The sequence below is a fragment of the Argiope bruennichi genome, chromosome 6 (assembly GCF_947563725.1).
Source record: "Argiope bruennichi chromosome 6, qqArgBrue1.1, whole genome shotgun sequence".
Classification (NCBI taxonomy): Eukaryota; Metazoa; Arthropoda; class Arachnida; order Araneae; family Araneidae; genus Argiope; species Argiope bruennichi.
In genome coordinates, this window is record NC_079156.1 from 121,909,576 (window position 1) to 121,981,664 (window position 72,089).

Sequence of the window (72,089 nt, forward strand, 5' to 3'; positions counted from 1 at the left end):
AACGCTCAGTAACTCTATTATCAGTAATCATATTATTAAAAAAATGCTTTGTTTCAGTAAAAAATATTGTTATATTAATTGCAGATTAATCCTTTACACTTTAATTTAAAGCATAAATTCTACGAGGGGTAACAGAAAATGAGAGAGATACATATCACGTTATGACTGAAGGCCTTTATAATATTATGAGTGAATTATATGACTATCAAAATTTGAAGTTTTAAAATATTTTGCTGAAGAATAAAATATTTTGCTGAAGAATAAAATATTTTGCTGAAGAAGTTGGAATTGCATAAAATATTTAATTATTAAAATTTAACGAACACTAAGATTGGCGAACCGGCTGGTCGCCAAAGGCGGCTAGTGATTATATATAATCCAAGTTTTTAGTTATGTTCATTTTAGAAAATTTAATTTGGCAACAATATTGTCGAATTGCTACATATATCACTACAGAAATAAGAAATGAAAAGTTATAGTCTGTTAAAGCAAGAACAAAAAGGATTTTTGGAAAATGTAGTAACCAATCTTTATTATCATCTGAGAACATGATGTTGTTTTGATCTGGGGCTCTTTTAGCCTCAAAAGGCACGAGCAGAAAATTGGTGATTTACAGCTTTTAAGGGATCCATTTTTAATTTTTAGGGATATTAGAAAATGATAAAGAAGACTGTCACATTTGGCGATTTATCGTCTACAAAAAGTTACAACTTGGGGCAATTGTTCGCCATGTACTCGATTCTCCGCTCTTGCCAATATATGTATATATATATATATATATATATATATATATATATATATATATATATATATATATATATATATATATATATATATATATATATATATATATATATATATATATATATATATATATATATATATATATATATATATATATATATATATATATATATATTACATGGAAATGTCTTCTCTTACTTCCGTTTCTTAAATAATAAAAGACAATTGAAAAAAGAATACCAAGTTCTTTTTTAAATATTGATGCATGCGTATTATAATAGTCACGTGATTTTTTCAAACCGGTTTAAACTGGTTTTTCACGAAAAAAATTTTGGCCTCCAGAAAATTTTTTAAAAAACTAGATTGATTTTTAGACAGACAAAGGAATCGCTTTTCTAAATGTTGGTGATTGTGAAATATGAGTCATGTGGGAGTATGATGTTTTTTTGTTGGATTGATACCACGTGTCTTAAAAAAATAATGTTCTCACATGATAATTTAAAATAGCAGATTTCAATTTTTCGATTTTATTTATTTGTTTATTTGCAACTTCCTTAAATTTTTACTCAGTGTACAGTACACTTAATGGAGTAGTAGAGTTCACAGAATATATAATATGTAAAAACGCAGTTGATGTTTTGTGGGACTGGATTACTAAATTCAATGCGTAGTGGATGCTTTGTGGGACTTTATTATCAAGTTCAGTACACAATGGATGTTTTATGGGACTAGATTACGAAGTTAAATACAAGGCGAAGGTTTTGTGGGACTGGATTACCAAATTCAATACGCACTGAATGTTTTATGGGACTAGATTACGAAGTTAAATATACGGTGGATGTTTTGTGGGACTGGATTACCAAATTCAATACGCAGTGAATGATTTGTGGGAAGGGATTACCAAGTTCAATACACAAAGAATTTTTTATGTTATTGAATTACCAAATTCAATACGCAGTGGATGTTTTGTGGGACTGGACTTTGAAATTGAAATAATCGAGCACCAAACTTGACCGAGATCAACATTGTTTTTGTTCCATCCCTAAAATAAAGATAAAAGAATTTGAAAGAAAATGGCGTTGCTACCCTTCCCATTCGAATTTTACGTTACTCGGTTTAAGAATAGACTTATACTTTAAGAAGACCTGATGAAACGGTATTAAAGATTCATTTCATTAATATTCATTAATATTTCAATGGCTGGAACATCAAATGGTCGATTCGTTCAAAACCCACTCGTGATTAGAACATGATGTTCCTTGAATGAAATTACATGGAAATGTCTTTTCTTACTTCCGCTTCTTAAATAATAAAAGACAATTGAAAATAGAGAATATTTTTTTGCAAGATAAGGACGACATTTTCTTTTCTTTTTGTTTTACGTACTACCAAACCCCGTAAATTTCGTAGTAGCCAAGCAGATTATTAATATGCTTTTCATTCAGAAAAGGTTCAGTCTTCAAGAGTTCTTTTTCTCAGTACTTTAGAAAGCTGCATTGGTTATAAGCAACTGGCTGAGCTGGCGTCCTGGCATAGGGGTAACGCGTTTTCCCCGTGATCTGGACCTCCCGGTTCGGGCGTGGTTGTTCTTCTGTGTTCTATCTGTGAGGTGTGTGAAGGCGCTCTCCTGTAAAAAGGGGTTGTGCAAGCGAATGTAACGCATGAAGTAGCTAAGTCGTACTCTTGGTCCTAGTTGGCGCTACTGAAAAAAAAACAAAAGACGCTCACTCGGCTTAAATAGCAGTCAGATAACTGTCAGCGGGCTTGTAAAGTGTAAACACAATGCACATAATTGGTTGAAAAGAAAGCCTTTCCAATTCTAAAGAAATAAGAAAAAAATTTATAGTCCATATGGAAGAAAAAGGACATAGCGCAATCATGATCGAACATTTTATTTTATTTTCATTAGCTATATATTTAAAATGGAGACTTTTATTTATAAGGGATTTTAATAAAATATACTATTTATTAAATTCTTCAGTAAATAATATGCCCCTTTCTTTCTTTTTTGTCAATATTTCCCGTAAAAATGAATGAACCAATGTTTTAAGTGAATAGATAACACAGCGTTGCATTGTAAAAATTGGATTAAAACAATTAGTATATATGACATACGATATTATCATTTAATATCTATAGGACTGTTTAAAAATTAAATAAATTCTTTAAGTGTAAAAATTAAAAAAGAAGTAGCGTAAAATATTTTACCTTTCTTAAATACTCTATACGTGAAATAAATAAAATAATCGTTGAAGATTTTAAAATTTAACGTTAAAATAATTGAAAGTTGTGGAATTTTCAATTCATCTCAGCTCCATATTTTACAATATATCCATATCTTTCACAGATCACATCTTTTGGAAAGATCTATATGGTTGATTGTTTTCAACACCTGTCGTCATGGAATAGTTATAACTTTATTCTATAAATACTGCTAAAACACTTTTATTATGATCGACATGAAAAAATAAAGAATTATAAATTTTGAAACCCTTTATGTCTGAAATAAATGATGCAGAAATGATGTTGAAATACATAAAATTTCAACCTTTCAAACTCTTTAGATTTAAAATAAATAATGCAATTTATTTAGATACTTAAAATTTTGACATATAAAAGGCGGTAGAAGTGATAAAAACCTTCATGCAATATCATGTTTTAAAAAACATTTTACCTCTCACAGTTCCTCACTTTGTTGGGAAGATTTATGAATTTGATTAAAATTTTTTCAAGAACTGTCATCATGTAATATTTACCAGCTCATTCAAAAAAAAAAAAAAAAAAAAAAAAAAAAAAAAAAAATCTAGAAATCCTTTTAAAAATATCCTGCAAGCGAGGTATTTTAAAATAAATTTTCAGCTTTTAATATAAAACTTGGAAAAAAAAAAGAATTTTTTTTTGTTCCGCTGTGGGACAAAACCATCTAAAAGTGCACAAGATAGCGGGGAATATATAAAAGCCAAAACCATAATTAGAACGTTTCTTAGCGCAAAGACAATCAGAAAGCACGGTTGGCCCTTAGGGACTCAAAATGCATTTTTTTTCTCTTTCCCGCTCTTTCCTCAACGTTCTAATACAAAAAGAGAAAAATATTCTTTTTTTTCCCTCTCGCTCTTTTTTTAGCCTTCTTTTTCTTTTTCTGAGTCCTCTGCCTGGAAACAAGAAAAAGACTGAGTCAAAAAGATAGAGAGAAAGAAAAAGGTATTTGCGTAAGAGTCTTAAAGAAAAGAAAGAGAAGAAATATCTAGGGTATAGAAAGAATTAGATTCGCTGCGGTTTTTTGAATATTCCTTTCTGTCCGAACGACGTTCAGAGACATGTTCTATCAAAGATAGAGAATAGATAAAAAGTGAGGGTATTGTTTAGAGAAGCGTTTCTTCCTGTTGAAGAGTTTTATTTGTTGTTGTGATCGATATATTTATTTATAATTTAATATTGAGTTTTTATGGATTAAAAATATAATAATACACTGACAAATTAAAATCTTTTAAGCAAGCTTCTTAAAAAACTTTTTATAAAAAAAATTTCTTTAAATATTAGGTCGAGGAAAAAGAAATCCGACATTTTTTAAATAGATAACTGAAGTGATGGATATCTTGCAAAGTATTGATCAAAAAATTTCAGATTTATGCTCGTTGGAAAGGTGACATTTCACACTAAAAAATTTATTTTGCTGACTTTTGATTGGTCCATTCATTTGTGAGTTACAGGGTGTTAAAAATCGAAGTCAACAAAGAGGAAATTTGGTATATTTTACAGTTTTTCTGTAATAAAGGGGAAAATGTAAGCCAGAGGGCTGAAGTTGTGAATGGTGTTTATGGTCCCGATACTATAACTGTCAATTACGTGCTATTTTGGTTTCGTTTATTCCTTTCAGATATTATGTTAAAAATGATGAACATAATGGATCGAATTTCTGTCTGAGAAGACCTTGGCCAAACGGTATGAAAACGACCCATTTCTTAAATGGATGGTGACTGGGAATGAGAAACAGGTCATGTACGACAGCACTGCAAAAACGATCGTGGTCAAACGGTGACCAAATCGGTGACCTGACCTAATTCTGCTTACATTCGGTGGCACTGGAAAGGAATAATCTATTATGAGTTGCTATTATTATGAGCTATTATGAGTATTATGAAATACACAAAAATTCTGATTTCTACTCGCAACAGCAGGACCGTTTGAAGCTGGTGATTGATCAGGAACAGCTAGAACTGGCCAACAAGAGAGGTGATGTGTTCAATCAGTACAACGCCATCAGGATGTACACTTGTATAGTGACTCGCCAGAAACTCCGGGAGCTAGGTTGGAAAGTTTTGATGCAAACACCATATAGTCCAGACCTAGCACCAGGCTATTACCATGTTAAAATTCACATAAAAATGATGGATTTCTTTTCCTCCAATCTAATATATAATAAAATTATCTCTGAAATAATGGATTCTCAAGGTCCTTAATTTTATGCCTGGGGTGGGGAGGGAGATAAGACCTTAATAGGAGAGTATACGAGAAAGTAGTGTCCTCTTTACTTTGTCACTAATCCTATTATCCCTGAATGATGAGGGCGTGCCAGATCCTATTATGATCACCAGTATTTCCTGGTCAGTGGTCATCGTTGGAATGATTTGTTCACGTGGTACCGTTATTTTGTCCCTGTGGTCGTGTGGAGTTTTGCTGTTCGTTTAAGATCAGGAATTATCATGTTTTAAACAAAATTTTACGATTAGTAATTGTGACATTTTCTGCCATTTTTTTCAAAAAAAAAAAAAATCAGACGTTTCTTATTTATATTTCATAAATTTTAAACTATTTGTTGGTGACAGATAGTTGATGATGTCATGAAAAGATTTATGATCCCGCATTAAGGTTGTCTTCGTATTTGTACCAAAACATGACTTCTTAACTTAGATGATTACTCGTAATACCCTATAGTCGAAAACTGTTTGAACAAATCTTGTACAAGAAAACTATGCCAGTAAAAGGAAGTATTTGCTCTTTATAAAATAATTGTTCGGAGATTAACAAATAAGTAAAAATATGAGAAATAACTTAAATGAAATAGAATGAGCTATTAAGTTAATGCTAAGCTGCTAAATAAATGAAATTGACTGTTGTGTTAATGATATACAGCTATACAAACAAAATTAGTTATCAAATTATTTATTAACGTGGTAAATAAACAGAGGTGAGTATCAAACTGATGCTAAAAGGCAAAATGAACAAAAGTTGTTGCTAAATAATGATAAACTGGTAATAAACGAAAGTAATTAATGAATTGATAGAATAACTGGTAAATAAAGAAATTTGTTACTAAGTTAAACTGCTAATGGCTGTTAGATTAATGGTAAACTATTAAATCCCTGGTAACTTAATGGTAAACTGCTAACCAAATAGAACTGAATACTCAATTATTGGTAAATTGCTAAATAAATGGGACTGATTATAATATTAATGGTCAATTGCTGAATAATTGAAATTTGTTTCTAAGTTAATGCAAAACTACTAAATAAATTGAATTGGTCATTAAACTGACGGTAAATTGCTAAATAAATAGAGTTGATTACTAAATTAAAGGCCAGAGTTGAGTTAAATCAAGCTGGCTACTAAAATTACAGTAAATTGCTAAATAAATAAAAGTTGCAACTAAATTATTGGTTAGTTTTGTTAATTAAATAAATAAAATTGGATACTCGATTAATAGTAAACTACTAAATAAAGCAACGCAGTCACTAAATTATTGATTAATTACTAAAAAAAATTGGCTATTAAATTGATAGTAAATTGCTAAGTAAACAAAAGTTGCTTCAAAATTAACGATAAATTTCTAATAAGTAGAATTAGTATTAAATTTATTAAATTGATGGTAAAACGATAAATAAATAAAAGTTGCTACTAAATAAATGGCAAAGTGCTAATAAATAGAGGACTATTAGATTAATGGTAAATTACTAATTAAATAGAATTCATCACTAAATTAATGGCAAAGGGCAAAAGTAGATGAAATTAACAATTAAATTAATCTTAGATTTCTTTAAAAAGGGAACTGAGTGTTAAATTAATTCTCAAATGTTAAATAATTGGAATTTGCTTCTAAATTAATGCTAAATCACTAATATTGGATTAATTTAGTGGTCACTATAATTACTAAATCACTAACATTCGATTAATTTAGTGGTCACTATAATTACTAAATCACTAACATTCGATTAATTTAGTGGTGACTATAATTTCAAAATCACTAATTTCGATTAATTTAGTGCTCACTATAATTATTCAATTACTAATATTCGATTAATTTAGTTGTCACTAGAATTGCTAAATCCCTAATATTCGATTAATTTAATGGTCATTATAATTATTAAATCACTAATATTCGATTAATTTAGTGTTCACTAGAATTACTATATCATATTCGATTAATTTAGTTATCACTATAATTACAAAATCACTAATATTCGATTAATACGATTAATGGACTACTAAATGATAATTGAGTAGTCTACTAGTCAATTTACAATTTACTACTAATTGATAATTGACTACTAAATTAATCATAAACTTCTGAATAATCAAAGTGAGATACTAAATTATTGGTTAACGTCTAGATAAATAGTGTCCGCTTCTAAATTAATGGTAAACTGAACTAAATTAATGATAAAGTATTTGTAGTGGTAACATTATAAGCCAGATAACAACTTCCGAAGAAGAGAGTATCCTTTTGTCTAGTGGTTATGTTACTCGGCTATGAACCCTAACGTTGTGAGTTCGAACCCCAACCTGCACATTGGTGACCCGGACGTGATCTGAACACGCAACCTTCATTCAGCTGTCGTGGCTAAATCTACCGGCAGCAACTACTCACACACGCTCGCCGTCACCCGCCATAACACTTGGCGCGATAACAACGTTCGTCGCTCGCCATAACGCTTGGCGCGATAATCACGTTCGTCGCTCGCAATAACTGGCGTGATAAACTCTACCGACTCACTGGTGGGGGACTATTGTTGTGGTAACATTATAAACCAGATAACAACTTCCGGAGAAGAGAGTACTCTTTTGTCTAGTGGTTATGTTACTCGGCTATGAACCCTAACGTTGCGAGTTCGAACCCCAACCTGCACATATTCAATAAGCGGAATTCGCTATAAAATTAGAAATAAGCTGCTATATAAAGAAGTGGCAACTAAATTAATGGTAAACTGAAAAGTAATTGGAATTGGTATTAATTTAATGTTAAATTACTAAATAAATAGAATCGATTGGAGAATTAATTCTTAATTGCCTTATAGATAGAAATAGCAACTAAATGAATGGTAAATGACTAAATAAATAGGAATTCAATTGGTATCGTTAAAAATGATGGGTATACATTGAGAAGACAAAAACTATCAAAAATGCAGAATAATTATGCATAAAATTGAAACTGTTTATTTTTAATTTTGGAGTCCAAAATTAATTATTTTATGCCGGCACGTTGAGAAGTTGTAATTCTAATCGGATGCATGCTCAATTTTCTTGTATAAATACCTCTTTGTAGACTTTTCTGGAAAAAATTATGTACTAAACTCATAGAAAATACTCTACCGAAAAAACGTCACCAAATATACCTGAGAAAAAAGATATTACCATTTCTCCTGTCTCAAAATAAAAACATTCTGAAAGAAAGAAAAAACTCCTTAAAAAAAATGGGGGAGTCATATCACATGAGAAGAGAATCTTCCTACCCTTTTTCATACTCGTCTTCGGAGATTCTTTTACACACAGAATAATACCTCCCGTGACATATTATATTCAAAGTATTCTCTCCCGTATAGACACGACTTCTTCTGAAATACCTCCTGCACGGGAGGAAAGGAGGAGTTTCTAAATTCATATTCGAGACAGTTTTCATTTTACTTCGAAATATGGATAACTAAAAGCTAGGTCCGGGGCCTTTTATTTATTTTTCCTTTCCGGGGCCCAACTTTACTTTCGACCAGGAGTAGGAGCTGCTGCATTTATTGATTTACCGTTCGATCTTAGAAGCATGTAGAAAGGAGCCGTTGTCGAAGGACTAAAGGGTTGTTCGGGGGCTTTGAAATCCGCGGAGGAAAGACGGAACCTTTTGGGAGGTAGGGGGGAGGTGCTCCTTTTTTCGTCAGCGGCTGGAAGTTTTTAGGATTTTACTCGTCCTTCCTTCTTAAAGATTTTTTCTCTAAGAAGACAGGTTTTTTTCGGTGGTATTGGGTTAATCCATTATGTTGAGCTAAGCTTTAGGACAGAAAGCTTAGCTGCTTGGTATGTATTTTGTAAATTTTTAAACTGGAAGACAGGCGGAATTAATTAATACATAAAAACGGAGATTTTTTCCTCGGTAAGAGGTTTATACTTTTTTCTATGTCTAAGATGTAAGAATGAATAAAATAGACGGGGAAATTCTTTAGAGAAGGGAAAATAGTTTGTTTCTGAGTATAGAGTTAGGATAAAGTAATACCTTTTCTGTAGGGATATATCAGAATCATACGATGCGAATATGAAATATTTAAGGGAAAGAAACTGCTAATGATGATTAATAGCAGAACCAATTTTTAAACCTTTCCTAGAAATATTGTCATTTGTATAGCAATAACTATTTTCGTGAAATTAGAATTCATTCATTATTAACTATCCCATCTTTATGGTTCATGTCATTATACATATGTTTTTATATAAGTACGTGAAAAATATTTTATATAAGAGTCCAAGTGTACTCCGAATCCAAAAAGCAAATAAAATTTATCTCACCTTATGGAGCTGATCTATATCTCTTGTAATTATCTGGATCATCGTTTTACCTCTAGGCAAACAAATAAAAAAAATCACAAAACATATTTTTAACACCTTGACTTATAGGGTGAAACAGGAATTTATCAATCCATCTTTTTTTCTTTTTTTTTTTCAAATTGCTTGATTTTAACCTCTGTGCTCTTTGTCAGCCCTTTGTGGGTTGATATACTCTAAAAACTCATTATTTGAAATAATTTACCATTACAGTTTTACATGATACAATAAAGAAATGCTATGAAACTATCTAATGGGTGATAAGAAGGCAGACAGATAAATTTTGATTTCAAAACTTGATTCGTTGATGAAAGAATCTCAAAACCTAGAAGAAATAAGGTTTTGAGGTTCTTCTTTCTTTTTATATGTTTCAAATGACTATAATGAGTCATATTGCAGGTCTGCAGAGCCCCTGTACCTTGTTCATTTCAGTCATGTACTGGCCAGCAAATTTGAGATATCCTTACACTGAAGACCTTAGTTTATATAAAAATTACATCTTAAATCTTTTGAAGGCTGAATTTGTGACCGAAAGTGCTTCCTGAAAGTTTGGAAAGTGGTATTCAAGCTCAAATGCTGTATTGATCATCTGAGGACATGTCAAAATTTACCTCAAGTTTAGTTTAAACTGCAGACGTAATCTAACTAGTCATAACAGAAATTTGGTTGAACTATTATAACAGTAAATGATTAGGATTTCGGTTTTATTTTTGAATTAATCTATGTGTATTTTATTGATCTGTCTGATTATACCTCTGACTGATTTGATCATACCATTGTATGAGAGATAGACTAAATAGTAAAGAGGAAAAATAAAATTAGTGATTCCACAAGTGGTTGTAAGAGATCATACGTTTAATATTCCTGTGCTATGAAAAAGGGAAACACATTTTCAATTTTTTTTATTAAAATACCTTATGAAATGTTTTTTAGTCCTTAATATGAAAATTGAAGGAACAGAGATTGTTAAAATGAACATTTAGGGTATTCAAAAAGTAAGCTGTGGTGTGAATTTAAAAAATCCCTAATCATTTTGAAACAAATCACTTTAGTTTTTATCATGATAAATGCTTTTAATAAAATAGAATTGACATTTGCTACGATAAATTTATCCTAACATTTTACCATGTCTTCAATTCCTTCTTTGAAGAATGATACAATAATATCTTTATGATAATGATAACTTTGTAATAAAATCTTGTTTCCCATCACTGTCTTTCAAGTATGATTTACTTTTTCACAGTTAGATTTATGTAACAATTTGAAGCCGTCATTTTTTAATGAAATCGACATAGCTAGATTGCAAGGAAAATATATGACTTTGCTTTCCTACCCAAATTTCCTCTCTATACCAGGTCCATAAATATGGTGGATTTTTCTCCAAACTGGAACTCTCAATCGAAATCCTCCAGTTTTAAAACCGAAGTTCTTCTATGTCACCTTCACGACATGAATATGTTTCGTCCTTGAGCATTTTACCAGAATCTTTAAAGTTTGCAAAACTGTAAGAATACCAGAGAAGATAAGGTATGAATTGCAATTTCGAGGGAAATTTTTCAAGCCAAGTTTTTCAGGATGCTTGTAAGATATTTCCAAAAGCATCCTGCAGCACAGAGCTTCAGCCAATGCATGGGAGTTCGGTGGTAGTCAGTTTAATTATATAAATTAAACCTTAACCGCAAACGAGTTACCAAACGAGGCACCCATGGTTATATGGATGATAAAAAAATCAGATTACTCTATCCATATTAAACAAAGATGTTTCATTTTAATGAAATAAGGCTGCATAAAAATGGGTGAAGAACGCAGAAGAAATAACTGCATGTCATAGTTTACTCCGTTCTTCAGTCTTGCGCGAAAATACTTGTCATTCCTTTTTCTTGGGTTCATACATGACAGACATCTTTTTTCTGATGCCAGCAACAACAGAATATTGTATTTCCCCAGAAAATCTTCTAAGAAATGTCTACTGGCAAGTGAGGCAGAAAAAAATATCTCACAATAAATGATGGAGTTCCATCGAAACTTCTTCTTAGAATTAAACTGTCACTACCTCTTGCGTTGTGATATTGGGACAGAGTTCGGAAAAGGAAAAAAAAAATGTGTGTATTCTAAACAAGATTAAAAAAAATCCATCCTTCCTCGGATTTTTTGAAAATATGTATCAAAAAGAGAAATAGAATGTTACTGGAAAGAAATGTGTTACCGCATATCTGATTTGAGATTTCTTTTTTTCTGTTTCCTTCTTCTTTATGCTTTTCGATATACTTCGAACTGAATATTTCGCCTCTGTGATTTGAATGCGAAAGAATGTGTTTTCTAAAAATTTGGCTTTGAAGAAGGGAATCTACAAAAATATTTACATCGGAACGTATATATTTTACAATCCGCAGACAAGCTCTTGTATTTCTATTGTGTAAAAGTTCTGAAAGACGTGTAAAAATTTTATTTAGTTAAATCCTTATAGTATATGACTTCTAACATTATTCAAAAATCTGACACTGCTATTGTGCTACAAGAATACTGCACAATACTTTTTAGATATCATTCCTTCAATCTTATTTTGCTTGGATTCAGTACCAACCAAATTACAGAAAGAGAGCCAATTACCTGAAGTCCAACTGTATGAAAGTTTTAGTACCAGAATCGGTTTTGAGAGAAAATAAAAGAGTGGAGAATTTCACAATTGGAAAAATTTTTGTGCGAACTATAGTGATACAATTACTGTGGAATACAATTATACGAAATCCAGTAATACGGAGGTCCATTTATCGAATCCGTTTGGGAAAAAATAAAAAAAAAGTGTTATAGTTAGAAAATTAATAATGGGAACTATATTAATGCAAGCTATAGTAGAATATATTATTGCATATTGAGGGTTTCTTCAAATTATAGTGGAAGACATATTCCCTTATATTACGTCTGAGTGTTTCTTCAAATTATAGTGGAAGACATATTCCCTTATATTACGTCTGAGTGTTTCTTCAAATTATAGTGGAACACATATTCCCTTATATTGTCTCTGAGTGTTTCTTCAAATTATAATGGAACACATATTCCCTTATATTGTCTCTGAGTGTTTCTTCAAATTATATTGGAACACATATTCCCTTATATTGTTTCTGAGTGTTTCTTCAAATTATAATGGAACACGTATTCCCTTATATTGTTTCTGAGTGTTTCTTCAAATTATAATGGAACACGTATTCCCTTATATTGTTTCTGAGCGTTTCTTCAAATTATAGTGGAACGCATATTCCCTTATATTGCGTCTGAGTGTTTCTTCAAATTATAGTGGAACACATATTCCCTTATATTGTTTCTGAGTGTTTCTTCAAGTTATAGTGGAACACATGTTCCCTTATATTGTTTCTGAGTGTTTCTTCAAACTATAGTGGAACACATATTCCCTTATATTGTTTCTGAGTGTTTCTTCAAACTATAGTGAAACACATATTCCCTTATATTGTTTCTGAGTGTTTCTCAATTATAGAGGAACACATATTCCCTTATATTGTTTCTGAGTGTTTATTTAAATTATAGCGAAACCCATATTCCCTTATATTGTTTCTGAAGTCTTAAGTTTCTATATCTAACATAAAAATAATTACAGTGGGAGGTCAATTATTCAAAAGTACAACGATCCCAAATGATGTTTCGTGAAAATATAGAAATGAATAATGTCAGAACTAAGAAAATAACAGAAGATTCCTTGACATGTCCTTCTTCAATCAGAAGAGGTTGTATTTAGTAGCTGAAATAGAAGCATAATTATTATATTGTTTGCAAATTATTTTATCATATATACTTGTAAGTAATTTAAAATTATTATCTTTCATAATTTGACTTGTGTTTCCTTTTTATGTAATTAGCACAATTACAACTTAATGTATCTTATATGTGTTTAAATTCTTAATTAAATTTTTGCTATGCCTGATGTCTTATTTCATAATTTCTGAGATTTATTGAATCATCTTAATATCTCCATGTTCAAAACAGTCGATTTCCAATTCATCCTGATAATTGGAACTCTTCTAATGAAGCTTCTTTTACTTATAATATTTTTGCAAATATTTAAATTGTGATCAGAGTCAAGGTATGATTATTTTAATCCCAATAATATTTATTTACGCGTTGAGCTAATGAGACACGATACAATACCAAATAAAAACGGTAAAAAAAAACATCAGATCATATCTTTTTCGAGCCTCGCTACTCTCTTATCTGTCAAACTCCCCTCACTCACTCTTCCCTATTTTTTTCATCTTGGCAATTTTTTTTTCACCAGGCAAAAAAAAAAAAAAAAAAAAGGCCAGGCAAAGCCAGGTAAAAATTATACTTTTTTCAGACAAGTGGGAATATTCCTTTATCGGTTTTGCTGATATTTACTCATAATAATATAATAATGGGTCTTACGTTTACCTTCATAGAATAATGAAGAGAAATATATAAGTAATAAATACCTTTTCCAGTTAGGCTCAAAATTAAATATAATGTACATAAACAAATCCAGCTTCCCATCTTTAGCTTATTACTTTTTCCAGATTGCAGTGTTTGAATGCATCCAAAAAGCAACATATTTAGCTTGTTACTTTTTCCGGGTTGCAATTTTCAAATACACTGAAATAGCAGAAAAAGACTATTTTTCGAAGGATTTAGCCCAAAATGAATGAGCTCCCGAGAGGAAAGGCAACAAGTGTGCGAAGACGAGAAGTAACCTACTCAGTATACAAGGATCGTATTTCCTTTGGGAATGGATTAAGATGGCATGATTAGCATTCGCCACTTTTCCGATAATGGATTTTATCTCGTAAGAGAAGGAATGGCTCATGAGTTGGGGAAAGTCAGTTTGTAATTGACCACAGTACCAAGAAGGAAGGAAATGCGAATGCGAAGATGAGAAGCAACGACTGATTGTACGAGAATCGTGCTTCTTCTGGAGGTAGACGAATAGTGATGTGATTGGTCTTCGCCAAATCTCCAGTAATGCAATTTCTCTAGTACGGGAAGATTGGTATATGGGCTGATTGGTGATGGGCAATTTGTTACCTATCGCAATACCTGAAAAAGAAGGTTACCTGCATGCGAAGATGAGAAGCAACGATTCATTGTGTGAGAATCGTGCTTCTTCTGGAGGTAGACGAATCATGATATGATTGGTCTTCGCCAAATCTCCAGTAATGCAATTTCTCTAGTACGGGAAGATTGGTACATGGGCTGATTGGTGATGGGCAATTTGTTACCTATCGCAATACCTGAAAAAGAAGGTAACCTGCATTCGAAGATGAGAAGCAACGATTCATTGTGTGAGAATCGTGCTTCTTCTGGAGGTAGACGAATCATGATATGATTGGTCTTCTCCAAATCTCCAGTAATGCAATTTCTCTAGTACGGGAAGATTGGTATATGGGCTGATTGGTGATGGGCAATTTGTTACCTATCGTAATACCTGAAAAAGAAGGTAACCTGCATGCGAAGATGAGAAGTAACAGACTCATTGTGCGAGAATCGTGCTTCTTCTGGAGGTAGACTGAAAGTGGTGTAGTTAGTCTTCGCTGCATTTCCGGGAACTTATCTCGAACGGGAAGGGTTGACTATGGTCAGTTTGTAACTGACCACAGTACATGAAAAGGAAGACGACAGACATGCGAGGATGAAAAAGTAGCAGACTCATTGTGCGAGAATTGTGTTTCTTCTAGTGATAGACGAACGATAGTATAGTTAATCCTCACGACATTTCCAATAATAGCATTTATCTCATGAAAGTGCAGTTAGTGCACGGGATATTGATGGTCAGTTTGTAACTGACCACCGTGATCGTGTTATTATCTCCGAAACCTATTCTTTCAGTTACATGAATGGCAATGCATGGCAGGGGTTAATCTTTAGGGTTATTTTTTCTTTTTAAAAGTTATATTCTTAAGTTTACCTTCTAAGCCGACTCTATCAAACCGAAAAATTGGAAGATAATAACTTGATTTGATTATTATAGTTCGGAAATTTGATACAGACCTATATACTTTATCATTAAGGTCATATTGTAATTTATAATACCTAGTTTGGTAAGTAATAAACTGTCATTTGCGTTCTTATACATTTTGCTAGATAGACAATCACAAAGTTGATGACAATATTTTATACGTCTGTAATTTTGAAAGTATGTGCCTTACTTTATCCTTCCTGGTTGTTGAGGTTTTATGTCATTTTGTTCGTATTCACAAAGATGGACAGCAGATGGAAATTTCTTTCGTCTGGCAATCCGTTATTCCTTCAAATTTAATTCAAACCTTATCTTAATTAAATTTTTGTAAATGAAGTTATTTGATTAACCGAAATTATTCATTATAATCAAAAGTTAATTGATTCATCTACTGCTCTAGAGTAAAAAGAATGCACAAAATTTTGTTTTATTACCTCTATCCATTATTGAGTTGTCATGTTTCCATACCGATAGGCAAGGCTCTGTAAATTATTTTAGAACATAAAGCTGTTTAAAACGGGATAATTCATCAGAATATAGTTGCGAAATATTTGGAAGGATTGCATTGCTTTTTATATTTCGCAGACGAGAAGTAAAATGACGATTTACATTGAAAACTCTTTCCAAATAATTTTCCCCCAGAGTTTTCGAAAAACGATCTGTTTACAGATGTACGAGTCCTTTGATGAAAACATGCAGCAGAATATTCGCAACTTCTCAAATTACGAAAAAAGGGGTTTTTCGTCCTCTACTTTTGCATATCGTTTCTCTCGCCCTTCAGAATTACCAGCAAATGTTATGTTACTGTTGACGACAAATTTGCTGTCAATTTTTTATTCTGCAGGAATTAAATAAAAATATCCTTTTTTTGCAGTTTTATTAATTTTTTTTTTATTAGAACTAGTAAAATCAGTTCCTGGAATAATTTACGTTTTATTTCAATTTTATATTTGTTACAAATTTACTACGGCTAGATGATGGCAATACTGGGGGAGAAGCTTGACCAAATGTTGTAATAAAAATAAAATGTTTTTTTTTCTTCCGAGTACTAAAATAAAAATAAAACATAATTTCAGACAAATCTGATTTCAAAAATCTTTTTTTTTCTTCTTCACAGGAGTGATTAAAATGAAGAGTTTTAGCAAAATCCTGAGAACAGAACTTTTAATGAACGACTTACTCCGCATAAGAAAAAGCAAGAAAAGTAACAGAGAGAGAAAGTGAGAGAGAATCTAAAACTCGTATTTAGGAAAATTAGTAAAACATATTTTAGAGCTCTTTTTATAAATTATAATCAAGAACATCTGCCTATAGAACTGATAGATACACTGATTTCTGATTATATATTTTAATTCCACCTCAGAGTACCTTTCATAAATTGAAATCGAATACTTTTGCTTAATGCACTTAGAGGTAAATCAAATTCTTATATCTTCGGAGTTGAATATGTAAGAAACATTAATTAATTCAGGATTGTATTATAGGATCGGCCGTATTATCTTGAAAACTGTAATTTTTCTGTTGAGATTGCTGTAGATAGCAATTATAGCTACGGCATGAAATATTTTCTAATATTACAATATTTTTTTTTACTCTATCGTGTAGAAAATGTGAAAAATCTTTGGACATATTCTGAATACATTAGTAACAATATTCAATTCAGGAATGTATCATCTGACTCAGCCAGATTCTCTTCAAAAACTGTTATTTTCCTATTGATTAGCAATTAGAGTTATCTACATTATGATATATTTTTTTAATTGCAATACTTTTTTTTACATTTTTATGAGAAATTCTTCGGAGCCAAGTTCAATATATAAGAAACGTTAATTAATTTGGGACTGTACCAACTGATTAATCCGTATTCTCTTGACAAATGCAATTTTCCTATTGATTAGCAATTAGAGTTATCTACATCATGATATTTTTTAATTGCAAAACCTTTATTGACATTTTTATGAGAAATTCTTCAGAGCCAAGTTCAATATATAAGAAACGTTAATTAATTTGGGATTGTAACAACTGACTAATCCGTATTGTCTTGAAAAATGCAATTTTCCTATTGATTAGCAATTAGAGTTATCTACATCACGATATTTTTTTTAATTGCAAAACCTTTATTTACATTTTTATGAGAAATTCTTCAGAGCCAAGTTCAATATATAAGAAACGTTAATTAATTTGGGATTGTAACAACTGACTAATCCGTATTCTTTTGAAAAATGCAATTTTCCTATTGATTAGCAATTAGAGTTATCTACATCACGATATTTTTTTTTAATTGCAAAACCTTTATTTACATTTTTATGAGAAATTCTTCAGAGCCAAGTTCAATATATAAGAAACGTTAATTAATTTGGGATTGTAACAACTGACTAATCCGTATTGTCTTGAAAAATGCAATTTTCCTATTGATTAGCAATTAGAGCTATCTACATCACGATATTTTTTTTAATTCCAAAACCTTTATTTACATTTTTATGAGAAATTCTTCAGAGCCAAGTTCAATATATAAGAAACGTTAATTAATTTGGGATTGTAACAACTGACTAATCCGTATTCTTTTGAAAAATGCAATTTTCCTATTGATTAGCAATTAGAGTTATCTACATCACGATATTTTTTTTTAATTGCAAAACCTTTATTTACATTTTTATGAGAAATTCTTCAGAGCCAAGTTCAATATATAAGAAACGTTAATTAATTTGGGATTGTAACAACTGACTAATCCGTATTGTCTTGAAAAATGCAATTTTCCTATTGATTAGCAATTAGAGCTATCTACATCACGATATTTTTTTTAATTGCAAAATCTTTATTTACATTTTTATGAGAAATTCTTCAGAGCCAAGTTCAATATATAAGAAACGTTAATTAATTTGGGATTGTAACAACTGACTAATCCGTATTGTCTTGAAAAATGCAATTTTCCTATTGATTAACAATTGGAGTTATCTACAGCATCAACTATTTTTTATGATTAAAATATTCTTTTATATATACATATTTCGTGCATAAGAATGTGAAAAATCCTAGACGATATGCCGAATATATTATAAACAATATTCAATCCAGGAATGTTTCATCTGACTCAAACATATTCCCTCCAAAACTGTTATTTTCCTATTGATTAGCAATTAGAGCTATCTGCAACACGGAATTTTAACTGGTAACTAACTCCCTTATCTCATTGGCAGAGCACGCCTTCTTTGAACCGTGACAAAAGTGCCATTTTGTGCCGTAGGCGAGTCCAGGCACGCCGATTGCCGCCTCAGTCATAAAAGTTCGTCGTAAAGTAAAAGGCTAAACATAGCTATCTATGATTTTTTTTGGTCGTTGCAAACGGTCGTAAAAGGCAAAGAGTTTAGACCTGAATGCGTCTTACACTGAATTCGAGGGAGGGGCAATTAAAGTTTTGGAGCGCAATGTCAGCTAGTTGCTCTGATGGCTTTAATGGCCGCCGCCTGTGTTTAATGGCGCCGGAGCAGCTCGTGAAATAATTGTTTTAAGGCACCGGCGGACAGCGTTTTGATGAGTGTTGTCCGAATCTCAAAATTAAAAGCATTCATTCACTGCAACACCAATTACTGGGCAGTCCCTTGATAAATTAAACACGTGACATGCTTTATCATAATATCGATTAATTAATTAAATTAATTGAAAGTTACTGATATGATCCATTCATTATTATTTCTGAATAATATTCATAGAATCACGAGTGCGTGAAGGTGGATTAATTTTGTTAATTTAACCCGTAACTGGAGATATGAATTTCCTCACGCAGCCTGAGACATGGAGTCAAAATGACTCCAATGTTATTTTTCCTTTTTGTCTTTTGTAAACAGCATTGGAATTTATTTTGGAAACACAACACATTCTGGAAACCATGTAGTTGCCAAAAATATTTAAAATATTAATATTAAAAAGTTTAAATGTCATAATTTTAAATTTTGGAAAGATGTTAAAAGAAAAACCTAAACAATCTTTTAATGAGTACTTACATAGTTTAAACATTCCGGGCCGGCGTCGTGCCATAGGGGTAGCGCGTCTTCCCTGTGATCTGGGCGTACTGGGTCACAACCCCCGATAGACAAGTCCTCTGCGGGTTTCCGTGACGTCACAACGAGACGGCACACTCCATTCCCTTAACGTCAAGTCTCTGCGCGCTAGAGAGTGAAGAGAAATTACTTTTCACTTGTTAATATCATTTCATATACTTCCATATCATGCAATTCAACACACATATATTGTAAAATTCATTAATAATTAAAATGCAGCCGCTTTCCACATCACCCTGGAGGTAAAGTGCTTGGTATGCATTACCTTTTTTGCATTAAGTGCAGGGCAGGTTTCCCAGTAGGTGTATCTCCCTTAGATTTAAAACTATTATCTTCATTCACTACATCATTAAAAATTATATCTGTTGCGAAATATTTTTGATTAGAAAATTTCAAAATTTCTTATTCACATAAGGTACAGAAGTTCTGAATTATAATCAGAGCCAGCCTTAAATATAAAGGAGATTGGGTGCAAGAAACCATTTGGAGCCGCATTTTTTTTAAAGTAAAAAAAAAAAAAAATTACAAACATTATATATAATGCTATTGCGTGTATATTTGTTAAATGAATTTGTTTTTTCTTTTAATTACTTCAGAAAAATCACCATTTTTTTTTTCGATGATTTGTATAGCAAATGCTTGTAAGCTTCTTCACGCCTTGACCAACTACACTTCTTCCTTACTTTTAATTTGCTGAATTTAATTTGAAATTTTTTATATTAGTGATTAAATTGACACATTTTTAAATCTACCTTCTCTCTGTACAATAACAGTATCAATTGCTGTGATATTTTTAATACCCAAATTCTTTAACTTCATCTTCTTTTATTTCGGAATATGATCTTTTTCTTTTTCAAATTCGTGTTTTAAGAAAATTTTCTGAATTATTCAAATTGCCTTCTATCACTTTTGATTCGTCTAAAAATGTGTTGAATTTTGTACTTAAATTTTGAACTTCAGTTTTAATTTTACTGATCAATTTGAAAGCCAAATAAAAAACAACTGTTTTTAGTTGAAATAGTTCATTGGTAGTGTTAATTTTGGGCAATATTGAAAATTATACTATTAAGTATAAAATAAATGGCATTTCTTTTATTGATTCCAATATTTTTACTTCGCATACCACTGTACTATCTCTATTTACCTCAATAAATTCTTCTAGGACATTACAAATTTTTTCAAACTGTGTATACATTGCTTTAACTGAATCCATTCTGGCTTCCCAAAGGGTATAAAAAAGCATATAAAAGTTGTAATATCCAAAAAAAAAAAAAAAATTACAATATATACTGCTGGAAATGGTATCACAAATTAATAAATTTAAAAAGTATGATGTGCAAGACATAAAAATTGCATGTGGATTTAGAGCAACTATTCTAAACTGCAAAACTTTGTACTTCCGTTTCGTGTTGCTATCTTTGCCTTACGCCTATCCTCTACAATTCATAATATTTAAATCCAGCTCACTTAATCTTTTCAACAGAGGTTTTGCTAGTCCTTCTCCAGTCACAATGATTACTTTAATAACCCCTATAAACGACGCATTTATATTTAATCTTTTCTCTTCAATATTTTCATACCTAATAATGACTGAAGTGCGTTTGTTCTTAATGGGGAAAAGCAAGATTATATTCCATTTGGTTACTGCTGTACTTGGATGATTTTGAATAGACTTTAATTTTGCTAAGGATTTCATTTCATAATGCAGGAATATTTTGTTCATTTGATCGCAGTGCTAAATTATGCCCAATTCTAATTTTCGAATTTTTAATTCTGTTTATATGATTTATTAGCACAGTTTGTATTTACTGAATTATTCGATTAAACATACAAAAATTTCCATTATTAGGAGTTTCTATTATTTTCATGGTTTACACGAAATGAATGGTTATTACATGATAAATATATGGAATTGCTCCAATCACTAGTCTCGGATATTTAAGAGGGGCACTTAATAATTTTCCTGACTTCGAATCAAATAGACTAGTTTCTCTTTCAATATCATTTTTTTTTTAAATGTAATTCACAGACCTACAGTAAAGGAAATTATTCGTAAATATTGACTTCCTTTTTATGTTAAATAATAAAATTTAACTATATAAACGTTATTATAGATATAATAGTAAATAAAGCAGGTAAACATAATTACGGCAAATATTATAATTATTATTGACAATAATTATAGACATTATTACCTGTATTATAGCATTTTATAAAATAATTCTTTTCATAATGCACTTGATTAAAATCACGAATAATGGATATTACTGAGCTGTTAAATTTCTAATGTGAGAATAAGTGATTTTTCATTTAGAAACATTAAGCATTGGTTTGAAATAATTAAATAAGCTTACCCTACTATGCTGCGTCGGATAAAATCCTTCACGATGTATGGCAACCATTTCTTTTTAAGCTCTTCATTTTTAGGAAAGGCAAAAACACTTACTCTTGGGCCATTCCTGTAATTTCCATTACAGTTTGGAACACAACAGATCAAAGGCATTTCTATTCCTTATTTTTAGTAATCCAAATGATTTTTCTTGCAAATAAGAAATAACGCTTCCTGTCTACTCAAACACAGGAGGGCCACTGGCTAAAACATGGCGTGGGAGGAAAAGAGTTCGTTTCTTATCAGTAAACTTGAAGCGGGTGAAATTCCACCCTCGGTCCCCCAATTCGCACCCACTCGTGTAACCTCTCGGAGCGACGTCATTAGTTTCTGTGACGTAAGTTTTCCGGCCTTGTCTAACGGGGGTCGTGACTGGGTTCGGCTCTCGGTTTGGGCATGGTTACTCTTCCGTTGTTCTATTTGTGAGATGTCTGAATGTGCCCTCCTGTAAAAAGGGGTAGTGCAAGCGAATGAGTGATGCGTGAGTAGCAAAGTCGTACTCTTGGTCCGAGTTGGAGCTACTAAAAAAAACAAGAGACGTTCCCCCACCGGCTTAAATCGCTGTCTTCGTAATAGCGGGCTTGTCCAAATGGCAAGTGCCATAAGCAACAACAACAGATATTACGGAATTACCCTAATGTTTACAACTGTTAGAATTTAACAAACAAAAATGAAGAATGTAAAATTCTGAAATATTATTTTATTTCTTTATTCTTTTTGCATTATTCAAATTAAAAGCGGTTTCAGACATATGGAGTCAATGACTCTATAAATAACAACATAGATTTAAAAAAAAAGAATAACTCGGTTATACGCATGTGTTTATACTTAGCCTTTTGCCAACAAAATGCTGAAAGAACAACTTGAAGGTACTGAGGAGATGATTTATTAACATCAGAGTTAATGAACAAAGTTGGATTCATTTTGACTCCTGACTCCAGTTACCTGTGTTTTTATACCCTACTTGGAGTACTTTAATATCTTATTTTCAATCTTATCAGATGACTCCTACATTTGAGCTAACACACACTTTATTTTGTAATAGAAAAAGCATTGTAATCGTCAGAATACTCAAATTCACGATTTTAATGAATATCCACATTTCAGACTTATCTGATATAAAAAAAAAATGGCATTATGTCTGTCTGTGAATACGATAATTTCAAAATACTTTGAGCTAATCTGTTAAAATTCGGTTCATTGAATTTTGAACAAATTTGTAAATTTTTATCAAATTTTGAAAGACATCCATTAAACAGAAGTTTGTCTGTCTGTCTGTTTGAGCGCAGTTGAACCCGATAACTACAAAGTTCGAAGAAATAGATAAAATTTGGTACACGGGTATAATATATAAAATGTAGATAAGAATCAAAGTTTTAACTGAATCTGTCAAGTGGTTGATAGTCTGTCGTTCTGTACTTTGGCATGCATATAAAAGTAATAACTCATAAGCATAATGACTCAAATAATTAAAATTCAGTGTGTTATCTTGTAACTACAATTTTAGTTATCTTGTAATTATAATAGCAGTTTTCTTGTAACTACAATTGTAGTTATCTTGTAATTACAATCGCAGTTATCTTGTAACTACAATTGTAGTTATCTTGTAATTACAATCGCAGTTTTCTTGTAACTACAATTGTAGTTATCTTGTAACTACAATTTTAGTTATCTTGTAATTATAATAGCAGTTTTCTTGTAACTACAATTGTAGTTATCTTGTAATTACAATCGCAGTTATCTTGTAACTACAATTGTAGTTATCTTGTAATTACAATCGCAGTTATCTTGTAGCTACAATTGTAGTTATCTTGTAATTACAATTGCAGTTATCTTGTAAGTACAAATGTATTTATAAGATATGAAAGCGAGTATATATGTACAGTATAGTAAACAGATTCTGTGCAAAGAATATACGCACTAAAATTAATGTTGTGTTGGATAAATTTTATGAAAATGAATAGAACTTATTTTATGATGCAACTATCAATTTAAAAATTGCATTAATTGGTAATTTATTGATGAATTAATGGAGAGTACGAAAATTAGCACTCATGGCTCCTTAATTTTGAAGAAATTCATCAAATGGCTGCAATTGCCTGATGAAAAGCTTTTGAATCTTCAGATAATTTGTTTTAGGACATGACTGCGATTGCCTTATGAAAAATATTTGAACCTCCAAATAATTTTTTTGAGGATGTAACAATCAATTTAAAAACTGCAATAATGTATGGTGATTTATTGAGGAGTTAAAGAGAAGTTCGAGAATTATCATTAATGGTTTATTATTTAAAAAGAAATTCACCAAATGACTGCTATTGTCTTATGAAAAACTTTTGTACCATGAAATAATTTGTTTCAGGATTAAATTAACGGTCAATTTTAAATCTGCAATAAATGTTGATTTATTGAAAAGTCCGATAATTATCACTCATGGTTTGTTCTTTATGAAGAAATTCATGAAATGACTGCGATTGCCTTATGAAAAACCTTTGAACCATCAGATAAGTTGTTTTAGGACGTAACAATCAATTTAAAAACTCCAATAATTGGTGATTTATTGTTGAATTAATGAGAAGTTCAAGAATTATCACTCATGGTTTCTTATTTTTGAAGAAACTCACTAAATGACTTCGACTGCTTTATGAAAAGCCTCTAAATTGCTCGATGATAGAAAAAAGACGGGACAATAACAACTTTCACCTTCTAACGGTGGCCCCATAAACCACTCCCAAAACTAAATCAATACTCATTTATAACTGAGATACGTCAGTGAACGAATTGGGTGAAGCTATGAAAACAATTGCTCCTATAAAATAACTTTTTATAGACGTAAGTCCTGTTATAAGCCATTGTCCAGTCAGTAGCTTCCAACTCATCAATGGGCAGTGGCTTAAAAAATAATAACGAGATCTGTTAGTGATAACTTTTGATCGTTCCATTTTTTTCTTCCTCTTCCTCAGATGAAAGAACAAGACCATAAACAAAGCTAATGGTCCTTGCAATGGTTTATAGAGGCAACGGTAAAAATTACATCAAACAGAGTCAACAGTTACAGGCCAGCAATTAACAATTTTTTTCTGTAGACGCTCTGCGTTCATCGGGTTTTATGGGCCATAAATAGGATTTAAAGTTTGTGTTGCTGCTGGTCGCTTTGGAGACGGTTGTTACAGAGTAACGGAAATTGCTGAGATCTGCAGTTCTTTCTTTGTTTCTTTTTATTTTTGCTTTTAATACTGCAATGGGTGCTTATTTATTTGAGAAGAAGTAATAATTTTGGTAATGTACTCACCAAGCAGCGAAATTAAATTCTTTGGAATTAAAGGACATAAAGATATCTCGAATTTTAAAGCATTCTTTGTAATAAAAGATCTTTTCATTACCAAACAGTTTATATCTTCAATTATAGTAAGATCTCGCCTCACGTGTTTAATTTAATACAGCTCCAATGTAATGAAAATGATAAGTTTTGTTGTTTCTAATTTTGCCATTTTAAATACTGCAATTTCTTCTCATCTGTTTATCTCTAAAATAACTCCTGCTAAAAATTTAAGAACGTAAATCGTATTAATAATTGACGCATTTTATTTAATTAATATTCCATATTCAAATTAGGGAATTATTGATTTGGATGTTCTAATTACTCGTGAATTAATGTGTTCTGCGCAATGATGAAATGTAGCCCGGTATTGCCTTTCTCGATTTCTTCATCTGATTTCATAGTTTGCATGTTGAGATTGTTTACAAAAACTTTGTCCAGGTTTAAGTTATCAATCGAAATATTTCGATAGTTGATTAACTCGCCTTATAAAGTCTTAGAATTTTGAAAGAAACCATATTGAGTGGTCCATGCCAAACCTTTTTGGCATCTTCCCATATCAAGCTGATATCCCTCCCCCCTCCCCCATATACATATTGCTGATCTTCGTAAAGGCCAAGATGGCTCAGATATTGTTTTTCAGAGTTCAACAAAAGAGAATTCTGTGCCTCTGTTGTTTATAATGGCAATCAGATGTGCATTTTATTTTCCCTTTTGCAACCGATTTATCTCAAACACAGAACTACAACAATATCACATGTCAAATTTCATTCATCAGTGGTTGTGGCTTTAAATTGTCGCGTTTATATGCTCGCGCATACAAAAACCAATTGACGTTCAGCCATTTGATCGATTTGGTTGAAAATTCGATGAGGATTTACATTTTATATGCTAAAATATGCATCATATTTTTCTAAATAGTTCTTTGAAATTTGTAGTTATCCTACTGCCTTGAAATTGACCAGACAGACAGATAAACTTTCTACATAGTTACTAATTTGTAATATTGTTTTACTGAGCAGTCATTCTAGTAGTAAGGAAGAAAGTTTTACAGATAGTTCTAATGGATGCTGAATTGATACTGAGTCAATGACTCCAGCTTTGGCGACGAATTTGATGAATTTGGCGACGAAAGTGAAACTTCCCGAACTGCTGAAATTTTGGCGATATATTGATTAGGAGTGAAGGTGTGACATACTTCTAGAATATTTGAGATCCTGAGATGGAAACTATAAAGTCTGATAGGCAGAGTTGTAATAAGTATTCAATCGATCGTAGGGAGAGAATCAGATATGAGCAGAGCTCATTCAAAGTAGATGAGCAGTTTCTTTTTGAGGCCTTGGATTTTCGAGTTGTTTAATAGCAACTTGATGTTTGTGTGCTGAATCTTACTGCAAATACTATTTAGTGTAAGCTTTATTTGTATTTTGCCATTGAGAATTTGTGCCTTCTAGTAAAATAAAGCGTCTTACTCCTTTTGTGAGCTTGATTGATTTTACACAACACCCATTCATAGGATACTCAAAACTCAACCACAGAAATGGAATTATTTTTAATAGTGTAGATTTCGTCGTAAAGTTAATAGATTTTGAAAAGCTTTGTTGAGACCAAACCAATTTAGTTTATCTATCGAAAAACGTTTTATTTATTTCTTTATTTTTAGTTATCGTATCGTGTAGACAGACGAAATTCTAAAAACGTGGAGTTAATTGAAAATCTTGAGGTTATTTTTCTTTAATTTTTGCCATACTTCGTATGGAGAAAAGTAAAAAAACCTAATTCAGTTCTGGAAATTTGAAAATCCTAGCATTTTTTTGAGATTAAAAAATATTCTTTGAGTTTAAATGCTCTTTTTTTATGGAATTAAAAAATCCTTTTTATTACAGCACTGGTTTCACTTTAGCTTATCTGAATTTGCTAAATTGAAAGATGATTCGATGTAACTACATTAACTACATTTTCTAATTTCATCCTAAACATTCGTCTTAGTTATTATATATATATATTTTACTTTAAACAGCAGATCACAGATTTTGTTTCTACAGAAACGAAATGAATCGGGATTTTTTTGCTTTTTAAAAAATGTCTCAAAGTATATTCTTTTTTTATATACGTTATATCTTATCTCACCAGCTTTAGTTTGTTCTGTATTATTAATTTGGCACTTATCATTTTTCATGCCTTTACTCATTCCAAAAATCTTCTTAAGAAGATTAATTTAGAATGAAATTGAGAAACCAATCTCTGGAATAAGAACCATTTTTTTTTCTCTTTGTCAATTAAGCAAGAAAATTTTCAGCTTAATTTGCTGTGACATTTTCCAGCTGAATTTATTTTTCGCTATTTTTATAAAAACTCGGAAAAGAACAGAAAATCTTTTGGGCATGAAATAACTTTTATGACAGATACATTGCAAAAGTTAATAAAGCAGAATAATTAATTTGGCAACGCATTTTTAAAAATTTATTTCCGGTATGACTCTGGATTTGCATGAATTTTCCAATGCATGCTTCGTCATAAGTATCCATTTGCATATTTACAGCGCCGTAACCGCCATAATCAATTGTAATTAAACATCTCATTATTTCAGAAGCTGGTTTTTGTTAGTTTTCAATATCTCATATTTTAAATCTAACATTTTTGAAAAACATTTTAATTATTGTTCGCACTAATTGGAGGGACTTTCCTCTATTTTTTTTTTAATGGAAAACTGAAAGAAATCATTAGTAATTATTTTCACAAATTTAATCATTTGGTATCAAATTTCAGTCAAGTTTGATTTATGGGGTAATTAAAGTCGAAAACAATCCAGCATTTCATTAGTATTAATTAAAATTGTGTCTTCATAATTATTTGCTTTTAGTCTGAGCAAATATGCCGACAGGGATGAATCAAATTTTATTATTCGGCTGGGGTTTCTTGATATGAAATTTATTTGTTGCCGTGGAAAAATACATTTTAATAAGTTTATTATTATGATAATACTTATTTTGCGAAAGAAGTATACTAAGCTATTGTATTTGAAACTATAATGTATTTACGGATAGTAACATCATGAACTAGAAACATCATCATGGTAAAAAATCAATATTTTTTGCTGCTTAACATCATTTTGTTTCAATACCTGCACATAAAACCTGCTCACATAACACAATTTACAGGTAATAACCTGCCTATAAAGATTATCATGTTAAAAAGCAGTACTTCTGTTACTTAACAGCATTATTTTTTAATACATGTACATAAAACCTATTCGAATAATGCAGTTTACAGGTAATATCCTACCTATAAACCTTATAATGTTAAAAAGCAGTAAAAAAAAGTTAAAAGCAGTTAAGCAATAAAAAAATTGCTTAAATGCTTTTAACTTACAGCTTTATTTTGTTACAGCTTTATTTCAAAATACAGCTTTATTTTATTTCAATACTTAATTATGAAGCCTGTTTGCACAATTTATAGGTAGTATTCTGCCTATAAACAAGAGCAGTGTTTTTAATACTTGATATCATTATATATTTAATACTTGTAGATGAAACAGTATTAAATAACACAATTTACAGATAGAATCATGCGTATAAACATTATCATGTTAAAGAGAAATATTTTAGTTCTTAACAGAAAATTAACTGCCTGTAGATGAAACCATCTCACATAACACAATTTACAGTTCTGCCTATAAGTATTATCATGTTAAATGCAATATTTATGTTGTTTAACTGCATTAGTTTGTTTTAATACCTGTAAGAGAAAATTATGTTATGAAATATACGATAAATATTCTTCATTTGAAAGAAACATATAGAAATTGGATTTATAAACGATGTCTAAGTCCAAAATCACAAAACAGAAAGATCGGCTAAACAATCTTAAAAAAAGCATTAAGTAATTTTTTTTTACTGCGTTTTTGAATTTAATTTGTTATAGTAGCGTTTTCCCCTTTTAAATATTTATGTCCTTGTCCAGTTCTTCACTCGACTTGATAGTGCCACCTAGAAACAGTAAAATATGTTCCTTAAACTATTTCAAAAACTGACACTATCGAAACATCACTTACAAGCACTGATCTTATCTCTACATCATACCAATCCAGTGCCTCTTTAGGGAAAAACCAGTACAATTTATGGACTATTTGGTCAATTTTTCATATCCAAAAGAAAACAAAAATTCTATCCAGTCGCTGAAAGTCGAATCTGTCACAACCTCAGAGGCGACAGACACCTTTTCATCTGCAGGCAGCCTTTTCATACGGACGGAAATTTAATTACTTTTTTTTCGCTTGTCTAACTTTTCCTGTAAACCGCGGAGGAAAGTTTATGACATACACAGTAGTTTTTCACAGCACTTTCACCGAATTTATAGTTTAGCTTATGGGCATGTCAAACTTTTAAGACATTGCTTATAAATAAAGGCTACTTTGTTGGAAGTTATATATCAAATTATTTTTTTTTTTTTCATTCGCTTCATTTTGTGGAGAAAGAAGGGAATGCTTTATTAACTCCATCATGGAGACGAGGTTGAGTTGGTACAGCGTTGTTTTCCTAAGGGAGAAAATATGATTTAGATCAAATTGAGCGAATGATAAGAGTACTCTTTTTACGGTTGCAGTTTATTGAAGTGAAGTTCTCATTTTTTTTCCTTTCATACTTTTTTTTTTAAAACATGTATGCTCATGAACTGGAATCATTAATACTTTTTTGCATCAACTTAAATCCAATTAATTTTATCTTTTAATGCTGCGTTAAGTATACCATTGTTTGAATATGAACACACATAAACTGAAATCAATAATACTTTTTGTATCTAATTAAAATTTAATTTTCAAAATATTTTTGTATATAATTTTCTATCTAATATAAGTTAAAGCCAATTCTTTTATATTTTAAAGCTGCATTAGATATACCATTTTTTAACATGTATGCTCATAAACTGGAATCCAAAATACTTTTTTTCCATCAAGTTAAATCCAATTACTTTTACTTTTAATGCTGCGTTAAATATACCTTTTTTTTGAATATGTATGCTCATGAATTGGAATCAATAATACTTTTTTGCATCAAGTTAAACCCAATTACTTTTATCTTTTAATGCTGCGTTAAGTAAAACTTTTTTAATTTGTATGCTCATGAACTAGAATGAATAATACCTTTTTGTGTCAAGTTAATTCCAATTACTTTTATCTTTTAAATATGCATTAAGAATACCTCTTTTGAATATATATACTCATAAACTGGAACCAATAATACTTTTTCGTATTGAATTAAATGCAATTACTTTTATATTTTAATGCTGCGTTAAGTATACTTTTTTTGAATATGTATGCTCATGAACTGGAATCAATAATGCTTTTTCGTATTGAATTAAATGCAATTACTTTTATCTTTTATGCTGCGTTAATTATACCTTTTTTTTGAAAATGTGTATTCCTGTAATATTTCTTTTATTGTATCAAGTCCAATTACTTTTATCTTTTAATGCTGCTTCGAATATACCTTTTTGGAACAAGTATGCTCATGGACTGGTATCAATAATGCATTTTTTTATATCTTTTATCTTTTAATGCTGCTTTAAGCATATTTTTTCGTGGGTGTATACTCATGAATCAACAATTACTTTTTTTGTATCAATTTAAACCCAATTACTTTTATCTTCTAATGCTATGTTAAGTATACCTTTTTTTGAACATGTGGGCTGATGGACTGGAATCAACAATACTTTCTTTGCATCAAATTAAATATAATTACTTTTATCTTTTAATGTTGCTCTAAGTTTGCAAACTTTTTTGTCAGTCAAAACTAAAGTGCTCTAAGTCAAAACTTTTTTATTCTTATTGAAATATATATATTATCAAAAAGTATGTTTATTCTAGCGTTATTATATGCACTTTCTAATGTTTTAATGAATTTTATTTGTAGCATTGTCAGAGTTCCACCTAGTCAAGTTTGATAGTTGTCTAAGTCCTTTCGGATGACGGGAGAGCTGCAAGCAGGAAGAACAAAAATATTATTAACCCTGTTGAGACATAAATACTTTTATTAAATAATACAAATTTTATCATGTAAAGCATTACAGTGTTATTAATACGGAGCCAAATATTATTGGTCTGATTCATATATATTTCATGTGATTGTGAATTTTAAAAATTCAAAAATTCACAATCTCAAATTTTCAGAACAATCGATATAGAATTGGAAATCTCTGGTGCGTTTTAAAAATGTGGAATAATCATTTTATGTAATTAATTATTTCCTGTTTTTTAAATCTTGTGTAATGAATAAAATTTTACAGTCAATTTGAAGTAATTTCCCAATTGTTTACTTCAATGGAAAAATTTGTAGTAAATAGACACACACACACACACACACACACACACACACACACACACACACACACACACACACACACACACACACACACACACACACACACACACACACACACACACACACACACACACACACAAAGAGAGAGAGAGAGAGAGAGAATAAACAGTGCATTGCCATTTTGAACTACATTTATAGGTTCACGTCTCTAGCCTAACTGGTAGTTAGTTTAAAATTGATTGTAAAGTTTTTACCGAACAGACAAGTAAGAAAGCGAGTAAATAGAAATGTATTAAAATGAATAATTAGATGAATTCCTTTGAAGCACAGATTGTTTTTGTTTTTTTTTGACATATGTCCATCCCAAGCTAGTATGAAATTGTTAAATGAATCGCTTAAATACTTGGGCCTGTTGAAGTATGAAAAGTCTCTAGTGAATGCCTATTGGAATGATGAGAGATTATAAAATCTATGTCACAAATAATTGAGAAAAATTGCACGATTTCAAGTGACACATTTTCCAAGAATTATTTTATCATGTAATTGGATTACTAAGTGCAAACAATCCCACTTTATTAGCAGAGAGTTAAGGCATTGTTTCGTAATACAAGGAAAACTTTTAGAACAATTTTTATATATCGAATTTATTCTTCCTTTATTTATATAAATAAATTTTACATAACTTTTCTCATAGCATAACAAGACAGACTTCACTATAAAAATGACACACAATATGTGTATTGGAGCATATTCTTTATAATGCAAAATCAAATTCGTTATTTTAATAAGATTTAAATTTTCTCTGCGCTGTCTATTTTTTGCAAGACATTTTTTTATTGTTTTCTTTTTTAAAAAACAATGCTTCGAAGGATAAACAAACAGATTTGGATTAAGCTTAAATCTTAACACCGATTGCTTCATTTTTTTGACTGCCAAAATAATCTTAATAGTAATTATTTAGTTGGATATAAATTTTGTTACGACAGAAATCAAAATTATTTTGTCAGAAAATGTCAGTACTAATATTTATTCTATTGCATATAAAAGGATGCCGAATTGCGAGAGTGAATTTAAACAAGTATTCATTGAATTTACATTAATAAACATTACATTAATAAAAGAATTAAAATGAATTTAATTTGATAATCATCTCCTAAGTAAAAACTTTTTAAAGTTTTAAATTAACTATTGCCACATCTGGCATTAAAATTCATCTTGAAAAATAATAATAAAAAAAAATATCGAAACATAAGACAAACCATTCACAATATATAGACATTTGAAAACACTCAAAGTGAAAATACGTTTTGAAAAATATTTTCTCTTTACATATTTGTTTGCTCATATTTAATGAATATCATTCGATAAGTCTAAGTGAAAATAGAAATGTTGATAAACAGTAATTAAAATCGTTTTGAAATTCGGTGTCTAAAAGGTAAAGAAATTCTTCTTCAATTTTTTTTTTCAGAATTCATTTTCTGAGAATTAGGAATGAAAAACAAACATTAAAAACATTGCAATTGTGAAAACTGGGACGGAATGGTGCAAACGAGAAGACGACTTTTATCCGAAACTCACTTTATATCTACAATTTAAGTAATATAATCACTTCTATACTTACTACATTTCTTTACTTGTTACATTTACTACATTTCATTCACTTTCTATATTTTATTCGTTCGCCTAATTCTGATTTTAAGCCTATACAGCCTTCACAGGCAAGCATACATAAAAAGATGAAAACGAGAAAACGAGTTTTATCGTAAACTTCATTCATATCTACAAGTCAGTATAATCACTTACTAACTTACTACTTTTTTACTTTCCAAACTTACTACAAATCATTCATTTACCACATTTCAGTTGTTTAACTTGCTCTGATTTTAAGCCTATATTCACAGAAATGCTTACATATAGAGACAGATAGACATAACTCAAAATATGATTTTTTTCTATTTTAAGGATTTCAACTTTAAAACATACTCTCAGAGAAATTCTTGCTTTAGAAAATATAGCCATCAATTTACCACAGAAATTTTTTTCCAGGACATTTTTTTTACTTAGAATTATGAGGAAACGATAGATGTTTATCATGATTTTAAATATTAAAGTTTTAAACGAAAATTTTCACATATAATTTTTGTTTCTTTTGAAATAAAGCAAAAAATAAAACAAAATAAAATAAAAATGAATGGCGACATTTCAGTTTGCCCTTTCATACTTCCATCAATTAAATAACCGACTTCATTGAAGAAACAAGCCACACACACGCAGTTAATAAATTTTTCTCATCATGAATTATTGGGAAACTTTCTCCGAAAACGTATTTACCGAGTATTAAAAATGACATTAAAAATAAATTGACTCCCCTTTTGAGCATATTGCATTTCTCACTTATGACATCCCCTGGTCTTTTCTTTGTAAAAACTCCTCGTAAGTTACAGTATATTAATTACAATTTCTTAAAGCTAAACCCACAGCTTCTGATTAACGACAATTATAAATTTTTTGTTCCTTTTTATTTTTATTACCTTTTAACTGTCACCCCTTTAGCTGAAGAGTGGCAAAAAATACCTCAGGAACATTAGCCTAGACATAAAGTAGGAGAAAGAAAAAAAAAATGTTGCTGTAAATGTTCTACTGTTAAAAAAAATGAGGAAAAATGATTTATCCTCGCGTCCCTGTAAAAAGTAAATCATATGAAAAGAGGCTCGTAAAAAACAGCGCCTCTCTATAAAATATGAGATGGTAGAACGTTTTCGAGTAACAAAAATGGCGAAAAACTGCCATAAACATTTTCTCTGTTGACATAAAAAGTTTCGGTATTGCTCGCCGTTTAAGAAAGAAACACCACAAAATAGTTTTTATTAGATTATCTACGTCACAGGGGCCTACAAAACTCGCGTGCGCTCGTGCACCAGATCGCAAATTTGGACACATATGCTCACATCGCATACTATTTTTACGAGGCGAGGTTAGAATCGTAAAAAATTTTTACATACCATCTCAATTACGACGAAAAGTAAATGCAAAAGCTAAGAGGGTTCCAGATAAGGGCTGATGAAGGGGTTAATTTTACAGCATTCAAAGCTGTTTTCTCTCGTCTGAAAATATCGTCTGCAAGATATGGGGAGACGGTGGCAGGGAGAAGGAAATGAGATGCATAAAATGTTCGTGCTTTGCACTTTAACATCTCAACTCTAAATTTCTCTCCGCCTATTGCCTCCTTTCGAAATTACCAAAGAGAAAATGTTATCAGAATTCTCATGAAAATGAGAGTCCATAATCTTATTCGTCTCTCTCTTATCAATTTATTTTTGCAAAGGAGGAAGCACGAATAGATTTTTATCATTGGAAGCACTTTCTGCTAGAAGAAAAAGCTAGTAAAGGTGGCTAATTACGAGAGAGAATATTCGAGAGCGAAGTAAAGGTGATACAAAATCCCCTTTTTATGAATTATTTCGACACGAAAAGTTATTAAATCATACATAAAATTTAAAGCCATAAATATGAAATTTATGTTATTGCACCCGCTTCCTCATGCAATATAAATGAGATATTCTTAAGTAGATATTTTGGATTTTTCTTATAAAATGTGGCACAAAATTCTGCAACATTTCTAGAAGAAAAATTCCCATAAAAATGTTTATTTGTCAAGAAATTCTTTTCTGTAATTTAATTTTTTTCCTTCATTCTGTTAGAGGCTTATAAATGAAGTTATAAAAATTCCATAGGTATTTTATAACTTCATTTATCTCATCTGTTATTTCTAATTTATAAATATATTATCAAGACAAAATTTTTAGAAGCACTATGATTATTTGGAATTGTGTACTAAGCCGTAAATGTAATATAAAAATAACGATTGTTATTTTTCCAAAATATTTTATTTCCTCGTATATAAAATATACAAAAATAAAGCATTGTAATCATCTAAAAATTCGAATTCATTTTGGCGAATCCCCACATTTCACACCTCCCTGAATCCGAAATATACTTTTCGGAATTACCTCTCTCTGTCTGTGAGCATGCTAACTCAAAAACAGTCTATATCAAACTCTGCTAACTCAAAAACAGTCTATGTCAAACTCTGCTAACTCAAAAATATGCTAACTCAAACTCTGCTAACTGAAAAACATGCTAACTCAAACTCTGCTAACTCAAAAACAGTCTATATCAAACTCTGCTAACTCAAAAACATGCTAACTTAAACTCTGCTAACTCAAAAACATGCTAACTCAAAAACAGTCTATATCAAATTCTGCTAACTCAAAAACATGCTAACTCAAACTCTGCTAATTCAAAAACAGTCTATAACAAACTCTGCTAACTCAAAAACAGTTTATATCAAACACTGCTAACTCAAAAACAGTCTATATCAAACTCTGCTAACTCAAAAACAGTCTATATCAAACTCTGCTAACTCAAAAACATTCTAACTCAAACTCTGCTAACTCAAAAACAGTCTATGTGAAACTCTTCTAACTCAAAAACATTCTAACTCAAACTCTGCTAACTCAAAGACAGTCTATATCAAACTCTGCTAACTCAAAAACAGTCTATATCAAACTCTGCTAACTCAAAAACAGTCTATATCAAACTCTTCTAACTCAAAAACAGTCTATATCAAACTCTTCTAACTCAAAAACAGTCTATGTCAAACTCTGCTAACTCAAAAACATTCTAACTCAAACTCTGCTAACTCAAAAACATTCTAACTCAAACTCTGCTAACTCAAAAACAGTCTATGTGAAACTCTTCTAACTCAAAAACATTCTAACTCAAACTCTGCTAACTCAAAGACAGTCTATATCAAACTCTGCTAACTCAAAGACAGTCTATATCAAACTCTGCTAACTCAAAAACAGTCTATATCAAACTCTGCTAACTCAAAGACAGTCTATATCAAACTCTGCTTACTCAAAAACATGCTAACTTAAACACTGCTAACTCAAAAACATTCTAACTCAAACTCTGCTAACTCAAAGACAGTCTATATCAAACTCTGCTAACTCAAAAACAGTCTATATCAAACTCTGCTAACTCAAAAACAGTCTATATCAAACTCTTCTAACTCAAAAACAGTCTATATCAAACTCTGCTAACTCAAAAACAGTCTATATCAAACTCTGCTAACTCAAAAACAGTCTATGTCAAACTCTGCTAACTCAAAAACATTCTAACTCAAACTCTGCTAACTCAAAAACAGTCTATGTCAAACTCTGCTAACTCAAAAACATTCTAACTCAAACTCTGCTAACTCAAAAACAGTCTATATCAAACTCTGCTAACTCAAAAACAGTCTATATCAAACTCTGAACGAAACCCTAACTCTGAACGCTAGGATTCTATTTATCTGTTCGGGTTAAAATGAACAAGCTAGTTCGATAACATTTGCTATATAGATTAAATACCTAGAATGTAGATAATTATTATTTACATTAATGAAATATAGATAATAATTTAATATCTAATATGTAGCCAAATCCGACAAGTACATTTCACGTACATCGCTCTGTACTTTCACAATTATGTAAATATTATAGTATAGAAACTCAATGATTGAATTGAACTCTATGTGGGATTTTGTGACTACAGTTATGTTTCTGCGTCCAATTTTAGTTATAATCAATTGGTAAAATAGTGTCCAAAATACAGATTCAGTTTTCTAGTGCTTGCATATAATTCTCATCTCAGCGATTGATTGGAAAAAAGTCTTTCAAATATTCTTTTGTGATTATTGTTCAACAATGACTTGTTATTATTAATATACATTTATTAGAGAATATGGAAGAAATTTTTAGGGAAAGCACTCGTTCTGATTTATTTTCCATTTAATTACTTTGTATAGATAAGCTAAATTTGATCTGAAAACTGTCGGTGTGATATGTGTTTTTCTATTGTATGTTGTCCTAAAGTGTCATAGGTTTGCTGTGCATGATTTTTTTTTATATATATATATTTCTACATAACAATGGTGATATGTAGTTTTGTTTATTGTCATTCAGAAAATATCTGACCAAATTGAAAAGGTAAAAGGATTGAAATATCCAAATTAGCATTTCCGACTTAGATAAGTCCTCATTTGCAACAAATTATCTAATTTTGATTTACAGGATACACGGTAACATATGGCCAAACTGAAAGAATAATAAAAAAGATTCAAAATAATATTTTCGATGAAGACATGTTATTAGTTTCAAGTAATTAATAGATTCTCGCTTTACACAATGCAGGGTAAAATATCTAGCCAAAATTTAAAAGACCTATTGGAATACCCAAAGCAACATTTATGATATATATTTTAACATTTGAAAGTCATGGACCAAGTAATTAATCAAATTTAGGGTAAACGGCACAAGTTCATATGTATATAAATTTTAAAGATTTGCAGACGATATCGAAGCAACATTTTCAACGCAAATAAGTCTTTAATTGTTAGTAAAAAATGCAGCTGATTCTGAAAAAATGTAGTTCGAATTGGAGAAAGTGATCGAAAGTTGTTACAGATTTATCTTTGAACTATTGGTACGTCACTGTATGCAAGAAACTGACAATTAGATGTAAATAATGCAGGGAAAAATCTAGCAAAAATGGAAAGAATAGTAGAAAATAAGAAAATATTTTTGATGTAGATTTGTGACGAAACTGAACTTAAAAGACATTATAAAAAGATTTTTTTTAAAAAAATTATATACTTACTTGTGCGTATTGAATAGCAACGCCTTATTTACTATGCAATTTAATAACTTTATAAATTAATTGATTTAATTATCAGTTCATTTATAAAAAAAATGAAATTCATTTTCATATAAGAGACTCCATCTGCTGATGATTCTGGAAAAAAATTATTTCAAGATTCCATATTTAAAACAATTTATGAATTAATTAATCGAAAAATAAGTTAAATAAGTCGAAAATAATAAAATAAAATTAATAATAATTTTTTTTTTTTACTTTTTAGCACTTTAAAAAATAATTTAAGGAATCATTTATCCAAAATAGAAAAGCTGGTAGAAAATGTCACAGTTACATTTTTGATGTAAACTTGTAATAAAACCAAGCTTAAAAACATTATGAAAATAATTTTAAAAAATTTGTATACGTATGTGTTTTGAATAAAAATGCCTTACGTACTATGAAATTTAATTACTTTATAAATTAACTAATTTAATTATTAGTTAACTTATGAAAAAATGATATTCATTTTCATGCAAGTGGCTTCACTTGCTTGGGATTCTAGAAAAAAAAAATGTTTTCAAGATTCTATACTTATAGTAATTTATAGATTAATTAATCGAATATAAGTAAATAAATCGGAAATAAGAAATTATGAGTCGAAAATAAATAATATATAAAAAAAAATATTTTTTAGTATTTTAAAAAAGAACATTTCTAAAAACGAATAAAATTTTCAATCTAAAAACATATATGTAAATAATTTTAAAATATTTTTCACGTAAATCATTTTCTGAAAAAATATTCCTACTACTTGAACACGACAATAGTATTTTTTTTAAATCAGAAAACCCTCAATTTCTCGTTCCATTGAATTTTGAAAAAATCAAATGAACCTTTTCAAATGCATGAAATATTTCTTTACTTATTCATGTTTCCGACAAATTTGGATTCGTCATTTCGAAGGCAATATAAAATACGAAAAAAAAAATGTCTTTACCTCTCATTTAAAATCAAATATTAAAGTAAAAAATAAACAATTCGTCGAAGAAGATAGACTTCCTTTTACGCATTCAATTTCGAACACATCTTCAAAAGGAAATTATTCATAAATATTCTACTGAAATTCTGCAGTGAAGAACGACAAAACTTTAACTAGAAGATCGAAAAAAGAAAAAAAGAAAAGGGTAGAAAAATTATCCAATTCATGCATCATGCCTGGGGTCGATGCAAACCATCTGTACTTAACGCCGCAAAATATGGTTCGAAGAAATTCCCGCTTTCCAGAAATAGAAACACATCAGGACGACTCAATTATTCCCTTTTGCTGCAAAAATTTCTTCCTTTTGATCTCTGGAACGAATATTTGAAACTAAAATAAGTAAGTAAAGTTTCTTTCCAGTGGCCTCATCGCATCATTTTTGAATTTTAGTGAAGGTATTTTGTTATGATTTAAACTTCAAAGTTGTTGGATGAACGGCTTTTTTTCGCCGTCACAATTTGATTTGCAAAAATCAATGTTCGTTTCTGATAGAAATTTTGGAAGAATTCACAGTTACTTATGAAAAAAAAAAAGAAAGTGAATGCTAAAAGACTGGTGGGCGGTTGGAAACTGCTTGTAGATTAAATTGAATGAATATTTTTTAAAATGCTTCGAGAACTTGATTTAGATATATAAGATGTTCTACTTCAAGTACATTAATATTACATTCATATTATAATATTATGTAATTTTATATTAAGCTAGGAATTTTTATTAAATATTTCTTGCCTTAAGATAACTTTTCGAAATTTTTATTTTTAATAAGTTATAAAACTTACTAATTATACTTAGTAACTATTTTCAAATGCTTTTTTAATCATCAGGAATTAGTCGCATACTTTCTAATAAAGATATTAACCCAGAGAACGCCTCGCATGGCGTTGGCGTACAACAGTTATGAATATTAACTTTTGGCCTGAATTTCAGCATCTATCGTGTTATCTTTGGCGAATTTTTTGGCGGTGAATCACTGGCATGCAATAAATTGTATCTAAAAATCGAATTTGTGTTTTAGACTCGTTTTTCTCTAACGATTGAAACGAAAATTTGGCACAGAACTGCAATTGTACTCACAAGATCCAGTACGAAAATTGATTATATATATATAATTCATTGCGTCTTTGAATTATCACGTTTACATAAGTTTGAAAGTACAGACCGACAGACGGTCAATTCGTAGTTGGATTCGTCTAAAAATTTGAAAACTATATTGACTATATATATTAATTCTGTGTATCGAATTTTATATACAGTGCTCTGTTCTTTTAGTAATTATCGTGTTAAATTATATTCGAACAATCGGACAGACACATTTCCCCTGAGGGGATTTTGCTGAAAATTTGATAGAAATCTAAAAATTTGGTATATAGATCGTCATCTGGTATATCAACCGTCTAACTCAAAGCACTTTTGAGTTACCTTCGTCATAGACAGACAAGTGTATATTTTCCAGAATTGTATTTTTCGAATTCAGTGATATGAAGAACGTGGAGATTCTGCAAGATCTCAAATTTGAATGTTCTGACGATTGCTATACTTTCTCTGTATTGGATATACTATAAATTTTGAATGCTAGTATGTATTGGATATACTAGAAAGTAAATAAAGTATATACTAGAAATTGCATTGGATATACTAGAAAGTAATAAAGCACTAAAGCCAATTAAAGAAATTAAAGTATGTGTGGATAACATAAAATCATAAGAGGTTGAAGTGGTAATAGAAGTACTCTATACAGAGGATGAAGAAATAAAACCGCTCCCATTTCAGCTGGCTCTGAATGCGTTCTATTGGCCCGAATGAGATAAAAATTGAGTTACACATAATTCAAATAATATCTTGATATAAAAAATATACTAACTCCGCCTTTAAATGTCATGGTAATACACATAAAAGCATTTAATATGCTTTATAAATGTTAAATAATATAAAAAATAACCTTAAAACTGCCATTCTTGAATTCCTTCTTCATGTTCAACAATGTGCTTTAGTCAATATTCAACAATCTGCAGAACCACATTTTCCACATCTAACTTGTTAAAGACTGAAGAATATAAAGATCATGGCACCGAGTGCTGTCCTTCAGATCTAGAATATATGCTTGTCTTGCATGTAGATAATGACCTTGAGGAACACCACAAGCAAAACTCACAGGTGATGATATACGGCGGACGAGGATGCCAAGCTATTGGAAAATGAGCGTCCTTGAAACTGTGAAATGCTGTCTTAGAAATTATTTTACACGAAATCAATGTGAGGAAGCGTGCCATCCTGTATGCAAATGGTGTCCTGAAGGCTTTCCCATTGTTGAAGTTATGCGATTCAAATACCTCAGTATATCACGATACCGTTGACATGTGATGGAACAGATTTGTATTCCATTTGCAGCTTTCTCTTCTTGTAAATACGACCTATTGATAAAAACAACTATAAGGTCCCTTTTTCAGGATGCAAGGTCTTTTCCTTGATTACGTGAAGATCCTCCAGGAAGCCCACAACCAAAAGTAACAGGTGGTGGCATCTGTCGAACGAGGAGGCCAAGCTATTGGAAATTGACAATTGCACATTCGTGAATCTGAGAAATGTTGTCTTAGAAATTTTTTTATACGAAATCAATGTGACGGAGGTGTCTTATCATGCATGAAAATGTGTCATGAAGGCGTTCATATTATTGAGGTTGCGAGATTCAAAATACCGCAGCATACAACGATACCGTTGACATATGATGGAACAGATTTGTGTTCCATTTGAAGCTTTCTCTTCAAGAAAATATGGCCCATTCATAAAGATAGCTGTAAAACCTCATCACACTGCCTTTTCTTCAAGATGCAAAGGTTGTTCTCGGATAATATTAGGGTTTTCCGCTTCCTAAATTCGGCAGTTATTGGTGTTAACTTGCCAAAAATGGGCTTCGTTACTGCACAGAATGATTCATGACCAAGTGACATCAACCACAATTTCAATAAGACAATGAGATGCAAAAGTTTTACGAACTACTGAGTCCCTTCTTGCATTAGATATAAAGACTTGATTTTGTAGGGATAAAATTGCAAAATCTGTCGTAAGAGTTTTCGTTCTGTGGCACATCCAATATACAGGAAATGACTGCCACACTCACAATACCATGTGATAATTGATAACTATGATTAATGGCTTCAACGACCAATGTAACCAAATTATTTATGTTAGAAAAGAAGATTCGATTTCTTTCTTTATCTGGAAGTATGTCAAATCACTTAATTACTTCAAATTGCTGAATCCTATTCATAAGGCAAATGGAGACATCAGGCTTCTTTGTATCCGCTTTAATCAATGGACTTTTTTTTACAGGTGCAATGTATGAAACGTTTTTGATGGGAGCCGTATAAAGATTTAATTTTTATAAATTCTATTATCCTCTTTCCAGAAACCAAAACATTTTCATACATTTGGATACCTTATTTGATGAAACTCTCCAATGAGAAGTATGTATCTAATTGTAATATTTAAGTAATTAATAACTGTAAGCTTGCTTTATTTTTTTGGAACACCCTGTGCCTTGGTGTCAGAAACCATTTTTCACTATATCAGGTATACAAAAACAAGTCATTTTTACAACAGGACATGGATTAGCAAACTCTAAGGTTGATTGTTAATGCCGGTTTTTTAATGATTAAAATAGAAAAATAATCATTTTGTACCATTTTCAGATTGCATATCGCCACTTAGCATGAGAAGCAAAAAATACCTGAAGAAAGTATTGCCTTTCGGAAACATTCTGTATATTTTATATGATTAGCTTATGATTTGTAACAAGTTAAACTCTAATTTTTTTTTTACTTATCCTTTTTCATTTCAAGATTCCGAGAATAATACTTTTCGATGATTGTACATTGTTAAGGGGTAGTACGCAGGAAGGTGCGCGTTATTACGACTCCTAATTCCGAAAATAATCTGATTTCATTCTTTTGGTCCATGTGAACACCTCCTTCTTTCATTTTAACTTTCACACATTCTTTGAGGATATAAACACTACTTGGCGTATGTGCAAAAGCACGGAGAGTTTCCGAGGCCGATAATAAACAGTATTTCTTATTATTTTAAACTAACCCCCATTAGCGATGATTTGTTTACAGGAAATATTGACTGTGCTCAATTTCGATTAAATCCCTTATGCATTATTTAGTTATTCTTGCGATTAAAGTCATATTTCAGCAGCCTTATACTTGTTATATTTTTGGTTCACTTGAACTTTCTTAAGCTTATTATATTATAGGGCGATTAAAGCGTTTATTTTTTGAAAAATTTTCTTTCATATTGACTGTTGAAGTTGCATTTCTTAAATCATTATGTAAAATGCTAGGATAATAGAAAGAGCCTTCCTTCCATTGTTTACAGCCTTGAAACAAAAGTAAGTGGATTTAAGAAAAAAAATGAGAAAATTTAAATAAAAATTAAATTTAAGACAAAAAATGAAAAGGATTAGAATTTCATTGCATCAATGAAAGTTGCAGTTTCACATCAAGCAAAGAAAAAGTTTTGAAAATATTGCTGAGATTGAGGAAGACACTGAAAGGCAAATTAATGCATATAATTAAAAAAAAACAATTTGTTGATTTTTGAAAAAGTGTGAAAACTATTTTGCGCATTCATGTTTTCGGATGTTTTCAAAAAAAAAAAATCGAGAATTAAGATACACATTTCCATTTACCGAAATATGTTGATACTGCATATGGTATCTCCAAATCACACACACACACACACACACACACACACACACACACACACACACACACACACACACACACACACACACACACACACACACACACACACACACACACACACACACACACACACACACACACACACACACACACACACACACACACATTTTTATCATTAGGAGAGGTGTTTTTATTATTAGGGTAGAGTTTGTCAAATTTTACTGTTATCGGTGCTTATATTTGTTGTTTGATTATAACAATCATGCATTGTATATAATTTACTTGGATTATAAACTAAGTACGGTGCTGATGGATATTGTGGAACTACGATACTTTCATAACATATTCACTAACCAATTTATAATGCATGTCATATAATTGAAAGAGGTAAGAATATCTCATGCAGTTTTATGTAAATGAAACCAAAGGTATATTGGTTAAAATTATTGATCTTTCCGAGATATATATTTATAGTGTGAAATAATGATAATTATGGATCATTCCTGAATTTCAATAATTATCGGTGAGAGTAATCAACCCCATTTATAGGTGAAATTAAGAATTCATTTTCGAAATAGAAGGTTGATTCTAAAGACATTTGATTCCACTTTTATCAGTTTTCATTTATATTTATTACAGCAGATTACATTCTTTGTTGAAGATCATGAATGAACCCTTTTTGAATTAAAAACTGCCAAATGGCATTCAAATGAATCTTTCTTTCCCTGTAACAGAGAGGAAAGGACATCTCAACTCTAGAGAAAAAAGAATGACCTTTGAAATTCTATTTTCACCAGATAATAAATTTCTGCACCACCAACTGGCTATAAAGATACGCAGTTAGAGCCAAGGAGCAGAGACCGAAAGTTCCTCAGAGCTCTCAAAGCAGATTCCCGAAAACCTATCACCAAGAATTAATTCCCATTAATCTCTGGTCTCCCCCCTTTTTTTTAATATTTCCATCCATCCTGCGTCTTAATTGTCTCTTTAAAACTCCATTCTCCTCTGATATCCTTCCGACCAACCCCACCGATAAATTCCTGCGTCTCCTAACTGCCTTCGTTCTCGAGGGCAGCAGGTTCTATTTGCGAGAGGTGGGGGGATGGGCGGGATGAAAAATCGAGACAGGTTGACGGTTTGAAAGATGGGGCGTGACAGAGAGGCAGTGGGGGATGTCATCTGTCCGACTGTCTTCTTCGGATGGCTGATGGAGAAAGAAGCGAACCTTCATTTTCTTTTGGAGGTGTCACCTGGGTCCGATGCATCGACGACCCATAATCGTATCGGATGGCGTAATACAGTTGTCCTCCCACGCTCTTTGGGGAGAACTAAGAGACACGAAAAGAGATTTGTTGCGAGGATGGGTGAAGTATTTTCGGCTGAGGAGCAGTTTTTTTTAACTCACGTGAAGATAGTGAGATACCTAAATAACTTTAATTCGAAATTATAAGAATGGGTTTCAAGCTAGGGTATCTTTTAGACAACAACCTGGGATTTGAATGAAGGTGTTTTAAGTCTAAGAAAAGTTTGGATTCCTAAGTTAAGATGTCGTCTTTAAGTGCCCCAAAGAGGTTTCTATTCTAGATAATAAGCATGGCTTTTTTTTTGTAATTTAATACTGTTGTCCTCCCACACTCATTGGGGACAATTTAGAAGTACAAAAAGAGATTTGTTGCGAGGATTGGTGAAGTATTTTCGACTGAGGAAAAATTTTATTCGAATGTATGTTGGAATTCTCAGTAGTTTTAATTCTAAATTATAAGAATGGGATTGAAGCTAGGGTATCTTTTAGACAAAAACATGGGATTTGAATGAAGGTGTTTTAAGTCTATGAAAAGTTTGGGATTCCTAAGTTAAGATGGCGTCTTTAAGTGCCCCAAAGAGGTTTCTATTCTGGCATGGCACTTTTTGTAATTTAATACACTTGTCCTTTCACACTCATTGGGGACAACTAAGAGACACAAAAAGAGATTTGTTGCGAGGATTTGGGAAGTATTTTCGACTGAGAAAAAGTTTTTTTTTTTTTTTTTTTTAATGTATGTTGGCATTCTAAGTAGTTTTAATTCTAAATTATAAGAATGGGGTTCAAGCTATGGGGCCTTTTATATTAAATGCTAGGATTTGAAATAAGGTGTTTTCTTGACTAAGTAAAGGTTGGGGTTCTTAAGTTTAGGTGTCATCTTAAAGCATCTCAAAGAGGTTTCTTTTCTAGATAATGAGTACGAAAATTTTATAATTTAATACAGTTGTCCTCGCACAATCTTTGGAGATAACTAAGAGACACAAAAAGAGATTTGTTGTGAGAATTGATAAAGTATTTTTAGCCGAGGAACAATTTTTTCGAATTTATGTATGATTTTAAGAAGCTTTAATTCTAAATTATAAGAGTGAGATTCAAGTTATCCTGTATTTGAGACTAAAAGCTGGGATTTGAAATAAGGTGTTTTTAGAGATGGTTATCGCATTAATTCATATTTGAACAGACGGACAAATGGACTTTCTCTGAACAGTTACTCTGAATTTGATGAATATCTACAAGTTCTGTATAAAAAACATTTAACGAATTTCAACCGTTCAGCTGAAATCGTTTTTGAGTTATCTTTGTCAGAAAAGACAGGTGGACATTTTCCAAAAATACGTTTTACGAACCTAGGGAGATCCAAAACGTGAAGATTCGTCAAAATCTCGAATCCAAGTCTTTTGAAAATTACTATACTTTCTCTATACACCGTATACGAGAAAGTAAAAATTAGCGATTGCGTTTCATAATGTAATGAAATTTGGAAGGAATATTCTCTTAGAATATATCTGTTTAGTTATTGAAAGGATTTAAAGATTTTTTTTTTCCAGAATAAAATTTTGAGCAGATCCAGTTGTTTTCATATGCTTTAAATGAAATGAAAGATTTTTTGAGAGTGGGGAGGGGGCGATTGTACCAAAAGTTGAATTGAGTTTTCAAACCTGATTATTTTATCAGCCATTTTCTTGAAAGTAAACATTGGAAGTGTAATAGAAGTATATTTTTTACGTTTTCTTTCATATTTGTAATCAGAAGAAATATGTATCTATGAAGAATTGCATTGAATGGAAAATTCGGCCTCATGATTTTGGTGAATTTCGGGGCCTTTATACAAAGAGGAAAAAAAACCCTTTTCTCTTTATATTTGTCTATTCTCCAATCTGTTTGTCACTATGTGAGCATGAAAAACTTAACTTTGCCGTGAACTCAAAAAATAAAATCTGGCATTACTTTAAAATGGTAGATTTTTATTAAAGTGTTAGTAAATAAATCAGAGTCAGGAGAGAGAGAGAGAAATGTACTTTTTAAAAATGTATATTAAATTATATCAATGCTTTATGAAATAATAATAAATAGCCATACTATATTTAACAAACATTTACAAAGATTTTTTTTTTGACATGAGCATTGTTATTCAATTTGAATTACAATATAAAGTAATATAGTGATAATAATTAAAGTATAGGTGTTTAGAGCTTAATACGGTGCTTAAGAGGTCCGCGGTGGCCTGGTGGTAAGATGTCGGCTTCAGAAACAGAGGGCTTCCGGTTCGTGACCCGATTCCACTGAAGAACCGACGTGCTCGTTAGATGCGTTCGAGCCTAAAGTCTCCCGCTGGTATGGTGTGGAGAGGGGATTTGACAGCTCAAATGTCGTACTCATCATCTGACCGCGGTTCAAAATGACGAGGTCCATCCCAAAATAGACATAGTGTTGCTTTAAAACGGGACATTAATATAAATAAACTAAAACTGAAAAAACAGTTTATAGGAACAAACGCAGCAATATTTCGTGTACATACTACTTTATCATACGGGATACATTTAAAAGCGAAATAAACAAATCACATTTACGCCATCTAGAGCAAAAGCGAGAACCTTTGATTGAATTTGAGAAGACATAAAACATTGTGCTAAATTTAACTGAAAGAGATGTTTACTGCAACAGATTAAAATTTATTGGACGTTTAAAATTAAAAATGAATTTGAGTAGTTCATTTTCAACATTTAATAGAATTTTTAAGCATTTGAATTTCACATATGAACCGCAGCTTATATTTCACCACTTTGCTTCTTTTTTTTTGGTCTTAATTTAGTTTATGAAATAGATAGAATATATTTAATTTGAATATATATTTCCATGGCGCTATGCTGATAAGGACATTATCAAAAAGCAGAGAGCATTATATCTCTATCGATCTGTGTATGGATGTTGTATCGTATCTTCCTCTAACTCGGCAAAATGATGCGTATTTACAGACTACACTAACCGTTTTAATTGATCCCGCATAAAAAAGCAGCTAATAAAATTTTGCATAATTCATATTCATCCTTTACTGAAATGGACAACTCATAAAAGTTAAAAAACAAAACAAATGTATTTGTGTTTTACAATATCCATAAAATATTAGTCTATCCCATAAAAGGTTCCTTTTTTTATAGTTTTATACTTTTATTGCTCAAATTCAACTTGCAGCTGCAATTTGGTCCCTTCTGGCGAAAATGTAAACTACTTTTTGTATATTTATTAACCGATTCCCAATAGTATGTACGAAATGTCTTTGCATTTGTTTTAGTACTTTATTTGTAATTGAGCTTTAAACGCCTGTGCATTAATTACAATCATCTAGCATTTAAATCTTTTATTTAATATTAAAGAAAAAAATCTAAATGCATAAACATTATATGCAAAGTTTCGAATTATTATTCAGATATCTTTTCGTGCTTTAAAGCAACAATTGTTAAGTATTGTGTGGAATAAGTGCCAATGGGAAGAAACGCCACCAAGCGGTGTGGCCTCTGAATAAATAGCTTAAGCTCATCTTTAGCCAACTTAAACTGAGTTTCCACTGACAACCCTCTTCCCGAGTTTTAATGCATAATGTTATGTTTAATACATTTTATTTCATTTTTTTTTTCATTTACTGGTACTATGATTGTAATTATGATTCAAAAAATAAATATCACAAATGACATTAAAAACAGATTCATTAAAGACAGTTGTTCATTATCACATTCCATCTAAATAAGGAAGATAATGATTAAAAATGTCCTACCTATAAAATATATATAATTTTACATTACACTTAGAGCAAAAATCATAAAAATAAAAGTCTTAAAAAATTAACATAAAAATAGAATTGTTAAAAGACGTTGTTCATTATCGCATTCCGTTTAAATATAAGAAACTCTTGATTCAAAATGCTTTACCCATAAAAAAATACATAGATTTTTTTTTATAATTCTTCGAGCTACAATCATTAAAAAATATAAAAAAATTGAATTGTTAAAAAGAACTATCCCTTATCTCTTCTAAATATAAGGAACTCATAATTAAAAATGTTCTTCTGATAAAAAGTATATAGTTTTCCATAATTCTTTGAGCATAAAGTATAAGAAAAATTTATCATAAAAATAGAATTATTAAAAAGAATTGTTCATTATCCCTTTTCGTCTATATATAGAAAGCTCATAATTAAAAATGTTCTGCCTATAAAATGTATACAGTTTTCCCTAATTCCTTGAACATGAAATATAAAACTGCTATTATAAAAAACAGAATTATTAAAAAGATTTGATCACTATCCCATTTCGTCTAAATATAAAAAGTTCATAATTCAAAATGTTCTGTCTATAAAATATATACAATATTCCCTAATTCTTTGAGCATGAAATATAAAACAGTTATCATAAAAAACAGAATTATTAAAAAGATTTGATCACTATCCCATTTCGTCTAAATATAAAAAGTTCATAATTAAAAATGTTCTGCCAATAAAATATATACAATTTTACCTGATTCTTTCAGCATGAAAAATAAAACAGTTATAAAAAAAAATAGAATTATTAAAAAGAGTTGTTCACTATCCCATTTCGTCTAAATATAGGAAGCTCATAATTAAAACTGTTCTGCCTATAAAATATATACAATATTCCCTAATTCTTTGAGCATGAAATATAAAACAGTTATCATAAAAAACAGAATTATTAAAAAGATTTGATCACTATCCCATTTCGTCTAAATATAAAAAGTTCATAATTAAAAATGTTCTGCCAATAAAATATATACAATTTTACCTGATTCTTTCAGCATGAAAAATAAAACAGTTATAAAAAAAAATAGAATTATTAAAAAGAGTTGTTCACTACCCCATTTCGTCTAAATATAGGAAGCTCATAATTAAAACTGTTCTGCCTATAAAATATATACAATATTCCCTAATTCTTTGAGCATGAAATATAAAACAGTTATCATAAAAAACAGAATTATTAAAAAGATTTGATCACTATCCCATTTCGTCTAAATATAAAAAGTTCATAATTAAAAATGTTCTGCCAATAAAATATATACAATTTTACCTGATTCTTTCAGCATGAAAAATAAAACAGTTATAAAAAAAAAATAGAATTATTAAAAAGAGTTGTTCACTATCCCATTTCGTCTAAATATAGGAAGCTCATAATTAAAACTGTTCTGTCTATAAAATATATACAATATTCCCTAATTCTTTGAGCATGAAATATAAAACAGTTATCATAAAAAACAGAATTATTAAAAAGATTTGATCACTATCCCATTTCGTCTAAATATAAAAAGTTCATAATTAAAAATGTTCTGCCAATAAAATATATACAATTTTACCTGATTCTTTCAGCATGAAAAATAAAACAGTTATAAAAAAAATAGAATTATTAAAAAGAGTTGTTCACTATCCCATTTCGTCTAAATATAGGAAGCTCATAATTAAAACTGTTCTGCCTATAAAATATATACAATATTCCCTAATTCTTTGAGCATGAAATATAAAACAGTTATCATAAAAAACAGAATTATTAAAAAGATTTGATCACTATCCCATTTCGTCTAAATATAAAAAGTTCATAATTAAAAATGTTCTGCCAATAAAATATATACAATTTTACCTGATTCTTTCAGCATGAAAAATAAAACAGTTATAAAAAAAAATAGAATTATTAAAAAGAGTTGTTCACTATCCCATTTCGTCTAAATATAGGAAGCTCATAATTAAAACTGTTCTGCCTATAAAATATATACAATATTCCCTAATTCTTTGAGCATGAAATATAAAACAGTTATCATAAAAAACAGAATTATTAAAAAGATTTGATCACTATCCCATTTCGTCTAAATATAAAAAGTTCATAATTAAAAATGTTCTGCCAATAAAATATATACAATTTTACCTGATTCTTTCAGCATGAAAAATAAAACAGTTATAAAAAAAAATAGAATTATTAAAAAGAGTTGTTCACTATCCCATTTCGTCTAAATATAGGAAGCTCATAATTAAAACTGTTCTGCATATAAAATATATACAATATTACCTACAATACAATATTCCCTAATTCTTTGAGCATGAAATATAAAACAGTTATCATAAAAACAGAATTATTAAAAAGATTTGATCACTGTCCCATTTCGTCTAAATATAAAAAGTTCATAATTAAAAATGTTCTGCCAATAAAATATATACAATTTTACCTGATTCTTTCAGCATGAAAAATAAAACAGTTATAAAAAAAAATAGAATTATTAAAAAGAGTTGTTCACTATCCCATTTCGTCTAAATATAGGAAGCTCATAATTAAAACTGTTCTGCCTATAAAATATATACAATATTCCCTAATTCTTTGAGCATGAAATATAAAACAGTTATCATAAAAAACAGAATTATTAAAAAGATTTGATCACTATCCCATTTCGTCTAAATATAAAAAGTTCATAATTAAAAATGTTCTGCCAATAAAATATATACAATTTTACCTGATTCTTTCAGCATGAAAAATAAAACAGTTATAAAAAAAAATAGAATTATTAAAAAGAGTTGTTCACTATCCCATTTCGTCTAAATATAGGAAGCTCATAATTAAAACTGTTCTGCCTATAAAATATATACAATATTCCTTAATTCTTTGAGCATGAAATATAAAACAGTTATCATAAAAAACAGAATTATTAAAAAGATTTGATCACTATCCCATTTCGTCTAAATATAAAAAGTTCATAATTAAAAATGTTCTGCCAATAAAATATATACAATTTTACCTGATTCTTTCAGCATGAAAAATAAAACAGTTATAAAAAAAAATAGAATTATTAAAAAGAGTTGTTCACTATCCCATTTCGTCTAAATATAGGAAGCTCATAATTAAAACTGTTCTGCCTATAAAATATATACAATATTACCTACAATACAATATTCCCTAATTCTTTGAGCATGAAATATAAAACAGTTATCATAAAAACAGAATTATTAAAAAGATTTGATCACTGTCCCATTTCGTCTAAATATAAAAAGTTCATAATTAAAAATGTTCTGCCAATAAAATATATACAAATTTACCTGATTCTTTCAGCATGAAATATAAAACAGTTATAAAAAAAATAGAATTATTAAAAAGAGTTGTTCACTATCCCATTTCGTCTAAATATAGGAAGCTCATAATTAAAAATGTTCTGCCTATAAAAATATATATAGTTTTCCAAAATTCTTAAAGCAAAAATCATTGTTTTCTAATTAAATTCCTTCATAAACCTAAACTGTATGCGTGTATCTGATAAACATGAAAAAGTATATTTTGTACATCAGATACATAGGCTTTCTTTTGTAATCTCTATATGTTTCTGCATTGTCTATTTATCGTCATATAAAAAATATATATATTATAATTTTTTTCGTATCAAGATTTTCATATAATACTCTAATTTTTAAAAAGCAGATTAATTTTTTTTATTAATTAATTTTGAAAATCGGTTTTCTGCTGTTTTAGTAATAACAGAATAAATTTAACTTAAGACGATGAAAAACGAATTAAATTCAAAACCTTTATCATAAAGATTATAAAAACTGTTTTTTAGTAACGATTCACTCTAGCAACCGTCAGTTCTCACATTTCTTTTTTTTTTTTTTACGTCTTACTTTCATCACCATAACCAATTAACAAAACTATGCTATGTGAAAAAGACGAGAATCTGGTATCAACGTATTAAATCAGTTACCTGATATTTAATAAATTTTTCTGCACTTTTACATTAGCTATTTTATATGAAAGATGTTGAAACTTTTTTACATATTTTTTTTCAAAAATCTTTGAGATTGTATAGAATTTCAAAAAAATCCTTTTCGTTCTTTTTCTTTTCAGAGATACTTGAGATCTTGTTCACCTGTTGTTCGAAATATCCGTTTTTTATATTTATATATATATTTCTGAAAGGACTCACGAAAAAAAAAAAAAAAAAAAAAAGGAAGCACAGGGAAAAATACCTGGAACAACCACACCTTTTTTTCATAACTGTATTTTAAATAAAACGAATTTTTATAATACTAACATTGAGAAAGGAAATCCATGGTAGCAACTCTGATGTATCATTCTTGGTTGCCATGGTAACCGGTAGAAGGATATCGCGTCGAAATTGTGTATCGCTACTTTTGTTTATTTCGTTTTTTTAAGTTATTTTTTTTCGAACATCATCCATAAATAAATAGATAAAACAGAAATGATTCTTTTGCTTGGAATGAAACAAAAAAAAGAAGAACGGAAGATTTAAATAAAATGGGGAAGGACGTCTAATTTAATATTAATCTTTTCTCTCCAACGGTGGCAACCGCGTGGAAAAGATAGGATTTAGAAAAGAGACGGGACTTAGGACTGCATTTGTTGCAGGCGGTGGAAAAAAATGTGAGGAATATATATGAAATGTATAGAAACAATTTTGCATACCTGAGAAAAAATGGGAAAATAAACAAAAAGACAGATCATATGAAATATTTGGTCGACAGAGAAAAAAAGAAAGCAGCTTAAAACTTTTTAAATTTTTGGAAATGTTGCTTTTTTCTTAATTTTAAATTACAATCGCATGACCAAAGATGTTTTTCCTTTTTATTTTTGTTGAAATTATCTAGACTGATTCGATTTTTTTGTTTGCTCTATCCAGGCCAGAAATGAATCGTGAGCAACAATTTGGTTGCAATAATTGTTGCATTGGCGTTGAAGTGTAAGACATAATCTGCATTTTGTTTCTGTTGTTGCACTCGGTTATATACTAATGTAAAGCTCGAAAACAACAGTAGATGAACAAAATTAAATTAAAAGAAAATGGCATAAAGATTTGTATGAAAAAAAGGAAAAATATTTCTATTCTAGAGATAAACATATTGAATTCATTTAGAATTTACAATCCCAATCTCTGTTAGAGTTGAAATTATCTAGACTGATTCGATTTTTTAAATTCGTTGGACACAACGATGGATTGTGAGCAATAATTTGGTTGCAATAATAGGCGCGTTGACATTTAAGAGTATAGCATTATCTGTATTTCTTTGTTGTCCTCAGTTAGATTACTCGTTTTATAATAAAAAAAGTAGAAGAACAAAATTAAATTTTGAGAAATACCATAAAAATAGTCATAAAAAAAGAAAGAAAGAAATACCATTTTAGAGGATAAATATTGTATTCATTTAGAATTAATAATCTCTATTTCTGTTATATTTGAAATTATCTAGACAGATTATTTTTTTTTATTCGTTGTGTCTAGGCCAGAAATGAATCGTGATTGTTGCGTTAGTATTAAAGTGTAGGACATTATTTGCATTTGTTTTCTTGTTGTTGCAATAAATTAGATGCCGTATTTGATAAGCAAAAACAGAAGCAGATTAACAAAATTAAATTTTAAGAAATACCATAAAAATCTATAAAAAAAGGAGAAAAAATTATTTTACTAAAGATTAAATATAGGATTCATTTAGAATAAATAATCTCTGTTAGAGTTGAAATTATCTAGACTGATTCGATTATTTTTCATGCGCTGTGTCTAGGCCAGAAATAAATCGTGATTGTTGCGTTGGCACTAAAGTGTAGGACATTATCTGCATTTCTTGTTGTTGCGCTAAGTTACATGCCATCTTAGATGCACAAAAACAACAGGAGGTGAACAAAACTAAATTTTAAAATATACCATAAAGATTTTTATGAAAAAAAATGGAAGAAAAATTAATATTATGGATATTAAATATTGAATTCATTTAGAATTAATAATCTCTATCCCTGTTAGTCCTTATAAATAATAAAGATGGGAGAGATAAAAAGACGTTAATTGCAGAATATGCGAGAAAGATTGGGAGAGACCATTATCTCTGGTTATTTTAATCACTGCGTTTATAAATATGGGTATTGTAACAATATTAAATGTACTTTCTTCCCGTGCATATTTTCGTTGTTATGTTATTAATCAGTTTATTGTTTAGACCTCTTCGGAAAATACGTATCTAAACTGTGTCTCAAAAATTTAGCAATGACGAGTATACTCGTCAAACACAGAGATGTGTTATATAAAATTATGTCATGAAATGACTTTTATTTTTTTATTTCAATAATCACATTTATTTATTTACTTAATCTGAAATACATTTTTGCATATAAATGGAAAGAAACATAAAAAATTAATTTATTATTTTAATTTACTGTTAGAGAATGGAATTGAGCAAAGCATGGTATAACGCATAATAATCTTTCATTTGTTCCTTTGATTTCAACTTGGCCTGAAAATATTTTAAACATCTTGAAATTTACGAATATGTTTGAGCTTTTACTAAAATTGTATTTCAGTCTGCAAATTGTCACTACTTATTACTCCTGACGAATAAACTCGTCATAACGCAAAATGCTGTACTTTTTCTATGAAGAGTATACTGCTCAAAAACAGTTAATTGTATACAAGAATATACTAAAAATAATGTAAAGGTTGACAAATCAAGCGAAAATTTTATTATGGTACAATGTTTTAGACAAAAAGTTCGAATCGCCTCGATTTTTTTGTGATTAACGTCTAGTAACTGAAGATGTTGTCTAATGTCTCCAAAATTATTACAAAAAATAATCAGAAACTTATAAAAAATTATAATTTGAATAAATGGATTAATTTATTTTTATCACCTAATATATTCACTACTTTAAAAACTCCATTATACACCATTCCTATCGGTATCATCTAGTTTTCTCTACATTATCCAGTACCTACAATATCCAGTTTTACCTACATTATCCATGCGTAAATTTGAGTAAAATAAACATCTCATTAAATAACTCGCTCGAAAGAGAGTTGGTGCGAAGGTTATTTACTCTCAAAGAAAGGGAGAAAATCGATCATTTATTTCCTTGGAAGAAACAACCCGAGAACAAAGATGTTTGAAATGCAAATGGCACCTAACTTCTAAAAGAAGAGAGAAAGAACCCTCCCTCAACCCCTGTTGTTCTACAAATTTTCCTTAGTTCTGGAATCTTTCAGGAATAATAATTTGGAAAGAGACAAGGAAAAAGTTTTTCTTTCGATCAATTCGTAAGACTGTTCGAAGGCAATGCGAACGAACTTGTATCATTTGAATTAGAAATAGGTCTTCAAAGTCTGACTAGAAATTAGTTTTGGTGGTAACACTGGGACTTTAATACAAAAGTTCCAGTGGAAATTTCGAGTATTATTAAGTTCTTGAGAGAAATAATTGTTTTAGTATAAAGTAATGCCATACGAATACGAAATGCTTATCTAGACGTGCATCGCTTATCCTCCATCTTACCATTCAATATGCAATTGTACAAGGTTTTCCTTTTCTTCCCATGGGTGTTAGTTACTTCTACTTGAATATAATGCTTTCGAATTTGCATCATTTCTATTTGAAATAGTTCTTAAATTCTGAAGAAAGTTTCAGTTTGGAAATAACATTGAGATTTATGTATTATATATATGTAAGAAAAAAGTTCAGTTATTATTATTAAATTATTGCTTGATATAATTGTGTTATATCAAGCCTTAATAGTGTCAAGGAAAACCTTAATAATGTTAAAATACTCTTTGAAATTGTAGATTTGAATTACCAATGCAAATTACCGATTTGCATTACTTTGGCATTCGATGTGCAATTGCATGCATTTTTACTTTCTCGCCCACCAAGTATAGAGAGAAAATTATAATTGTCACAAAGAAATTCGAACTGGGATTTTGATGATTCTTCACATTTCAGTCCCTTTGTGTCTGAAAAATTCATTTGTGATATCATGTCTGTCTGTCTGTCCGTCCACCTGTCTGCTGTGATTGTTAACTGAAAAATGTTTTGAAGAAGACGAATGATTGTGTATTATTTTTACATCAAATTTGTAGTTTTTTTTTTGTCAAATTTTGAGCAAAATCCGTTCAGAAGTCTGCTTAATAAATGTAAGTTACCACAAAATGCAGAGAGCCACACAGATAAAACTAGATACATAGATTTAAAATCTATAGTGTACACACCTATCAGACTTTAAGCCAAATCGAACAAGAGATTAATCGTCTGTCTGTCTGTACTTTCAGGAATCATTCTTTAATCCAAAAATTGTTGATAAATTTAGTGTCACAGAAATCTTGATCATAAGAAATAGTCTTGAATCACGGATGATTGCTAGAAAGTCAGTATAAGAATTTGTTCTAGGTAGACATAGGCAATGCACATGGACATACTTACAGAGAATAGATTAACATTTTAAATATACTAATTGGTAAATTAATATAAACTAAATATGCTACAGGAAATCATTATTGCTGAATGCTAGTCATCGCTTGGTGTTACTGAAGTTCTCTCTTTCGAAATTTTATTACGCATATTGCCAATGAACACAATAGTTTAAAGTTTTTCGCCTGGTAGTGAAGTTGTTACAATTTATTAACTTCATGCATAAAAGGGCTAACTAATCTGACTATCATTAATGCAACATTCAAGCTCACATATCTTTCATTTCATTTAAAAATTCCCTTGGGATTCTACTTCATATTTTGAACTTAGCATGTGGATCTCAAAGGAACTTTGGATCAAAATTCCTTTGAGGCAACAGACGAGGCAAAAAGTAGCAGATGAAATATAAAATACAAGTCTGATTCAGTTCTAAAATATGGAGGCAGATTGCCTTTCTGAAGTCCGATTTGGCTGTCATGTATGGAGGCACACTGTCTTCTGAAGTCCGATTTGGCTGTCATGTATGGATGCACACTGTCTTTCTGAAGTCCGATTTGGCTGTCATGTATGGAGGCACACTGTCTTCTGAAGTCCGATTTGGCTGTCATGTATGGAGGCACACTGTCTTCTGAAGTCCGATTTGGCTGTCATGTATGGATGCACACTGTCTTTCTGAAGTCCGATTTGGCTGTCATGTATGGAGGCACACTGTCTTCTGAAGTCCGATTTGGCTGTCATGTATGGATTCAGACTGCCTTTTAGAAGTCCAATTTAGCTTTAATATATGGAAGTAGATTACCTTTCTGAAGTCTGAGTTTACTGTGGAAATGGATTACCTTTCTGAAGCTAATGTATGCTGGCTCTAATGTATGAAGGTAGATTGCTTTTCTGGATGATTAGCAAGAAAAAATGAATCCAGTTTTAAGCAAAGTTTGGCGACAAACCGGGAAAGCATGAAGCAGCCATTTCAGTTGGAACGAGCCATTTGATGCTAAAACGTGACGCGTCAACAAATAAATAATGACCGATAAATTTTTTTGAATAATGCTAGGTTATAGGATGATAGTCCATTGTGTAATTTAGATAAACAAATGAATATTTTGCCAAGAAAAAAACTTAGTGACGGTAATCAAGTTGAGCAAACTTACTACCAATAAATATACTATCTATTGTACTTTAGGTTCACGTCTTTTGTTTTAATAAGAAATGCATATATAAGAAAAGCTCTAAAATCTCTAGTAAGCTCTTTTTAACAGCAATGACGAATACGTATTTTGTCAGCAAAAATACTCCAATAAATAAAAAGTTGTAGTCATCAAGTGTCGGTAAATTTGATATGAAATCATCAAATTTTTCAAAATAATGCATCCAGATTTGGCAAATGTAAAATTCTCTAATAGTTTCTTCCTTATCTTTTTAAAACTATCAAGATCATCTTCGAAGGATTATATAAAAAACTGCGAAAATTTTGAATCAATTACTGTAAAAAGTATTCAAGACTGGTCATAAAAATTTTTTTACAAAATTTCTAACCTTCTCAATCTTTTCAATTTCATGTAAATATTTTAAGTCACCTCACTTTTAAACTTTTTGTAGAAAACGTTGCAGATAAAAACACACACTAAAAAAGTCGAGTGTTATTAATAAATTTGAATAAAAAGTAACTTTATATTTTCATGCCTGACTGAAAAGCAGTTCATAAAATGTTGAGCCTCCTTCAATATTTCATGCAGAATTTCATAACAAAGTTCTGTTCCCTTAAAATAGTTTTTTTTGGGGAAGTTTTGGTCGGTAGCAAATGATGATTTACACGGAGTCATTTCTTTTAATAAATTCTCACCTGTCTTAAGCAAGAATCCCCGTTCTCTGCTTACTATAAGGCTCTTTTGGGATGAACCCCAAGAAATCTATAACCATTCCGAAATCCCTTTCTTTTGGGAGGAATGCAGCAGATACTAAATTGTGCACATCGGCCATTTTTAACCACGAATCTGTTAATTTTTCTTTTAAATAAGAAAGCACGATTTTCATAGTACATGATGACGGTGATGATGACATAATGATGTAGAATCAGTCTAATATATTCGCTGTCGGCAAACGACTATTTTATATACAAACAACAAAATACAATGTAGCAGAACACTTTAAAATCAGCGGGATTTGTCTCCTCGAGACTTGCTCTCATACTTCCCGATAAAAGTACTTGTGTATTATTAACCGCGTGCCACTCGGCAATAATAGTTATGAAACTGCTTACTAGGATCTGATCTTTGACATTTTATTGGAAAGCAGTTAATCGTTTGAATGGGCGTTAAGTGTTGGAATGTGGTTTAATCTTTGGAATATATTTTAATCGTTGGAGTGGTGTTAAATTGTTATAATGTGGTTTAATCGTTGGAATGTGGTTTAATCGTTGGAATGTGGTTTAATCGTTGGAATGTGGTTTAATCGTTGGAATGTGGTTTAATCGTTGGAATGTATTTTAATCGTTGGAGTGGTGTTAAATTGTTAGAATGTGGTTTAATCGTTGGAATGTGGTTTAATCTTTGGAATGTGGTTTAATCTTTGGAATGTGGTTTAATCGTTGGAGTGGTGTTAAATTGTTAGAATGTGGTTTAATCGTTGGAGTGGTGTTAAATTGTTAGAATGTGGTTTAATCGTTGGAATGTGGTTTAATCTTTGGAATCTATTTTAATCGTTGGAGTGGTGTTAAATTGTTAGAATGTGGTTTAATCGTTGGAATGTGGTTTAATCGTTGGAATATACTTTTATCGTTAGAATGTACTTTTATCGTTGGAATGTACTTTTATCGTTGGAATGATGTTTAATTGTTGCAATGTGGTTTAATCTTTGGAATATGGTTTAATTGTTGGAATCGGTTTAATCCTTTGAATGGAGTTTAATCTTCGGAATGAGGTTTAATCGTTGGAATGCGGTTTAATCTTTGGAATGTGGTTCAACCACTAAAATGAAATTGATACAAAATTAGTAGAAAGCTGAAATGTCAATCGTTTTCTGAAAGCGATTGAAACAAGTTTCAAGCGCAAGAACAAGTTTCAAATTTCATTGCCTTTTCGAATTATTACTTTACATGCTTGTGAAAACACAGATCGACTGAAGGACAAATCGACCGAAGCTTGGAGATTTGATAAAATTTGGAGTTCGAATAATTTTTCTTTATATGTCAAAAATTAAAAATGCAAAACTAATATACACCAAATTTAAAATTGAAAAACAATTCATACATGAAATTGAAACATCTTTTAATTCTACTAATAATAAAGTAGACTGTTCGTTTGACCAAGATATATCAAATCTGGCACGGTTCTACTTAAGGTCAAGGAACTGGAAAAATGATTGTGAAATTTTCATTATAGTTTTAATTAAAAAAAATTAGTCGATAGTTTGGTGAATTTTCGCGTAAGTCTCGAAAATATTGCTGGTGCTAAAATAATTTTGATACTGTCTTAGAATTAAAAAATTAAAATATCTTTTTAATAATACCAATTTAGCTGCCACATATTTTTAATGAATTTTGACAATTTTATAAAAAAATAATTTTTATATGATTTTCAAAAATAAAATTTAATGTTTCAATGAAATTTAAACTGTTTTCATAAATTTATCAACTGTTTAATCGGATGATTTTCTTCCAGTCGTAAAAGAAAAATATAAAAGAACTTGCACTGAAAATGAAATTACATTATACATTATTTTAATGTCAATTTAAAATAGATTGCACAGACATTTAAATTTTTATTGTAATATCAATAGAATCGGTATAGTATCAAGGTTCATGCACACAATAAGAAGAGCATGTGTAAGGTTCTTAAATTAACAGAAGTTTAGTATCTGTTGAAATTTGATGTTTAAAATATTTTGCTGCAGAAAACATGAGCAACAGTATTTAACCATGAATTTAAGATAGTTAAATAAAATTAAACATAACCATTATTCAAGTAAAATGTTTGGTCCCCATAGGCGACTAGTAAATAAAGAAGAAAATGGTACATTAAAATACAGAAAAAAAAACAGTTGCTAAAAAGAAATTTATTTTAGCTATATCTCCTAAAAGTGAATTAACTAATTTCCGAATAAATTAAGTGATAAATAAATAAATATCCCTGACTTTTTCGAAATAAATATATGCATGCTTTTAAAGTATTATAAAAGCAGAAAATAGCAGCTACACGAGAGTATATAAAAGCAGCTACACGAGAGTATGGAAACTTGCTTTAAAAAAAAACTAGTTTTTTTAATTAATTTTTTTTATAAACTTAAGTTTTGCTTCAGAGAGTCAGTCAGCATATTATATTCTTGCAACTCATGAATTAATGAGTCTTGAAAACTTATTGCTGATGATTAATAAACTCTTGTTGAGACTTAATTAAATCTTCATAATGTTAATGAATGGTTTAGAGAAGTGCTGAAATGACTTTAGTTAAATTAACTACGCTAATAAATTCAGCCTTCATGGTAGTTTAAGATAATTTGTTTTATTACACTTGTGGGAAACGTTATATTATAATTGCAGTGTTTAAAAATATCTCGAATGTTTTAAACGGTTCTCTCGACGTTTGTTAAGCTATTAAAATCGACAGAATAAATTATTTGCAACGTGTGGATTCTGAGAAAGTTATTTTTGTCATTTTTCAGTGCCAAATACAGAGTTAGATGCGCTCAAATATATTTTCAGTTATTTTCTTTTTTTTAATTGCCTTTAAATATTGAATTTTTTTATATACAATTGTACTTTCATATCTTAAATTTATGTATGTATGTGAGCAAGGTTACAGTTAATTATTCACTTTGTTTTCTTTCTTATGATATAGAATAGAGAAATTATTATAATAAGTGAAAACAATCGATCAAATTTATCATATTTCCATGATTTAAAATGTTTTCAATCTCTCAAAATAGGCTCTCTCAATCAGGGATACCTTTCTGTGAATTATATAATTGAAATGAAATGTATGCCCTCTTTCTCATTTCTCACAAGTTTAACGTAGAAGCGTAGGTTCCCAAATAATCGAGAATCTGGGGTTCGAGTTCCAACGTTTGTTCTAGAACATTTGATGTCTTGTCACAAAAATTATAAAAACAGAGACGTATGGAGAAAAGGCGCAATAGAATTGAATATTAACCAAGATAATTCTTTGTTTGGAGTGCTGATTTCCAGCAAGTTCTCTATGATCGCTTGGCATCGTTGCAGCCGTTTAATGTTTTTGATCTCTACGCCTGGTTTATATATGTCTGTTATATTCGTTTCTGTTTTGTTGCCTGTGTTTCTGCTTCCAATAAAGCTCCATTATTCGTTATTTACTTATACACATCAGATAGTTTTCCGTGACGTTGTTTTTGTTCGATTTTGATGGACAACTCTAAACGGAAAACGATCTGAAAAAAAAGCTATTGTCTGCTCTGAACAGAAAGCTACCATAATGACCTGATCTTCTACGACATCCCCAGCAATTTAGAACAGGTTCAAAATCGAAAAATCACTATTTCAATGGCACAAAAAAAATCTTACAATGTTTAGTGTAATGCATTCTTTTCCAACAATCAAATGGATCCACAAGATATTGATTCGGTTATATCATTACAATGAAACATTGTTCGACGTCATTATGTGAAAATAATTCGAAAAATTTACATTACGCAATATAAACAATGTGACTGAGGATATATTTTAATTAAACTTTAATGGAAATTAATCAATTGGCATACTTTAGAGGAGATATCAGCATACATTTATCATTTTCAAGCGCTTTGACATATATATAAAAAAATACTTTCGTACCACTACAATTGTGTTGTACAATTCTTTCCTAATTTAATGAATTTTTAAAATCCTTTTATGCATAACTTGCAACAACATTTTTCATAGTTACGATGAAACTGAAACCGTTTTTATTTTTAATGCATATATTTGATTACTAGTTTATTTTGCATTATTTAAACTAAGGCATGAAGACTCTGCTCATCTTTATACATTCTTTGGGTAAAATCTATGGGAATTGTTCTTTTAATTCAAAGTTTTTTTTGTGAAATATCAAAATTACTTCTAAGATATTATATTTATAATGACGGGTCGAGTGTTTTCGGGTGACGTGTGGTTATTATTTAATGGCGAAGAAGGTGGTTTTATTGTTAAAGTGTTAAGAGTATTGGGATGTATTATCCCATTATTATTGTTATTATTGTCCCCCATTATTGTTAAAGTGTTAAGAGTATTGGGATATATTATCGGTAAACTGAACTATTTTTATTTCTCTTTCATTCCTTTCAATCAGTTTGTTTTAATCTAGCAAATGGGATGTTAGATATAAACTACGTAACGCCATTTTAATGTTGAAATCAATTGCATAATTTGCATAAGGGTTAAGAATTAGATAGAAAATTCTGACATTTGCTCGATGATTGTGTTGACTTCGTTAGAGACCTACACAACGACCAGACCACATGTGATACTACTATGATAAAACTACTATGATACCACTACTATGATAAAACTACTATGATACCACTACTATGATAAAACACATGAAATGACTAGTTGGCTGCTCTGAACCGCCCTGAACCGCTCTGAGACACGGGGATAAACCTGAATGGCTAAACACGGTGACAACTTTGGCAGGAACTGAGGTTGAGCCCTAAGGGCCAACATCGACCATCCTTTCTGGGGTAAGCACGTCTAGTCATCGGTATTAGGTAACCGACACCGGCCATTTCTGTATTCACCCGGATGGTGAGAACCAACTACCAAATTAGAAACTTCTCATTCTCACATCTGAAATGCACCCCCCTCCCGCGCGTGGGATAAAACGTATGAAAATCAGTTATGATTTGTAGTTCAAATATTATATGGTGACTATGAATATTAAGGTATGCATAAAATACTTTTTTATAAAAGGTTACAAATAGAAGAGTACATACCTTTTCTTATATAGTTATTTTAAATGCAAATTACGAATGCACTAAATTTTTTCCATACTTGAGTATAAAAGTTAATAATAAAGAACGAGATCTAGATAAGAAACCTGAGTGTTTCACAAAAAACTTTTTTATTTTTATTATTTCTACTGTTCCATTTTCATTATATTTCACAATTCATTGTTATAAATATATTTTAATCATGTGATTAGGTTTTAACTCACATTCTTTTCTAGATGGTACCACAGTATGAAAACAAGAATTATTTAACATTAGAATAATTGGAAGTTAAATTCTGAAAATATACTAAAATATTTTATTGTTAATAGATTCTAACAGATGAATAAAATTTCTGAATTTCCAATGTTTCAACAAGGACATATAAATTGATTGTGACATTCCGTTCAAGAAATCTGAAATAAGACCAAATAAATAATATATATAAAAAAATTACATAAAATTTGCCATTTTTAATGAAGTACGGATTTTTTTTTATTTCAATTATTTTTTAGTGAATGACACCAACATTTGTGAGATTTCATGAAATTCTTGAACTCAAATTTTCTTTACTTCCTGACATTGCCATTGATTTGGGTATGTGGCAATACAGTACAACTATATATGAAAGAACGTGAATGATAATTCAGTAACAAAATTCTATTTTTACTCTTATGAAATATGTAAAATTAAATACAACCGTGTAAAAGAAAAAAAAAACTAGGAGTATCTATAGAATATCTGAATTATCAATAAGATAAGTGACCAAAGATGTCCTCTGTGGCTTGAGGTTTTGCTCCGGAATTCTTTATTCTTTTGCTTTGAACCCGTAAAATTGTCAAACGCCCAAAATTTATAGAGGGGATCTCGGGTTGCCGGTTTCATTTTTTTCATCTTTTCGACAGGATCAAGTGGTATGGAGATTCTTTTCCGAGATAAAGGGATGTTAAACCTTTTTTTTTCTCACCATCCATACATTAGGACCCCAAACATTCTGGTCGAGAAGTGTTAAAACTTTTATTTCACCTCGCAAAGATTACGTTTTATCACCGGGGCCGCGATGATCAACCCGCAGAGAAGAAGGGCCCGGTGTTAAAGTAAAGACATAATTCACAAACGCCGGCCGCATAAGATATTAGATACAAAGCCCCTAGAGACGGCTTATTTGAATATATGCCCCGGCTCTGGTCTCGACAAACAACTTTTTTTCTCCCTTCAGAAACTTTGCCGGTAATAAAGATAAAACTTATAAAAATTGGAGCGGAAACGAGATCTGAATTTGTATTAAAACCCGTCTAATAAGCCGACGAAATGCCGTGAATTGCTTCGAAAAGAACGTTGCGATCGATGTGTTTTGATTCTAAATCTTTCGGCCAACTAGATACAAAGTTATACAGGAATGACGTTCTTTTTTAAGGTTCATATGTCTATGCGTCTGAGAGATAAACAGGTATAGATTATATTGTCACGAATTCTGTATTACAGGAATAGATTATACTGTCAAGAATTTTGTATAACAGGGATAAATTATACTGCCACGAATTGTGTATTACAGGAGGTTGAGGTTTATATTTTTATGTCACAAGAGCCAGAATTGGCTATACTGCGCCAAGACACATGGTGTGTATTACAGGAATAGTTTATATTGTTACGAATTGTGTATTACAAGAATAGATTATACTGCCACGAATTGTGTATTACAAGAATAGATTATACTGCCACGAATTGTGTATTACAGAGATAGTTTATATTGTCACGAACTGTGTATTATAGGAATAGATTATACTGCCACGAATTGTGTATTACAGGATAGATTGTGCTGCCACGAATTGTGCATTATAGGGATAGATTATACTGTCACGAATTGTGTATTACAGGAATAGATTATACTGCCACGAATTGTGTATTACAGAGATAGTTTATATTGTCACGAACTGTGTATTATAGGAATAGATTATACTGCCACGAATTGTGTATTACAGGAATAGATTATACTGTCAGTAATTGTGTATTACAGAGATAGTTTATATTGTCACGAACTGTGTATTATAGGAACAGATTATACTGCCACGAATTGTGTATTACAGGAATAGATTATACTGCCTCAAATTGTGTATTACAGGAATAGATTATACTGACACAAACTATGTATTATTTTCATATGATGATGTGCTCGCTTTTAAAACTTTGTCAAATCTAGAATGAATATGGTATGTCATTCTTCTTCGGGTAGAAATAACTACGTGCCTACTCAACACAAACAGATTTAGATCATGTTGTCATGATACTGTGCATTTCTATCTTAAGCAATTGTCTTCAAACTTATTGTTTTATATGAATTATTCGACACATTTTAGCATCTGATAAAAATCATTCTGAATCATTTTTATCTTATCCTTGTTGCATCTTTATACTTAGTTGAATTGTCTTTCTTGAGGGAATATTAATATTGATGTGATTTGTTTTTAAAATTTTAGGCACACTTAATGCAAGATATTACAAGGTATTTACTTTCTCAATTCCGGGATATTTATGCATATTATTCACATGTTATGGTTAATGCGATTAATAGGTTATTATTTACATTAACAGGTAAAAGTGATTAGTCAATTTATCACACTAGTTCGTTATTATCAATAATTATTTGCTAATACTCGCATTTGGTGATCAGTCGATTACCAAAGGTGCCAGAGATATGGTCCTATTTTATTTCAGGTAGATTGATTTTGTAAAATTTCATGTCCATGATTCCATCAAATTATCAGATATTAAAGCTATGTTGTTTTAATAGCTTTGTTTGTGTTATGTTCATTACACATATGAATTTTTCTAATGGAGACTAGTCCCATGACATCATAGCGGTATCAAGTCAAGTTCATCTCTGAATTTATTTAACACTTTAATAACTTCACCTTTTTATTCGTTCTGTAAACTACATAGAAATAAAACGAAATCCTTCTTTAGATTTCAACAGTCAAAGAAAATCACACGATGAAATATTTGATAAAATAATGAAGACAGTTACGGTTCCAATCACAACAATGAAAATATTGTTGCGAAATATACTTGAAAATTGGTTTTCATGTTAATTAGATCCCAATTAAAGAATTTTTGAGTTATTAATTTGACAGCATTGTAAAGATAAATTCTTTGGATTTTAAAGTGGTTCAAATATCATTTTTATGAGGGAATATTTTATGAAGTTATGATGGATAATTAACCAATATTATGCTTAATTTTTAATTAATTAAAATAAAAAAACGCACTCCGAGCTGCACAACTCCATCTATCAGAGTAAATCTGGAAGTGTTAAGTCAAGAAATCTCTCATGTAGAGCGCCAACACTCAAACACGCTCATGTTATAAGTAAAAATTATTCATACTAGAAGATAGATATATATTATAGCTTTGGCAATATTCTTTATTTCCATTTGAAGTGCATACGCATTATTCTTGGTAGCATTTTATAAATGTCCGCTGTCTTTAATAAGTTGGGACACAAATACCGCTGTCAGTTTTTATTATCTTTTCTTCCATATTACTTTGATTTTTGCAGTCTTTCTTCCGAATTTTTTAATTTCTTTCAAAGAAATCTGAATTTCAAATTTGTGAGATATAAAAAAAACCTTTTCTGTTCCTTACATTTAGTAATTATCAACGGAGCACAGATTTCCATATAAGATTTTGTATCTTCTCTCAAATGATTTGCACTGCGATTCTACCAAATTATTTCCAAAGAAATCTGAAGTAATTAGTTATAAAAAAACCCCTCTTTCTATTATTTATAAGCAATAACAACTTGTTTTAAAAACTGTTTTGCCGGCGTCCTTGCATAGGGATAGAGCACCGTGATCTAGGCTTCCCGGGTTCGAATCCCGGTTTGGCATTTTTGTTCTTCGTCTGTGTTCCATCTGTGAGGTGTGCGAATGTGCCCCCCTGTACAAAGGGGTTGTGCAAGCGAATGTGTGAGTTTCATCTTCATATGAGCTAGAAGTCAGACTTCTGCCCTCGGGTGCTCAGGGGTCTTTACCCACTGAAGCTACTGCCCCCCCCTTTTCGTGATAACGCGGATACGACATCATCATCAGAAATTGTTTTATACTGTGTTTGCATAGGAAAAGCGTATTTTCTCTTGCTTTATCATAATAAATATTTAAAACATCTTTTGTTCCAATTTTCAGAAATATTTCTTGTAGCCCCAGGGAATTCTAAAATGTTTGGATTAGCCCAAATTTGGCTGGCAATTTTTATAATAAATTTTAGGTATTAGATAGATTTGGGTAGATTAAATTGGAAAATTACCAAATTTTTTTAGCTGAGCAGCCAAATGTATTTAGGTAATTCTTCCAAAGTTGAGGTTGCTTTTATGTACTTCTAATAATTACCCACAAATATAGTGCCAAATTGTCAAAAATTAAAAATTTGGTAATACCAGAATACATTTTTACTAAACATTAAAAATATGATCAAAATTGCCGAAAAGATGAATTTGTATCGTTATTTCGATAATACTTGAATTTTAATGTTTTCCTCTGCCCATTTTATACTGCCATAAAAAAAGTTTTGATTTAGAGCATTTCCAGTTTAAATTTAAGCAATATGATGTTTTAAAAAAACACAATAAATAAAGTTGTTTTTAAACGAAACTTTTATAGATATGGTTTGAATCTTATCTAAGCTGAGAACGGAATTAAAATGAGGCATATTGTAGCATGCATACTAATTCTTATTGGTGTTATTTTGAGTAAGCTAGATTTTTCAGTAGTTTCCTAATAAAAGACATTCTATTTAGGAGAATCATATATTACAATCATTGTCTTTTTTTTCATATCTTGGAGAATTGTTTTTTAAAGAGAAGAGCATTTATCTTTTTACATTTGGCCATTATACCTTCATTTGAAATTCAGGATTTGTATAATGAAAGAAAACAATCTTAGTTTAATCGTTTTTTACATAAAAGATATGAGTGATAAGATTTTTTCTATTCTCTTTTTTTTAAACATGTGATAAAACAAGAGATTGTTTTTATTACCTTGTGACATTAGTTCTTTAAGAAGATAATACACTCTTCAAAATTTAAATTGAATAATTTATTTTGAAAAAAACCCGAATTGCTTAATTTTGTATGATGTTCCGTGTAATAAGAATATTAAAATCTTGATAGTATCTGAATACGTGTAACGATTGTTACTGAGGAAAAACTTTTACATGTCATGTTAATTATGGTACATTGTTAAATGCATATGAGTAATGTCCAATGTATTTGTACATGACATTAGTAATAAATACATGGCTGTTATCTTTATTCTAAAGTATGTGATATGAAATTATAAATATGAATACAATTTAATATTATTTTCCTGATTTTTGCTTTAAATTTTTACCATTCATCATTATTTACTACAGTACACTCCCGATTATCCGCGGAATTGGGTGGCGCGGCCGCCGCGGATAACGAAAATCGCGGATAATCCGAAAAAAGCTAAAAACGGGTATAGCAAAAGAGAAAACAGTCATTCCAACTTTGAAAAATCGTTTTATGTACAATAAAACGTAAAATAAACAGCAGGAAATGTTTCACTAACGCTTCATATTTTAGTATATCACTCAAAACTAACCTAAAATGCATTTTGTTAATGAAAACAGAAAAGTGCTTTGTACTTACGAGAGGCGTCAAGGTTACACAGAAAAATGAATACATATGTACTGTTTTAATATTGTAATGAATTATGTAATTACAAAAGCATAACTGTAAAACTGCACCTTTTTGAAGAAATCATTCAAAAAAACTTTTTTGCAGCAGGCGCGGATAATCCGCTCCGCGGATAATCGGGAGTCTACTGTAATTGTTTATTTTCCCTATCACTGATCTCTGCATTATGTCATTCTATAGTTCGATCTACTTGATGTAGCGCCCTCAGGTGGTGGAATACAAAATTTGATAAGTTTCAAATAGAGATTTTTGTACAGATAATCACTTGAATGTAATATAGCCCTTCCTTTCAGCGCTGCAACTAAAAATAGAATTTAAATTCTACCTAAAAGAAGTCCGTCTTTATTTAGCCGTTACCATACTGAATTAATTAATAACTTTTCTATTGATAATTCCAGAATGGATGTGATTACAAATTTTTCAAATCATTGGACTGAATGTTGATCAAATATTTACTACAAAAAGCTGTTAACCATCTGCTACTCCAATGGAGTCAAATAATTTTCACGTGACTTCTGTCAAGAGTGTAGAGGCAATTCAAATTTTAATCCAGTGAGTAAATTGTAAAGAAATAAAAGAAACTGTCCCCACAGAACAGTGTAAAGCTATCTGGATTTCGATACTAAGTTAAATGTGTAGTTGCCTTTATCTAATGATTACTACGCTATATAATTTTATTGCAATAACCGGATATGATTAATGTTCAGAAATTTGTCTACCAGTGCCATAATGGATTAAAAAATGGAAATGGTTGAAAAAAATGATTGAAAAGATAACATTCTAATCTCTGCTTGGGGTCTTCAATTAGAGTTATATGAAATCTACTTTAACAAAGATATCACTGCGATCGAGCTGGTGGTTGAAGTTTATTCTGGTTTTTGTTTCAATTGAAAATACAAATAATGGACTGTTTTCTAGATAGAAAACTAATCTTATATATTGGAGCTAAATAAGTGCTTTATCGTTTACGTGCTATCTAGTTAGTTTAGTTATATTAATGTCCCGTTTGAAGCAACACTAGGGCTATTTTGGGACGGACCTCGTAATTTTGAACCGTGGTCAGATGACGAGGACGATACTTTAGCCGGCAATTTCCTCTCCACACCACTGACCACTTGGTCAGGACGGATTTATTATGTAACAGACCCCCTTTCACGACGGTTTTTCGTTGGAATCGGGTCTCGAACCTGAAACCCTCCGGTTCAGAAGTCGAGACCTTACCACAGGCCACTGCAGCCACGTGCTAACTAGAAGATAAGATGGAAGAATTAGGTAGCACCTAGGATTTCCTGGATGCTGCTTTAGCTTTTATCTCCTATGTGCTTCTTCAATGTCACTTTGATCTTCAGAGGATCATTCCCCAATATTCATTTTGTTTGTTTAAGACAATTACTTCTATTTTATACATTGATCTTAATGCTTTTCATTGTCATGATATATAATGTAATGTAACATCTAGTTAGCTAAAGTAAGTCTCCCCCCCCTATTGGATGCTTTTGGAACATCCGATGCATTCAACATTGGAAACACCATGTCTACATTTGTAATATTTTATTTCTGTAGATGCAATCGATTCTATAACTTAAGGCGTTCGCTGCCACGATTCACGCCTGATACTCGGGTCATCTATCTAATTAGATACCCCCTTGTTTGCTATCTCTTAATTATAGTAGAGAAGGAGTCATCTAATATATAATCATCCATTATATTTGGTTTGATAGAATTGTATATTTGTAACACACAAGCGCGTAATGCAGCAGACAGTGTAACTATAATAATTACATGAAACAATTTAATAAAACATATAACAATTTAGTACTGCAGTTTCAGTCTTGAAATGTTTATAATTAGTAAATAGTATTAAATTACTGAAAGCAGGCACTGAATA